Below are 51,810 nucleotides of genomic sequence, written 5' to 3' on the forward strand. Positions count from 1 at the left end.
TGTAAGATGAAACAATTTTAGTCCTCAGATCGGATTTACTTGCCATACGGTCTAACCGTTTATATTATAATATGTCATAATGTCTTATATTAGCATTGTTATGTGGTATTCTTTTAATTTTAAATAAATATCCTAAAGGAGCCCAGGTCGGCTGATATGGTTTCAAAAACAAGAGATTCACGAATCACATAATACATGTACACATAGATACATGGTATATTTCACAAACATACTTGTTACCTATAATTAATTATTATGCTACAATAAGAAATATGTCGGATTATTTTTTTCAGAAAAATAGGTAGGTTGTAGGTACACATTGAAGAATTATAATTAAAATTGATTAATTATAAGACTATGCTAATGGACACAAGTGTATTAAATGTTTTTTATTATAAACACAGATATGCGCAATTATATTTTGTATGGTTAAAATTAGTACATATATAATTATATAGCTATAGATAGGAATAGTGAGTATATTTTACGTGTGGGTTATTCAGTAACTTTTCGTTTTTAAGATAATAATGGGATATAATGGACAATAATTGTACTGTTTGTATACCATTTACTTAATTGTGCTTATAAGTATTTTTAAAAGCCTACTAATAAATTACTGTAGCAATAAAAGCTATAAAAACAAAATATTTGAATGGATTTCATTTGAAAATATGTGTTCATTATAAATTATGATAAGTATTGTAAAATAATTCATGAATTAGGTTAAAATATTAATATTTAAATTCGGTTAACTGTATAATTTTTGATTACTTAAAACCGTACATTTTCGTAACTTATTTATTTAATATTTAATTTTTGTTATTATTATCGAAAATTAATATTTACAATTTGTAGTTAGTACACAACAAACAATATTATTAGAATATATATATGTATGTACGCATGGACATCTCCGGCTTCATTGAAAGGACCCATTGACACTTCTTAAAATTAAATTGTGTTAAATAAAATTATATATCGACATTAATTAATGTTAGGTACTACTAAATATTTTCCTATCTATTAATTTTTAGCTATTTAAAAAATAATGTGTAAAGTATAATTTAAAAACGAAGGTCGACTATCGTATTATACAGGTATTATGTACCTACAACTGTTCAACATTGATGAATTAAAAATATTACATATTCTGCTGAAACGAGAAAATAATATTATTAGAGTGGTCAACATTTTATACTTTGAAAGTGGTTTCATATTTTTTAAATCAAAACATTTTAGCTGTTTAAACATTTTGTACAAATCCTCTGTATTTTGAACTGTATCATAATATTATGACAGTGTCTAATTCAGTGTTCATCGTTAATAATTTCTTTTGTAACAATTGTTATTAAAACTGTAGGAGTTAGCGCAATTTCGTGTTGTTTATTCGATTCAATGTTATACTTTGTACTTGAAATAATCTGGTTTAACTAAATTTAAATACTTTTATGTACCTACCTACCTATATATTTCGTTAATATTATATTAAATTATATAAATATAAAAGGACGTCTATCGAATTTCCATGAATATAATACTTCCGGTATGCCGGTAATCATATTATCTTCAATTTTATATTAATATAGTAGGAACAACCTACTACGAACGTTGTTTATTTCTCAGCAGAATGAACAGGTAATTATTGTACGTTTTCAATAGGTCTGATGTTTGTATTTCATCGTTTTTCACCTACTTCAAGCTTCAGATCTGTCAAAATTCAAATAAAAATGTATAATAAAAATTAAATATGCTCCTTAATGCTTTAATATAATATTATTTAGGTACGATTGAAAACATTTGGTTGTATAATTTTTATATCATACCATCATTGTAATAAGATATTAAAATGTTTAACTTTATTTTTAAAATGGAAACATTTAAGATGATATTTGTTTTCTTTCTCAGGGCCAAGAGCAACGTTCGTAAATAAAACGCTTTTACCTAAAATCTTTTTTTTATGTTTTTTGGGTAATCTCAGAGTAAGATCACTATTATTATACAAATTATAGAGGATAATATTTTTGAGGATATGACCCATTAATTTTATATTTTATTATTATTTGACTTTAAAGTTAACTTACAATTGCGAACTAAAAATGTGTAAATTTAAATTACATTTAAATCGTTTATAGGCAATATTTAGACGTACCCTCGAATATATTATTCTTCATCGTTATTGTAATGGTTGATTTTACTCTAAGATTACTCAAAAACATTTTTTTCTAAATGATTCTGCTTAAACACATGTTGTCTATGTTGCGTGTGGGCCGAGGAGAGGGAAAGCAATACTGGGCTTGAAAAAATGTAAAATTATCATAATCCAGTTAATGAAACAGATTATGTCAGGTATTAATAGGTATAATTGGTATCTAATTAGCAAGTCATCCATTGCAAAACTGTCACTGACAGACGCGAGTTATGCCAGAGATTTCGGAACTTAATTCAAAAGTCTATGAACGTCAACAACGATTCAGGAACGTTTGTAACGTACCTGAAGGTAAGTAATTCTCTGTAATTATTCAACTACACATTTCATAAGGTATATTCACTAGGTTATATGCCAAATGCTGTGAATAGTGAATTGTTCACCATGAGCACCTATACTCAAACTCGAACTATAAATATATATTTTTGAAATGACTCTTACGACCGCTGCAAGAGTTCAAACTTCTATTGCAACAATACGCAAAATTGCTGCATTTATTTAATGAAAAACACCAAACCGAGTGTACCTACGGACAATAAAATAAATAAATAAGTACAAAACTTGTTGTTTTTTTTTTTTCAAGCCGTAGACATAATATTATAAAAGAACGGGCATGCGCATTGCAAATAATATTGTAATGCATACACACGTCATGTTAATATTGTATTATATTATCGTAAAGATTTATTAAAGCACCGTATATTTCAAGAGAATAATATTATATTGTAGTCTTGTTGTTGGATGTAATAAACTAATTTAAACGGGACGGCTTTTAAATATTAGATACATCTACCCATATTATATAATATAGAAGTTTGCATCGACGTGTAACAAAGTTTGGATATTCACAAGCCTGGGCAAGTTAATGATAATTTTTAACTGAGTTAAGTTAAGTTGGTGGAATACATTTTAAAAAGTTTAAAGTTAACAGTTAACCTATTTTTTTTTTTAACTCGGTCAAGTTAAAAGTTATGTGAACATTTTCCATTAACTTATTAACTTCAGTTAAGTTTTTTTTTTATTAATATCTATATAAATAATCAGTAACATGGTATCAAATAATAAAAATCATAAATATTATTGAACACAGGAAATTCCAATAGCTTTTCTATACATAGAATTAAATTATTAGATGCCGATGAATAGAATATTAGGAATTAGGTACCAAAAGAATACAAAATATACCGAAATAAATACAGCCTTTTGACTTATTAATACATTATACATTTTTTTAAATTATTAAATAAAAATAACACGGTCTAAAGGTATGTACTTAATTTTAAACTCTGAATACTTTTTCAGGAAACTAAAACTATAAGAAATCTCCAAGTCTTCAATTAGTGTGGACTCAATGTGTTGTGAAAATTAAAAACTGTTTAATTAAATAGATAATTTAATCAAACAAATAAACGTACTGCACCGGACACTGATAATCACATCATACTATCATAATAACACAACAACTGAAACACAATATTGAATAGAACTACATTCAATATTGTAAATCTTGCGTGCCAAGAGAGCCGAGAACGAAAAGTGAACCCATGTAGGCTATGACCATGGCTATTTTGTCTAGTGACAATATTGGCTGTTTATAAATATAAACATGAGCAATAACCCAATTGGTTTTATTTTAAAAATAACTTATTTATGGTGAAAATATTATACTATAATATTATGTTCTTGAGAATTGTACATTTGTAATTACTGATTCGTAGATAAAAGACTATATCAATATAATAATATAATATCATATTACATCTCAGTTACTAGTATTTATTAATTATTATTATTGTTATTATTACCTTAAGCCCGTATTCCGCAGTATGGTATGATATGCCTTTATATTATATACGATATACCTATATATTATGTATTTAATTAAATTTTTTTCTTGAAGATTTGAGATTTCTGGTTAATGGGACAAGGTATAAATACAACTATATTTTTGACTTCCTATTCTAGTAAATAGTAATATGCATCATCAATAATAATTTATAATAAATATAACATTATTATTTCATTATTTATAAATTAACTTAACTTGAATTTGATTAAAAGCAACTCGTTATTAATTAAGTTTATATCGATTAAAATAAGTTAAGTTGAAAATAATTAAGTTATTGAAAATTAAATTTAAAAAGTAAAATTCAACTTAATTTCAACTTTTTAACTCATTTATGCCCAGGCTTGGATACTGCGCTCACACGATGTGTACACTCGTGTTGGGTGCACATCGAACAAGACGCGGATAATGATCGTATGCGACGTCAGTGTAGGTTATGTACCTACTGTATGCAGGTACACAAAACGCATTTGTAGATTATTTTTCGATTGCCCGTACGGTTAGCTCGGGTCGTCATCCAACTTGAGGAAAAATATGAATATTAAATACAAACAAAGGCAACCGAATTACACATAAAATATACATGTTTTATGCGCCGCTCACGGATGGTTATCATACAGGTCCGTCTGCAGCAGTCTTAATATATTGTACCGAACTATAATATACCGAAGAAATTGGAACAAAAAAAATATAAAAAAATATATACACGATGTTCACGCTTATTATATTGTAATACGTATAATGCGTGCAGTTCAAATTTATCTATATTCATTTTAATCGGGTATTATATAAGAGTTTAGAGAACATTTTTTTTTATTATGGAAGATATGCGTAATTTTTGAGAGGCCAAAGCCACCTAATTACTCCAACCACCTTAGTGTACCGGGATGCCGGGTCCGACCGTAAACCAAAAATACTTTTTTTGTCTTTGGTAGAATATATCTGTAAGACAACAATGGACATTCCCTGAATTTGCACCAGTGTTTCTCCTCTGCAAAGATTTGTCCGGGTTCCTGCAGTGGTCGTTTGCCAAAGCCCAAAAGCAGTTTCAGACAAACGTTTAAAAACCTAACAATGTTTCAGATAAATAAAGAAAAATGTACAGATTAATATTGACTATATTGTTTCTTTTTTTTTTTATTGTTCATAACTTATAATAATATACCTATAACTAGATCGACAGACCTTTAATTGCATTCCATTATAATAAATAATTTTGGTTTATGTGTTGCGCTAGCTCTGTATTTACTCGTCGCACCTTAATGCTTATATCGATCAAAAGTAAAACCCTTTGATAATTATATAAGCCGTGATTCAAACTGTGACATTTGATTGAACACGAAATGCGCTCAACTTAACTTCCATCGCGTTTTAATGTTTTGGCGGCAATACGAGTTATGAAGGTACTTCGTCATGATACTCGGCTTGTCGTCGTCAATCATCCGTCAACACGCTAATTGTCTTACTCGTTTCGGACGTTTCAGTCCAATTATTAAATTTGAATCGGGTTCTTGAGATTTCGCAGTAACACACATTTCCTCATAAAATTATGTTTGTTATAGTGTAGATACCTCTGTTGGCTCTGTTCACGACAAATCGGCTTTGGAGTAAGTACCTACATTGCGGCTCGCGAACTAATTCCACCGAAATGTGGAAACCTAACAAAAATATAGTATTATTTATTATTATTATTATTATTTCTATTATTTCTATAAAAAATTCTCGAATATGCAGTAAAAAAAATCAAGGGCCACTTATCGAGATAAAATGTAGCCTACATATTCTTGAGATAGTGTAGCTTCCTGACGATAAAAAAATTTAAAAATCGGTCGTGTAGAGTCCCAGAAATTACTCCAAACAAACTGACAAACAGTTTTTCTTCTCTATAAATTAGTGTATAAGTAATATAGTACATAGTTTTTCTAATTTTGTAAGTTGTCTTACAAAATAATCACAAGTCACACAGTCTTCAAATGACGTTTTAATTTATAGGGTATCATACTATCAGCAGCTAATACTTTCGAACAAATAATAATACACTTAGAACGTTCTTCGTTATCTATTGTAATGCAAGACGCAAAACCAAAATCTAAGTAATCATTATCATATTTTCTAAGCTTAAGTTTATTTTCTTCTTTGCAATTGTCTTCATTTTGTTTACGTTTCGTTTCGATATCAAGCAATTTTTCCATATTATAATGATTGAAAAAATAGCACGAAATAAAATAAAGTATTGCAAATAACGTTAGAAAAATGTACGCTCATATATTATTACACACTACGTCACTACGAGAATACGGCGATTATAATACTGAATTATTGTAATTATTTTGTAATAAACGTGTGTCGTGTATGGATAATTGAATAAGATATTATAATCGTTTCTAAAAAAAATTTTTATCGGACATATAATTGATCTGAAAATAACAATATATGTATAAAATTCCAACCCCTCTTTTGGGTGGCGCTCCACACGGTTTTGGGAACCGCTAGTAAATATCATGGCTAAATAACAACGTATATGATCGCAATTCGCAACTTGGTGATACGCAGGTGTCATGGCCGCCACTGGCAGTGAATATTATCACTTCGATTTATTAATTAACAAAACAATACAAAATTATTAAGCCCATGGATACAAAAATCTAAAAATCACTGCCAGCTGGGATTCCTCTCCATGCGTAATCATGGAATATGATATATACAAATATATTGCATATTAGTACGTGCGCAGCCCATAACTAAAGTAGTAAAGTTAGTCTCAATGCGATCATACCTAGTTATTTAGCCATGGTATATATAATATAAATGATTATGGATTATGTACTTTTAGAAATGTGATTTCAAATCAATAAGAGTTGTTATACTGAACATTATATATTATAAACATAACATTTAATCACCCCGTGCATCATCAACATGTCTTCCTGAAAGCCACTGCAACACTTTAGGTAATCGGTGTTGTGTGTTATCCTTAGCAACGTTTTTCACTAGCGCTGTACTTATATTTGACGAAAACGTCTTGGCGCTCTCCGCGAGGTTTATTGTTCTTCACTCGCGAACATCGATGGCAATCCGACTCCACTCGTCGAATAACAGGTGGCGTGCAAACGTTGTCGGCGATGGGCGTTTAAGACAAACATTACCTATACATGGTAATGTGTTTACGGTACACCTACGACCACCCTCGGAGGCTATGAAAACAGCTACATCTCCGCGCGGAAAAATCTATCGACCGGCCAGGCATTACACAAATTGAAGATGGATAGCGGAAAAATATATTTCATTTAACGTTGACGAGTCGTCGTCACTCGGTCTGGCCTGTCCTTTTACACAATAAGCGATAACGTGCACGATTTCCATCACGGACACACATCACATTGCGAGAGCTTAACCTCGATTGAAATAAATCGAGTTTCGGGGTGTTAAGACCTGCAACGACATGTTTCGATTAATTCCGGCGCAGAGGCTCGAATGCACATTACGAATTCAACTGCATGAGTTGCTGTTTTTTGGGTTTTCCGGGCGCGAAGACAGCCCCCGAAGCTCCGCAATATTCCATACGGTATTTATTAAACAGTTATTTGAACATAAAAAAGTAAAAAAAAATGAAAACGAAAAACAAACAATCATTGTTTCGAGTACAGGAGATAGGTACATCGCCGCGAACAACAGTCACAAAAGCGACTGCAGAGTCTCCTTCTATATGAATATAAACTGGTATCTACCTGTACAATATCGATTTTTGTGTTCTAAATTTGTTCATAAATATAGTGATTACTGGAGCAGTCGTATTACATTCTTATGGTCGTTGTAATAACACCGACGGTAACAACCGAAAACCATTGTTGGTAACAATAACTATTAATATTCGAGAAACTTAATAATAATCTGCATCGTCAGTATTAACAAAATATTTGTTTTACAATATCATAATTCATAATAATAATATAGATTTTCAATATTCAATTACATATTTTGTCGGTTGTTAATATTATTATTATTAGTATTATTCAAATCAATGGCCACATTTATATGTTTGCTCAAATCCTTGAAAACTGCAACGTTTACAATTTTCCAAGTACCTACTACCTTCTAATTAAATAACGCAAGTAACTTGTAGCCAAGCCTGACACTTTCCGGTTTTTCTTGAAATTATTTTAATTTAAATTTCGCTATTTTTGTTACCTACTGTAATTTATTTATGCGTTTGAATATTTTTTTATATTAGCCCGAAATTATTATATTTACATATTATAGACATTTATTTATTACTTATTTTTGCACATCAACCTTGTTGAAATTGTTCAAGAAGTTTGTGTAATATCAACATAACCATATTATAGTGACATCAAAACCTGAATCTATCGAATCATTACTTTTTTAAGTTGGTAGAAATATGCAACGTGCGTATTTCAATATTGTATATAAATATGTTATTAAAAAAAAAAATCAAATGCCTACTGCTACTACAGTACCTAATACTATTGAAGTAGGTACTGAATGTCAACAATAATTTAGTTGGTGCACTTCAAATGAAATTAAAATTAAATAAAATAACCATACTGTATACTAATATTATTGTTATTTACATTTTATTTTTATCTGTTTATCATATTTTTAAATGTTTCAACATAGGTATTTTATGTTAAGTATTACAAATTTGATAATACGTTTATATATTATTTTAAAATATTAGTGTTTTGAGAAAAGGTGTGTTCAGTAAGTGACAGCAAATATTAGATTTAAATATTAAATAATAATATATAACTACCTAACATAGATTAAAATTACTAACTATAGTAACTACATTATTTTTTATGATCATGTCTACACATAGGGTCTATGTATATGATATCTAAATTATTCGTATTTAGTTTTTATGTTTGCTTAATGGACTAATACTTTAAGACAAGACTAACACCGACATTATTAACATAAATAATGTACAACATTTATTACTTTTGACTTTTGAGTCTATTATTTCTGCAAAAACCGAATGCAATCAAAAACCCATAATAATGTCAGAACATATCTAACTCAGAATTGAAAACAATCGAGTGTGTTTTCAAGAAAAGTTATACATTATAAGTATCTAATTCTTTTTTTATAGGTTTTAGATACTGTTATATACCTTGTGTTAATATTTTAATGGATTATAATATAACAAGGATATGCACGTTTGTATAGTATAGGTACCTGATAACTTAGCTATATTATCAAGTATTATAATTATTATATGTATATTGTATACAGTGTGTTCAAAAGTCTGGAAACGGTCATTAAACTAAGTAGGTGTGATACACGATAATATTATATAATTATTGAGGTAATTACATTTTTTACCTAATAAATGTGCAGGAGTGTTTTTATTGTTATTACTATATTATGTAGGTATACAAATATGCAAACAGTATAATTAAAGAGTTTCCACATTTTTTTAGCACCTTACATACTTTTGTTTGGATCATGTTTCACAAAAGAGGGCCTATACAATAATTTCAAGTTAAATTACGAAACTTAATAGTAGATATTTTGTCTTTAATGTATTCCATTTTCTGGATCATTTTGACAGTTTTATATATAATTCAAGCTTACTCATTAGAGGGCATATAATATAGTAGTGTAGCATGACAATAAAAATATAGCTAAGATAGAAAATAATAAACTTTAAGTAGTAAATGCAATTAAAAATATAATAAAGAGGGGCAAGGACACGTTTATCTAAGATCTAACGGTTCGTAAGCAATTTACCTAGCTCGTGGAGCAAGAGCGAAATAAAAAAAGGACAAGATTTTGAGTACGATGCACCACAGGATCATATGTATATGAAACATGCTCGAGATGGTGAGTCAATTCTAACGTCAAGGATTTTATGGTGGAAGGATAAGGCGCTAAGCAAACAAAGTTCGATAAGAATATAAATATAATTACAGGTATTATACATGTGATTACAACCAAAAAAAAATGTACATCAAATAAACATTATACATTTTAAATATATAAAATAATATTTTAAGGTTTATATTATCTTTATATGCACGTTGAGCGTAACATTTACATTTTGAAATCATTTTTTTTTCTTTCAACGTTTTTACAACATACGTAGGTAGCAAATCCCCATGAAATGTAATTATTTTTTCTATCACATTGTACAGTTTGTGCGGAAATCGAGAGAGAAGTGGCAAAAAGGATGGAAACCAACACTAATCTATAGAGGATTAATTCAGAAAATACGAGTAGTTGACCTACTGCAATATTACCGTACTTTGAAATGCTTTATGAAAAAAGGGTCATTATGTAGGACCTAACAATTTCCCGTTGTAGAAAGGGTTACATATTATGGTACCTAACATTGTATGATGTGAACATTAATTTTATTTTATTTAACTTTTTTTTTTTAGACCATCATAAAATCACGAAGATAAAATACATTACGTTTTTCGTGATCTTAATGACATGAATTATTATACCTAAACCACAACCATTTCTTTAATGTGTGTGTGGTGCCCCATTGTGTCCCGTAAAATTACAATTCATCTGTTTTTTCATCCTAATATAAATATGTATTCACAAACATTTCAATGAACATTTTCAAACTATTTGTTATTGTCAATGTGAACTCATATGCAACCCGTAATAATTCTGACATTATTTAAATTTCAGATGATCCAGCATTTTTTGATGTTTTCAAATTTCATTCTTACGTTTACTATAAGTATCCGCACTCTGTTCGTGTTAAAAATACAACTAAAACTGAATAATTTTGATTTACTTATTACAATAATTAACCTAACTAAATGTAATTATATAATGCTGTGTGCACAACCAGTGACTCAAATACAATTATTTTGGGGCCAGTTACAAAATATTTTAGAGTCCCTAAAACATAGGTGCAAAAATGTCTTTACAATGATGCTCGAACTGGGCCACTTCATGTAGATCTCGGATACATTAAATGTGGCCCACAAACAAAATATTGAAGTCTAAAACTCTAAACGAAATATATATTTTTTAAAACAATTATCATTTTAGAACATCTGGTTAAATTGTTCTTAATGTGTCTACTTTTATACTTAATTGCATTGAACATTTGTAAACGGCTCCCCTTTTAACCACAATATCGTATACTTGCCATCGGCTTGGGAAGATATTATTTGTTTTGGACTTTAAGAGGGCCAGCAGTGGTGTGGTTCAAGGGTTTCTATAACATTGTGAAATTTGAAAAGATTCCTCGTTGATTGTCGATTGATCAGCAGTATACATATAAAGTCTAAATAAAAAATATAATACGGGCTCTGTGAAACACGGGAACCAGAACAACGACCGAAGGAATAACAACGATCTGACCGATCTGTTGTCGACGGCACAACATAATCGTTTTAAATAGACGTTCAGTACCAAATCGGCTTATCGTGTGCTGTCGTCTCACTTTGTTATTTTAAATAATACACAATGATATCATATTAATTGCAATACTAATGTTTTGTAATAATTCTGTGATTTCACTAAAGGGACTACCTCGCGGTAACATCGCCCCATTTATATCTTCAATTTTTTCGGTACTAGAAACGATTATAGGTGTATGTATGCCACAGTCTACAAAAATGTCCACGGTGCAAAATTTACGGAAAAAAATGTCAAAAATTAAGAATGTCTTTGGTGGAAATGGTTGAAATCAAGAATATCCACAACGAAATAGCCCAAAATTAAGTATTGATTTTTTTTTTGAAACCCAGAAATCTTGTTTTAAATCTAATAGGTCATAAAGTAGAAGGGAGGTGAGGACAATTTTTAGTAATATTGATCTTCCTTTTTTTAAAAAAAACAATTATTAATTCTTAATTTTTTTACACATAAATGAATTTTATAAATATGTTTTTAATTAGGTAGGGAAGGTACCTATATGAAGAGTATAATAATCTATTTCATTTGTTCATTTATCATATTATGAACTTTTTCTTCTTTATTTTTACCATTGACATTTTTTTTCGGATATTGTACATTTATTTGTACCACACTTCGCCGGAGGCATTACTAGCGATGCATCGGACGTCAACATTATTGATAAGCGCTCGTGGACAACGGTTCCAAAGGTCATTTACTTATTAAAAAAATAATTTTTTTTTCAACTTCATTAATTAATTAGTTTTCTAATCATACAAGCTATTAATACTGGTTAAGCTAATTAAAACAGCCATTGAAATAATTGAGGTTTTCCAGTTAAATTGAGAAATAATGCCTACTTTAGATAAAATCGTATTTATATAGGTATACCCTAACACTGTACAGTTAAAACTAATTAATTACATTTTTTTTATAGGTAACTACGTTACCTACTCATAGTTCATAAGTAACAGCACGTCCTGACAAAAGCCAATACATCCTGGCGAATTAAATAAAACAATATTAAAATATAACATTATTTCAGACCTGAAATGTTGATAATAAAACGATAATATTAAGCATACAATAGGTATTTTATTTTATACTTCACGCAGAAGTCAAGCAATTTTTTTCTATGGTCCAGAAACAGTGTTAAACCTGCCAAGAGTCTGTTAAAACAGAATTGTCAACAAGCGAGTAGGACATAGGCACACGAGGCTCTTGAGTTCGTTTCGAGTGCGCTAAAAATTATTTTTTAGTATATCAAAAGAGTTGTGTAAGTACTTGGATGAAATGTTTCTTCGGTGTTTACAGCCGACACAATAAATCTCGAGGTAAATCTAAACAATATAAAAGTGCACAAAACAATTATTAATTCTACACGAAATATTAGATTATAATATAGTAAAAGTATAAATCGTTGGTTGCGAACCATAATAATTTAGAACTCTATTTCAACTTTTTTGAAATGTGTGTGGACAACATATTTTGTTTAGTTACACATTGAAAATATTGTATAGTCAGAAATATAAATTGTAGATAAAAATTGTTAAACAAAAATGAAATGAAAAAAAACTGATATTTGGATAAACTGATTTTTGTAACAATTTTTAGAAAATTGTAGAACATTATTTGTATAGATAATCAAACTTTAAGTTTACTATTATCGGTATCATAAAGCCGGAAAACATGGTCAGTTACACCACTGAGTGCCCTTCAATGGAAATAAATAATATTTTATAATATCATAGGCGTACATGGTGATTTACGTGCACACCTTTATTGTACATGCATTAGTATGATTAGTTAAAATTCATTTGGATACCTACACGTGTCTCTGAGAAACAATCTAAACAGGTTTGTGAAATTAAAATTTGAACACACGTCAATGAAAGTAAAAAAGAAAGTATATTATAATAATATTATATACGCATCGTGTACCTATAGTTTGTAGCGTCGTTACTATTCATAACATTTTATAATATTATAGTATTAATTACTAATTAGATATTTTTCTTGTGAGTACATAGAAAATTACAATATTGTTGCGGACATTTTACCCGAGTTTTGTTGGAATGACGAATTATTGATAACCGAGAACTATTGTAAATTTTAATATTATGTACCTGTTGCTATAATAAAAATAGTAGTGAAAAAAAAAAGAGCGAGCACACATAATAATATTATAATTAGCTAAAATACTATCGTTTCTTTTTCTAATATTATGTCATTGCTCATCGTGAAATATTGTGGGAAAGACCTATTGATCTATCTCTATAGTTCTGAGATCATACATTACACACGCCTAGAACATAATAGGTATGCACCTATAATATCCCCCCTCCCCAAATGCAGCGGCTATGACGTGTTAAAAACTCATCAGCCGTCATCGTCGTACATCAGTCGTGTCTTCCTTAAACATGCGGAAGACGTGATTGCCTGAATTCGCTTATTATTATCATTATTATTATTATTATTATAAGTTACATCAACAATAATTACACACATTTGTATTTCAATAATAATAAATTTGTATAGTAAGTTTTTTTGTTGAAATAGGAAAATGTTGGAGAGGTTTGCACACTGCAGAGTTGAGACGAAAACACTTTTCATCGACCAGCAACAAAATACTGAAATTTCAACCGTTAAATCGCACCTGTTTTCATTGAGAATCACACATTCACATACGAGATCATTATTAGAATGCATTTTGTCAGATTTAATTTGCATACCTGTATAGCGTATACAGTTCATTGTTTTCGGTGTGTCACTTTACACATAGATTTTTGTTGAATTGTTACGACTTGCGAGACGACTTAAAGGCCACGGAGATTATAACACTAGAACGTAATGATTATGTGCTCGTGGTATTACCATCGATCACTCAATATTACTCAGTAATACTACTGTAATTGTAGGTAGGTACTCGTACCTAAATAGTTGATTTGCATAATAACGTATAAGTATATTTTAATATACTTGCCTATTATACGTTGGTCAGTTGCGCAACTATTATAGGGATTGATTGTGGTGGGTAGTGATGCCGGATTAAATTTTTTTTTTTAAATTACGTAGGTTAGGTAGGTATCTAAAGAAAAAAAAACAAAACATATCACGCTACTCAATATTTTTCTTCCGCAAGGAAAAATTCTTCTAATCATATATATATATAATATGTGTGTGTGTGTGTTTGTTAATAAGTAACCATGACAACGGAAACCACACGGAAAATCGGTCAGAAACAAAAAACTGTCCAGTCCGAGCATACCTATTTGTGTTAAAAACTACTTTTCTCCGAATAAACTACACCGAGTTTTTATAAAATTTATGATATTACGTACATTTAATTGTGTGTATAACTATTACAATAAAAGCTGGATAATTCTATAGGTACCCAGTGATTAATGAACAATAATATACTAACATGTAACAATTATAGGCATACGTTGCCGATGATAAACTCGAGTTGAATCTCGTATTGACCCCTAATCAATCGTATTGTGTCCCGGATTGTCTGGAACTTGACTATGACTGACGGTCCGTGGCGTAGTAAGGCATATAATCTGACTCTATAGGAGATTGAAGATTATGCCGGTTCTCCTTTGAATACGATCGTCTGAACCAAAAAAATATGCATATTTCGATTTTCAACGCCCCTTATCGCAGTAATATTTTTTACCATAATTTTTCCAAGTGACATCTTTTTATTCGGTCGTCACCCAGTTTTTGCTACCCAATGGTGCAGCTGCAGCAGCCGACGATAAATTATTCCCAAGGCTTCCAAGTCCGCCTCCGCTGCAACAGTATTTTATAAAGACCCGTACAGATATTATATGGTATTATTGTTATTTTTTGCGTACCTATTGTTTGATTTAACTGTATATTATGGATAAGTAGGTAGGTGGTAGAATGTATAGGTAGGTGTCTATACTATCACATCACTAAATGATTTGATAAATCAAAACAAATATTATTAACATATTTCGTATCCATAAATTACTGCCCATGCACATGGATTGATAAAAAAAAATTCTCATTTTTTGTCTCACTACTAGTTAAGCCGAAAATATTATACGGTCGTATTGTAGATATGTATTCTACCGTAACACTGATAATATATTTGTGCTGAATACTGTAACTCTCAAAATATTTTGTACCTATTGTTAATTATTTTTCAACGGGGCAAAGATAAATATCAATTGTTTTTGTTATGAAACAATTAATGATCAGCCAAAAATAAAATACTTAATACTCGTTTTATGACAGGACTAATTCACTAGGCATATAGGCACTCTGTCTACATATCTCTGTACCTTTGTTACTTTAATTTTAATTTTATGATACTGATAGTTTAAAGCATTCCATATATAATTTTATGAATAATGTCTTATGTATAAAATCCTAATTTTTTAAAGGGGACTCTTTTAAACCGCAGTCAGAGGTAGGAGGACTGAGTCCTCCTGCGTCCCCCCCCCCACTCTAACCCCTGCCGTTCCGTACAATACAATAAGCACTATAATTTCACAATAAAGTTTATGTTAGATTTAGAGGACAATTTCCTAGAAAATAAAAATCTTTTAAAATCGATTTTACATAGTAAGTTAACGTACCTACTATTGTACCGGCTGAAGTAGTGAGTAGGGCAATGGAGAATAATATTAGTAGTAATAAATAACTTTAATAAAATATGTAATATATTTTTTATTTTAAATATACCATTATTAAAATTTACAAAGTCAATATTTTTTCACTTTTCCATACAATTTTCTCAGAATCTAAAATAAACAATACTGCGATGTTGAATAAAAAATTATAATAGACGAAGCAATAATGGTATCTGTGAATAAATTGTTTTCGTGAAAACGGCCAATATCTTATAGGGGGAGGGGGAAAGTACAAGGTACACTGCAGTTTTGACGGAAACGGATGTTCATTAAATAATGAAAAATGATTTCTGGACCGACATAAAAACAAAATAAACTTAAGAAAATATGAATTACAATACAATTTGACAATGATGAATACATAAGCAGCAATGAAAAAAAGTATGTTGTTATTAAATAAACTTATAATTAATTGGTAGGTAGCATAAATAACAGATTTTGGTCGGTAGCATTCTCTAGGTATAACACAAAAGACGAATTGTAGGTAGGTACCCCTTTGGCCTTTGTACCGAATTAAAAATAAAACGCGTTGAATAACTGCATCGGTGGCTCGTGGGGACTATGAAAATGCTTATTAGGTGCTCTGAGCAATGCAGTTCAATTTTTAAATGCTACCTACAAAAATGAAAACCGAAATTCCGTATGCAAAATTATTCTGATTACACCACCCTAACGACCCGTCGTTCAATATTTTAAAAGTTTTAAAATAGATTTACACTTATCGCATGTAGTATAACAATTATCGGGCAAACGTAAATTGCGCCCGACGGAGGGAAAACACTGTAAATTGCGCCCGGAATTTTTTAGGTATAAATTTCTATGTAGTAAATTGCGCCCAATAGAAACATTATCTTTATTTATAGTAATTTAACATAAACCAGAGGACACCATGAGGAGGCGACTACCTCCATCCCCCAAAAAATTATTTTTAATACTATGGGATTAATAAGTTGTTTTAAATATTTAAAACTAAATTTTTAATACTAAAATATCAAGTAAATTATATTATATAATATAGAGTTAATAGTATAATAAAATTATTAGTTATATATCAGCATAGTAACGTTTTAATTTTGAAAATTATAATTTTCGGATATTATTTATCATATTCTTTTTGGCGAAATTCAGTAAGCATGTCCATGCAGTCGTGTAGTGCGAAGAAAACATACCTAAGTATATTAGTAGTTGTAAGTTGTAACCCGTGATATACGTAGTCATTTCGATATCTTTAATATCATAATGATTAACCGTTAAGTTTGATTTTTACACAAATAAATGTACAAAAGTGTCTAAAACGGATGAATTCAAGGTCACTTTGATTAGATACTAAGGGCGCATTTTAATACGTAAAAATGTATACCTGGAACATACTGGGCGCAATTTACTATATTATTTTAACTACCTGTTCCTCCTTTGGGCGCAATTTACAGTCGCCTCAATTATCAGTTGGGTGTTTAAAAAAAACCATAACCACAGTTGACAACAATTGAATTATTATTTTAATGTATTGTGCCTGATTAACGATTTATACGACGTATAAGTCAAAGTTAATTTAATTTGTCTAGCTTTTTAACTTTCTTTTTTAACTGGTTTTATTGATGTAAACTGAATAAATATCAAATCCAAGTTACGTTAGCTTATAGATAATTTAATAATAAATATAATAAACATATTATTGATGAATGATGATGCATATTGCATTAGAATTTTGTTTTCATTATTTTAAACCATGATACTACAGTGGAACGTCGATAACTCGAACCTCTATAGTCTATAAGTCGAATTCTCGATAATTCGAAGCAATGGCCTTACAATATATGTGATATGTGTGATAAATTTTCTCGATAATTCGAATTTCGCTAACTCGAATTTCTCTTCAAGTCGAAATATTATTAGTCGAATATTGGCTTATAACTCGAATTTATATAATAATTTATGTACATATTAGATTGGAGACGAGATTTTTTCCGCGCTAAACGTTATTGAAAACTTTACAGATAGGTCAAACAATAAAAAACAATCAAAAATATCTGATTTCTTTTAAAAATAGTTCTACTTGATTTATTACATTGTATGTTTTTTTTTTTTACACACAATTTTTACATACTACATAGATATTTATTAATTTATACTTTTTTAAAAAATTTTTTACGATATACCTACATACCTACAATACATTATACATATATTAGTAAATATGTACATGAATAAATAAAATTATAAAATGAAGTACCTACATATTTGTGTTTTCAAAAGAAAAAATTTTTAGATAACTCGAATTTTTTTTCGCCCCCTAACGATTCGAGTTATCGAGGTTCCACTGTACTTACTAGGTACATATTTTATAAAATTATTAAAACAACTTAAGTTAATTGTAAGTTTTCATATAAATTTTAACTTAACCTAGAGTTAAAAACCAAGATAATTATTAACGTTAAATGTTTTCAATCAACTTAAATTAACAAAATTAAAAATTATCATTAACCTGCTCAGGCTTGTGCACATGTTTTTATGTGGTGACCGGATCGGTGACGTAATGTGACTATTTTTTCATTGTCCTCTTTATATTGTTAATATGTCACTGATGAATAATATGGTATTTTTGTTTTGCTTCGGATTCTCGGCATGATAATAATAATATGTTACTAATTGTTTTTACTTTTTTCTACGATACATTATTATTATTTAATTATTATAATACATTTCAAGACAAAAACGGCACGTGTTTTGTGCTTCACAGATGTAATATCAAATGACTGTGGCACCATAGTATATCGTATATTCGTATATTCGCATATGAGATAAAAAAAAAGTTTAATAATAAATGTGGGTTTACACTTTTACAGAAACTAAAGATAAATAATTTGTACGTTTTTATATTAGTTGGTATCTACATTATCTATTATGATATGGGTACCTACTGAGAAATACCATTAAAAAGCCAACTGACAGGTTATATTTTACAATACAAATAAAAATGTTGAATCAAAGATTTATATATATTACAAACCTCAGTTTTAAATTTTTAACCCTACCTTGGCTACCCCCACCTAACCTTGGTTCGGAGTGTCAATTCCGATATAGCTGAATACGAAACTGCGAGGTAATAATGATGACTTATTATTATCAGATATAAATATATATTCTGCAGGTATTATAATTATAGCATTTAAAATTAAAACACCTAGCATGTATTAACGAACAACGATTATAGTACCGTGTGTTGTACAATAATTATCGTAATGGGATCATCCGAATTAACTTAACGTTTAGAAACTATAAAAAATGATTATTGAAATATAATTTACCGACATTCTATAAAGCAATATTTTCAAAAAGATTTTCTGATTTTTTAATGTCAGGCTCTTTGCGATTAAGTCAGCGCCATCTAGGTTGTCCTTATTCATAAGCTTTGCACATGTGCGCAGACATCCGTTCAACGAATGTCGCTCACTATCGTCGTTAGATGACGATGCTGAATAAGATTATTTTTTTCAGGCCTCTTATTTATACCAATTAGAGATGTAAAATAAGTTGTTTTTAATATTATACCGTACATAATCATTAATCTTGCAGTGCCATTAATTATCGAACACTGAATACAGCCACGCTGCAGGTTTTAAAACTATTGCAATTATTATAACTAATTTGGAAATTGTTAATTTTTTCAAAATTAGCTGTTGATGACATATTTTACTCATTTTTGAATTTTGTAGTGCAATGTTTTCCGATCGGATTTCAAATCTAATCTAACTAGTTCACAGAATCGGAATGTTACATTTTCAGGAAAAAAAATTTCAATGACGTTAGTTTTAACTAGGAGAATGATTAAAAATGGGGTTTCGAGTGCCGTTTATGTTAATTCGATTTTGAAGGAGTAAGAGCGGTTATTGACCTTCCAACCTGGGCATTAAAATTCATATAAATGGCAATTAATAATTTGAAAAAAATGTAAGGTTGGTAATGTCCCAATATTCGAAAAAAAAAATTATGGTAACACCTTTGATTTTAAAATATACCGATAAGCTATCCTATTATGTTAATAATATGGCTGATCTGTATACTTTAAAATTGATGGTCACACTAACCATTATATTACCCCTAAGGCAGCATAATTCAATGTATTGAATGATATATCAGAACTCTAACCAAGAACAGTGGAAAAACCGGTAATACTCGTGTATTAAAATATTATTTTACCCACACCGATGGGGGACGCTACCTGCCCCACACTGCCCACTGATGATCTCCCCTGATGACACAGGTATAGCTATTTAGTCAAACATTTAAAAAAATATTATATTCTGTATTATCATATCATATCTACGTCCTTTAGGTGTTTTGATCGTAAAATATGGAATATGAATTGTGATTATATCATGTACCTACTAATTAAAGGTATTATGAATTGAATGAAAAAATTGGGTTTCATTTCTAAAATATAACAAACAATTTATTATAGCTCTTACAAAAAAAAAATTGTTGACAGCTATTTTAATATGTATGTTACTTGTTATGGAATTTTGTGGAAAAAGATTTCTTTACAGATTTCTAAATAATTTAGATAATTCACAGCTTTAGTGAACTATATATTTGAAAAATAAATTTTCAAAAATGTTAGTTAAAACTGTAAAATGATGGAAAATGGTTTTTCAAGTACCGATTATGTTACTTACACTTTAATGGCAACCTTCCAACCTGGGAATTATAGTTCATATAAATGGTGATTAATACGTTGAAAAAAAAAAGCGTTGTTAGTGTTCAAAATAGCTAGGGTCACCGTAGCCATAATATTGCTCTCAAAGCCAGCCTAAAAAATATATTGAGTGATAAGGAAATTGCTCTAATCACAACTCTAACCACCTACACGATTTATGGCAAAACCAGCACCTATTACTCGTTCACTAAATTTTATCATGTCACAGACAAATGGAGCATTGGGACGATCCAATTGTCTCAACACGTCCCAGTTATAACCGCTCCTGGAGAACACAGCTAGCTATTTATAAATTAATATTACATTCTGTATTATATCATATATTTATTATTATCAGTGAAAAAAATCAAATATTTACTCCCTGAGGTTTGCTAAAACTGCGTTAATGTGCTGTACCTAATAAGATAATCATAAAATTAATTATATACAATTTGATAACGAACAAAAATCTATTCGTTTATAAATTGAATTGTTTTTCATTGGTTTCAAAAGCAATGTAGGTATCTGAATAAAAATATCAATTTGATTAATATAAAATTGAGATAACAATCTTTCCACGATACAAAATAAATTATTTTTAACATAGTATTGATTAATATAATATTTTAAATACAGATATTTAAAATATGCAGACCAATATTTTAAACGGATTTAGTTCTTGAGTCAAGGATAATATGAGTGATATCAAAATCAACCAAAATTCGAAAAATAAAAAAATATAATCATAATACTTATTTTTAATTGAAAAAAAAACAAAAATTTTTACGGAGGTCGAAGTTGCACGTGAAACTACGATTGGGCGAACGGTGTGGGGTTCACAGGCACTACTTTAGGCTTCAATGAACCCCGTTTTGAGTGCAACCGTTCAATGCACCCGAAAGTGAAGGGTGAGAGGGGATTGTTGGTGGCTAGTGCTGTGATTTACTTTAGGACGGACTAAATACCAACCCCTAATGTCTATTCACGGATATCGTGCCCCAACAATCCCTTCCCAATCACCATTCGGTCTTTCTTGAAGTCCCACAGTATATGAGATCATATTATAGAGATCATATCAGAGAGATCATATTATAGAGATCATATCAGAGAGATCATATTATAGAGATCATATTATATGAGACCAGGGCGATTCACCATACGGCGATTTTGGGTAGCTCCACATGCCAGACCTCACAAACACTTTCGTTGTTGATCTAATATATATATCGCCCTTCGGGCACTATGGTTACCTTTTGAGAGTTGTTGACGAACATACGTCTTTTAGCTTCCGTTTCCAATCCGGTTCTAGGATTGGGGGCCAGAGAGCGCTGCAGTATAGTATATGTGCAATAGCCATAGATAATAAAGATATGGATAGGACATATTGGTCTTATCAGCGGTCTTCGAGGGGAACAATTGAGGCCAAATAAAGTATACCTATATTGAGTATCGACTATCAATATAAAGGAGCCTCAATTGCCTTCCCCTCCGGGAACGCGGCCTCAAATGTATTTAACATAGGCGTGGCCTATCCATATCTTTATTATCTATGGCAATAGCCTAGAGCGTCAACAAAAAACAATATACCTTTTATTGTCTAATAAAACCTATAATTTAGATTCATAAATTATTAAGATCACATGATTTAGATCACAAACCGTTGGCGACATTGACGATAACCCTTATTATAGAAAGATGGTATGAAGAAAACCATTGTTATCATATTTTGTTCTGATAAGACTCGAAAATATTAATATGTGTTGTCTCCGTCTTATACACACGTTGTCACTGATGACAAAAATATAATTTTTAGAATTTAATATTTTTCGGTTAATAAATGAATCATTAATTTGTACCATGCAATATGCATTTATACTTATTAGTTACCCTACGTTTTCAAAATCCAGAATCTATTTTCCCTCAAAACCATTTTGTAAAAGCTAAGATATATAAATTATAAATAATAAATGCTAGTAATAAGTAATAGTTCTATCGTAGTCCGTGGTAGCGCTATATCCGCACTTGCCCCATTTTCCCCTCTCACAGACCCACTCCATGCCATAAGCGGCCCGGCTCTCCATCAAGCGCCCGCCTATTCGTTTCCAGTCCATACTGTCTTAACTCTTAGTGCGGGAGATGACAAGACGTGGCAGTATCGAGTTTCGTTCGCATTCCGTTGTCACCACTGACAGCTCGTCGGTAGCCCATGTTACTCTGTGGCCTGTGGTGTGGTGTTTACCAATTTTACCACTACAGGCGCATCGGTGTTCGGTTTTCGCCACAGACTAAAGGTGGATTCACACTGCTCCGTGATCCCCTGAACCGTGATTTCCAGAAAAAAAAATCTGTGATTTCTCAAAATTATAAACTTTAATTTTTGCGATGAACATATTAATGTTAAGTGGTAACTGGTAGCCGGTTTATTGTTATCACAATCTTTATCACCTATCTGTTATCAGTTATTTATATTTAATCACAGGCTAAGATATATATCTAGGTATATCTTAGTCCGTGTATTTAAATCATTTTTTTCAACTTATAATTTAATTTTTTAATTTTTGATATTAAGTTAAGTTGTATAAAACAAAATAATAAATAATAATAACAATAATTAATTTCGACATTCTATTTTTATTTTTATTTGATAATTGTTTTGGTGACCAGTAACCACATAATTATAAACATTTGACTTGAATAGGATTTGATCCTATTATCTGGTATCTGCAAAATAACGTGGTACTTACTTTTAAACATTGTGGTGAACCACTAAGTAACTACAAGATTCAGCCAATCACAGCGTTGTATTGTTTTTCCGGAAATCACTGTTGACGGATCACGGAGCAGTGTGAATCCACCTTAAGAACGCCAAACGCTCGAAGTATCAATTGCAAGTAACCGCACTAGATGGCGCGCGTGGCGTAAGCATAATTCTAGTTCAACCCGGTACGTCAACCTCACATAAGGTGGTACAAAGTCTCTACCATGTACTAACTACTTGTTATGTTTTATTTGTTATTGTTATGATTATTATAGTTATAAGCTTACAAAAATTAGTTTAATCTCATTAGCCGTACTGAAAACGTGTAGCTATGCCTATACTTCCTGGAATGTTAAATTCTACTGATTGTGAGAAAGTCTTAGGTTTACCTGTCCAGCTTTCACCTGTCACGAAAAACTAAATTGACCCAAAGATGAATACACATACAATAGGTTACTCCTTCTAAGACAGAAGAACTAAAATTTCTTAGCAGCCAAACAATAGTGTTCTGTAAATTCTGAAAAAAAAAAACAAATTACTACTAGAGTGCGCTAGCAGAGCGCTCATTGTGTATATTGGATTGTTAGTTGCCTAGACCTGATCTACATTGTGCTGCTATCACAGCTAATGTTCAACAGCGTTGCCACTATGCAGTGTCAATGACGACCCACTGGTCCACACGGCGATTAAATGATGGCCCACTGTAATTCCCACAGCTGTCCATTGGCAAGAGGAGAGCTCTTACACTCAGGACAAGTCCGCCTAAAAATTGTCAAAGGTGGCGTTGAGAGGAAAATGTAAATTGTAAACGCGAAAGGCGACAGCCGATCGCGGATAATTGAAAGCCTATCTCACTCACATTGAAATACAAGCGGCTGGTGAGTGGTTGTTTGGACAATATAGTTGAAACGTATGACGCTCACGACAGAAACTTAAGGGGCCTCCTTGTTACTGGATTCCGAGGAATATTATATAGGCAACTTCTTATACATTCAGCAATATTAGCCATGTCGTTGTATTAACCGTAAATTAGCGTTCATAGTAGTAGTAACCTTCATAGTAATAGTACGGAGGGATCTCGCATGCACTCGAACGCACATGTCGGATAACAATTTTGTGATCAACAAAAAATATTTATTTTTCACTCAAACAGACAATTCTACTTCCAACGTCACATCACAACTAATACATCGATTTGCTTTTTGAAAAAATATTCTAGTTTTCCACAACATGTACGAGGGATCAATCGATACACATTTGTATTATTTTAGTTAGTTGATTAAATATTTAAGTTAGAAATCTTACCAATTTTTCAACATTTTAACCATTGCAATTAAATTTCAAGTTAGAACAGTTCAAAATATGGCTCGATCGTTCGCGTGTACATATTACGGAGGATCTGAATATTTTTTTAGAATTCAAATCGTGATAATTGTAGATACGTATCGTTGGAATTAAAAACAGTAGTTTTTGACAACAAAACACTCATTCAAGAGGCCCCCTAAAAAATAAATACTACAGAACCGGAAATCCGTCGCGCGCCAAGGGCAAATAACAAAACAACGAAATTTTATGAATTCACGTCGACTGAGTATAAGCGGTGTGCGTAAGGGATTGCGTCGCACGACAAAAAGGTTAGGTTCAATCTTACGGATCAGAACTTTTCGACTGGTTCATGTCAGCTTTGGCAAACAATGTTAGGACTGAATTCACGGACCGGGAGGGGGGGGGGGTTATTTTAGTTTCTTGAACACTTATAGATCTTAATGACCGAAGACGATAACCGATAAGATTTCGACGGCCTAAATACGGGTATTAATATAATGTACAAATATCTGAAAACACTATAATAAGACTAGTGAACGAAAATTTGCTATGTCGTACACGTCTGAGACTGAGACATAACACAGAGTAGGTGCGAAGTCTCCTTGCTATCCCCGATTGGAAATTAAGAAAATCATCCTTTGACAATGAATCATTTAGACAGATTACAACATAATAAAGGTACTTGAATTACCTACATGTAGACTGTACAATAAAATAAATATTGAAGAATAGGCATCCTACTTATCAAGCAAATATTTATTAAACAGGGAATATGAATAGTGATGCAGCACACATCATGATAATTATTGACGTTCAATAATAATAATTATTCAATACACTGTGTAGTATACAGAGTCAATTTTTTGTCCATGCTCATAAAAGTTCAGACTTTTAGAATTTTTAATTATACATAAAGGCTAAAGACTATATTTTCAAATTTCTGATATTCTTTGTATATATTGACTAGAAGTGTTCTGTATTCTATCAATACAAACTTCTATTTTTCAAACAAGAACACTCTTTATTTACCGCAAATTATTTAGAGGATGATTTTCTTCTGCATCTAAATCAAAGTTTTAATGAGTAATCATACTAGTTTCTAAAATGCTAAAGTCAAAAATCTCTAAAAATGGGCTTACAAAAATATAATAAGCTATAATTATTTATATTGATAGATTAATATGAATAACAGACATTTTAAAATCATCTAACCATCTACGAACCTGTATTTATTTTTATAATCGGGTGATTAAGAAAATAAAAATTTGAAAATACGTTTGATCTTTAAATTCAAGTTGAAAATAACACATAAAAAATATATCATCAATATTTAGATTAAAATAAAATAAAATCTTCACAATAAAGGTAATATATAAGCATACTGTAGTCTAATTTTTCAAAAAATATCAGCCACGCAGTTCTGGTTTTTTGGCTAACAGAGTTTAAATACGATATTATATAATTATCTAGAACATGAAATGATTTAGTTTTAAAATTTGAAAAATAAAAAACATAATCGTGATATTTACTTTTAATTGAAAAAAAAAACAAAAATTTTTACGGAGGTCGAAGTTGCACGTGAAACTACGATTGGGCGAACGGTGTGGGGTTCACAGGTACCACCTCAGAGCTTCTATGAACCCCGGTTTTTTAGTGCAACCGTTCAATGCACCCGAAAGTGAAGGGTGAGAGGGGATTGTTGGTGGCTAGTGCCGTGATTTACTTTAGGACGGACTAAATACCAACCCCTAATGCCGATTCACGGAGATCGTGCCCCAACAATCCCTTCCCAAACGACCATTCGTTCTTTCTTGGAGTCCCGCATTATATGAGATCATATTATAGAGATCATAATTATAGAGATCATATTATATGAGACCAGGGCGATTCACCATACGGCGATTTTGGGTAGCTCCACGTACCAGACCTCACAACCACTAGCGTTGTTGATCTAATATATATATCACCCTTCGGGCACTATGGTTACTTTGTGAGAGTGGTTGACGAACATGCGTCTTTTAACTTCCGTTTCCGATCCGGTTCTAGGATTAGAAGCCAGAGAGCGCTGCAGTATAGAATATGTGCATTGTGCAATAGCCTAGAGCGTCAACAAAAAGCAATATACCTTTTATTAGGTACCCTATTGTTTAGATCCATAAAGATGGCAAGATACTTAAAACAATTATTGGATATTTTAAAGAGTAACAATTACAATATGAACCTTTTTAGAGCTGTGACAATAAGACAACAATTTTGGTGGAGGTCGAAATTGCACCTGAAACTACGATTGGCCGAACGGTGTGGAGTTCACAGGCACCGAAAGTGAAGGGTGATAGTTTGTTGTTGGTGGCTAGTGCCGTGAACTACTCTAGGCACCGGCTAGATAACTAACCCGTCAATTAAGAAGAAAGCCATCAGCCCTCCTGCTATTTCAAGGGTTTACCGCATGCTCCAACCAATCAGATCTCCCAAACGACCATTCGACTCTTTCTGAGGGTAGCAATTTTATGAAAGATTCATGATGGCGCAGTGATTCACCGTATGGCGATAACGGATAATTCCATCTTCCAGACTTCACAAACACTTGCTTTGTCGATCACATATTATATATACTACCCTTCGAACGCCGGTTGTTACCTTGTAAGAGGGGATGACTTACATTCTATAGACTATAATATAGAGACTAGAGAGGTAAAAAATATCTACTAAATAAGCGAGTTGTAATTCTAATTTCAAATCACAACATTTTTCAAGTAACTCTGAATCATTCTCGTTTAAATATATTTTCATTTCCTCTTTTGGTGCATACAACAATTTTAACATATTCCCTTTTGGAAGCCAGCGAACCTCTGAACGAAAAAGTAATGTGTAGTATTTGGAGTCCAATTCAACTCAATTTTTTTCTGCGTGCGTTAAGTGCTTTGCTTTTCAAAAAATTCACTAACTTTATTGTTAGTTTCACAACATTAGCTAATTCTTGTGGTAATGTTTTTGTAGCTAACGCTCGCTGATGAATGACGCAGTATGTCGTTGAAGTTGACGGATTTCTCAATTTATTTCAATTTCAGTAAATCCATACTTAAAATAAGTATCATCATATTTCCTCTTCCGTAACATATTCCTCACTAAGTCCGACTAGGTTTCAAGAAAAAAAAATCGAAAATACTTATTTTTAAACGGCAGCAACAACGATAAGATAACAGTATACTACGGTTCCTCAATAAGTCGTTATGTTTTTCGCTATCCAAAAAAACAAAAAAATAATTTGTAATAGAAATCGAAGAAAAAATCTATGGTACGGCTATGCTGGTGCACGGACCACGGGGGTTCACGAGGGATCACGGAACGGCGCGGTTGGGAAACACTCGTTCTAAATATAGTCGGCATTCGGTTATACGCTTGGACGCCAGATAGCACTGCAGTATAGAAAATGTGCAAAAGCATAGTTAACAACAAAAAACAATATACTTTTAATTAGACACCCATTTATTTGAATCCATAAATTATACAGATCACTCACGTGACGGTGACACGTTGGTTGACAATATCCCTTGTCACAGAAAGAATTTTAGGAACATTTTTTTTCGATAATACGTTTATTTAAGGCACTTGAAATCATAGTGTAAAATAACACAGTATAAAAAATATATCATAAATGTTTAGGTTAAAATAAAATAAAATCTTCACAATAAAGGTAATATTAAATCATGTAATCTAATTTGTTAATTGAAATAGGTATACATTATATAAATAAAAACTAGAAGTATATCAGATACCATACTATAGGTAATAGGTATAATGCGTACTATATCACTCTGAATAACATTGTAATACATTTATGAGCTGGGAATACATAACTAAATTACTAATTACCTAAAGGTTGCATTATAAAATTATCTGTGTGAAAAAACAATACAATTCAACAAGAAACGTACAAAAATAACTTGGACAATAATATTATATAAAAAAATATCAACTTGATCTTCTATAATTTTAATCAATATTAAAAATGGACGGATTGTTCAACAATATTGCACTTAAAATTATTAAACAATAATATAATTTGCTAAAAAAAAATTATATAAAAAAAGGTCATATAAAATATTATACTTTTTTTTAGATACATCGTTACAGTTATCTAACCTTGTAAAAAGACACTTATAATATTAAGATAAAGTATTGTATCGTTTATGTCTAATGTGTTATCAGTAAAATCTTAAAATTAAAAAATGGACGGATGATTTTAATTTTACAATTATTGAGAGTAATAAATAATACACAGCATTTTATGATTGAGATTCAGCCAATGATCACAATATGATGAGCAATCAAAAATGATGCCCATAAAACATTCTTATGCAATTTTTAAAAATTGTTTGAACACAATAAAGTCTATAACCATGCGCAAGTACAAATTACAGATAACATAATTATAATTCACAATGGTACATTGTCAAATTGATCTAAATTTGTGGACGGACTGTTACAATATTAAGGCTAAGTATTTTATCATGGATGTCTTACGTATTATCAGTAAAATCTTAAAATTAAAATTAATAAATGGACAGATATTTTTAATTTTACAAATATCAAGAGCTGGTAATAAATAATATACAGCATTGTATGATTGAGATTCTGAAAATGATCACAATATAATGAATAATCTAAACAATAAATGATGCCCATAACATTCTTAAGCACTATTTATAAATTGATTGAACACAATAAGTCTATAACCACGCGTGAATACAAATTACAGATAATAACATGGTTATAATTCCCAATGGTAATGATATATTACCAGATGCACGGCAGTCAACAAGACGACGTGCCCGCATGAAATTTTGTCCTAACCAATCGGAGTAATGTCTTAATGAACTATCAATGGATGCAAGCTGCTGGGTAGAATCCTGGAAGATCAGATCGCTGTATGGTTCCGGTGACGTGAACATGCTGAAACTGAAATTAAAACAAATTTAAAATTTTACAGTAGGTAAAAGATTAAGATAATCAACAACTCACGTAAACTCATCAATAGTCTTCCTGCCATATAACTGTTGGGCAGCCATAAACAGATTGGTAAATGCCATCACTTCGGTATGATTATAAGCTATGCCTCCACGAGTTATAACAGCGTTAGCTTTAACTTTACCCAAGCTACACTTCTTATAATCTTGAATCGGTGATCTAGTACCTGTGTAAAATAAAAAATATATTATATAGTACAATTTTTTAATTTAAAGTATAGTTATATTATTTTATTTAATATTGGTAACATGCACTGCTAATATGAAATTGTTTTAAAAATAATTATTTTATTAATAATAAATAATTCTAAAACTAGAATTTTGTCATACTCAAAATGATTTTGATAAATATACTATCTACAACAGAGATTGGCCAATACAAATTATCTTATGTGCTACTATGGAAATATATTATAATCTCATAGGTCACATACTAAATTACACATATTAGATTTAGTCAAAACAAAAATAGCTCCTCATCTTAACCTGCTCCTTCCATTCTTGTTCACTATTTTTCTTTTCATTGAACTCTATTTAAAATTGCTAAAAACCTTCTTTTGTTGAAAATATACTTAGATAATTAAACCGGAAAACACATTTTCAATTGACACTGAGAGCTCTTCCACAGTCACAGGTCGATTATGTCTTTTATAGGCCATGTTTTATTTAAATTATATAATTTGATATAAGCTGATAATTATGTTATTTTTAGATTAGATTAAAATTATTATTATTGTTGTGTTTACATTGTTAATAATACAGGTACCGCGTTGTCGGAACATTATATTGACACAAAAATAAAACTATCCAAGGCAGGCCATCAGTGATCTATAGTATAAATACTACAGAATTCTAAACAATTTATTCCCCACCATTTCAGATCTGCACCTCATTACTCATCATCGTATTAGGTTAAAAGCCATTGACTTTTTGGTCATTCCTAAATTTCTGATACAGATATTTAATAGGATTGACACTGAGAAGCAAGTTGAAACAATTATGTTCTATTGAGACAGCAAAATGTAAATTACATACAAGGTTAAATTAGATAAAGAAAGGGACGGTATTTTATGTTTATGTTTAAATAATTGAGGTTTATTAAAATCAAATTTAAATACCAACGTTAAATTGTTTCTAACATATTTCGTTAAATTTTTAAGCAGAAAATGTGAGTATTCAATAAATATGGAACTTTTAATCACGGTTTTATAATAGTTCAAGATCGTATTAATGCATTTATAAATTATAATACACATTCAAATTATTATTTTTGGAAAATTAATAAAGTAATAAATCATAAAACAATGATGATATTTATGTGACTGTCAAAAACTCAAATATCATTAATTAAATATAAGATATAATACAAATTTTAGTTATACTGTAATATTATTAAAAGTATGTGAAAATTAGGTATTAAAATAAAGCAATAAGTAACTATATATTTGAACTATTTTTATACCTAATATGTTTTTTAAACCAGCAACTGGTTATACTAAATATTTATTATTATTTAAGGGTTAAACCATAAAGGCATTTTATGTATAAAATTACTAAATACATATTTCAAATGTATGTTTGAAAGCTAAAATAAAAGTCACACTGTAAGCCAGGGGTTGGCAATAACCAGGCCAAAGAAATAAATTAATCGTCCAAAAATATTTTTAATTAGTTCTAATTTTTATTTGAAAATTATTTGTCTCTGTGTAGATTCTGATTCTGAATAATTAATAAAACCAAAATAAAAGGTTTTTGGAATTACATTTTTTTTTCAAATCATCCAGATCCCTTAGAAACTAATAGCCAAAGACACTGTAGTAAGCCGACATATTTTACTAAAATATAAAGTACATAATACAAATACACATACATTTATAAACAATAAAATATGGCAACTAGTTAGAAAAAATTACCACTGGAAAAACAGGAAAAAAATATATAATGGGAAAATAATCAACATACTGGTAAAATAGTCCACAGAAATAAAAGCCCATAAGAGTGCCATATAATTGTACTACAGGTAATATAACATTTTACAATTAAGAACACGTGATCACACTAACACCTGGGTTGTTGTTATCCGATGCACGGCACTAACAAAAATCAGTTGGTCAACTGATTATTCTCTTTGGAGACGGAATATTGTGTAACATGGAAAAATGTTGAACTTCAGAAGTACAGTACTACCTAAACTACCAAGAGTATAATAGTGTAGCAGTACATATTTTTGAATACTGAAATACTTATTTAAATGGATAAATGATATAACTACTGATGACAATTTTTATATTTTGACTGATTTGAGTAAAGTACATTTACTTTATTTAAACTGTTGAGTTTTGGGTACCTACTAACATATTTATATATATTTTATCTCTCTTAATAGAATAGGTTAATGTGATTGATGTATCACATTTAAATTTAATAAAACATATTTATTTCTCATACATTTTTTTCTCAGGGTGAATATTTTTCTGAGGGTTTTTGTTTTTATTTGTAGGTATTTATTCTACAATTCAGAAGAAACATTTGAATTAACCCATTTTTAAAATAAAAAATTATAACCCCAGAAAACAAACAATCCAAAGCAATATTATTCTTTCATATCCAAATATTCAATATAAATTCCTTATTGAGTTATAACTTATAAGCAATGATAAATAATACATAGAATAAAATCCTACAGTCAGGAACATCTCCAGGGAAGGGCAGGGTGGAGCACTTGCCCCACCCCCCTAAAAAAATATCTGGGGATAGCCATGCCTGCAGTCAACTTGACTGTTGCAGATTTTCTACCTATATTTCAGTACATGAAAACTTACCATCAGGACACAGAAGTTCGAAATCATATGTTAGAGTATTCCTTGCCCACCACTCTTTGCGTTTTCCATCTACATTCTCAAACACTGTGGTATGTTTGACAAAAGCTACATTTCCACCACCTTCGACCAAACACCTCAAGGCTCCTGTATAGGGGGAAAAAAAAATTAATAAATTCATATTTAATTATAGAAATAATTAATGAATAATATTATAATAATCTTATTAGCTCTGAAGTAACCTTACCTGTGTAACCATAAAAGTCTTCAGTGGCATCACGTTTGCAGTACCGATAACTAGCACCTCTACATAGATGGCAAAGGTTATCATAAGGTAAACCTGGGTTATATTCATTACTTAATGCACCGGGTACACAAGATTTACTAAAGTATTCAGAAGCAGCTTGTATTGAGTCACATCCATAACTTCGTATCCACCCATTACTCAACAAAAATGCCATTGGTATTATCCATCCACCACCCGAATATATACCCGGATGACATGTCATTTTTCCTAAAATTGTTGGCATAACACAACAATATAGTATTTGTTAAGACTTTTTAATTAGTTTGAAATAAACCTTTTAAAAACGTTATTTCGGTATCAGGATCCTCTTCTTTTGCCACAGCCACAACATAATATTCTGGTTCAGGAAAATCATACATTTCAGTGATAAATGGTATTTCATCATAATGAAGTCCAGCTGTATAAATATCACCAGCGTCCATCACAGCAACATCTGCGTTTCTGTTAACACAATAAAATATAAATGTTACTAGTTTGCTTGTATAATGTATAGGGTGATTGCAATATAATTTTAACATACCCATTTCTAATGGCTTGCATACAATGCACTTGACTGTAACCGCGGAAACAATGCAATTCAGGAACCAAAAGTTGAACTTTTAACGCCAACTATTGACCACAGAAAGAAAAATTAATAACAAACTTGTAAAAAATAAATATGAATATATTAAATATATTATTTACCTTCATTTTAATACATTTATCCATTTCTGGCTCAGACGTTACACAAAGTGTCATTTTGGCAACAGGACAATAACGTACTCCAAGTATAATGTCCATGGCATTTCCTAAGTAACTTGTATATGTTTGGTGGGCTTCTTCTAAGGGCCGCAAGCCTCTTGTTGAGTCCTACAACAATAAAATAGTATATTCATGGATAGGTGAAAAATACATAAAGGCAATTTTTTATTAGTTTTCAATAAATGTTAATTAGAGTAAATATTCTACTTAAATAACTCGTGTGCTTGTTTTAAAAACAGTACACATAATTAATTCTGAGAGATTACCAAAAGTGTTATCCCAGTTTACTAATGACAACTTTACACAATATTAATCACATTTTTGCCTTGTATAAAATATATTTTAACATAAAGTTGTACCTTGTATTTATTTTTATTGAAACAAAATTAAATATAGTTCTATAAAATAGAACATAATTTTGTACAAATCTTATGATTTAGAATTTTTACCCAATTTTTAATTTGTTTTATTCATTTTAGCTGCTAATAAAATATACTACACTAAAAGAATAAAAACAAATTATGTCGAGTTTTTTTTTTAGGCGCTTTAAATAATTTCAAGTGTTATATTTACGGGCTTTTAAGTTTTTACTTCAAATAATTTTAAATTACCTGTAACAAAAGATTGTGGTGATTATCATAAACTGAAGAATCAAATAAATTAAAACTTTTGCTGTTGATCTGAGACTGAGGTTGATTGAATCCTCCTGCCCAGTTGATATCAGGAGCAGTAGATGTGAACTGTTGTGGTGCAGATTTTGGTTTTCCATATAATTCAATTATTTTCTAATGAAATAAAATTAAAATAATGTTAAAAGCTATAAATAATATTTGTATTACGTAACATGTAACTATTCAGCTAAACAAAATATTGATAAAAGGCAAAATGTAAGTTATAGTATTTATGCGTTTTCTCATAGCATGCTGCATGCCATTAAGCAAATTTTAAGACAGTGATACTTTTGTACTTAGCTTTCTTGTTATATGATTATTATTTTTTTAATGGTTTGAAATTTTTATCATGCCAATTATTTTATGGTAGAAAATACCTGCAGCCATCTTTGGTATGAGATACGAGCAGAAGAAGATTTGGCAGATGTAGTCATAATAGCATCAGTAGGTACTGGTCCCCAATTACAGTTCTTAAATTCACCAATTGGACGTCTTGAACCGTCCACACACAGTAGTTCTAAATCATCTTCTCTGGTTTTACCTACATTTTTAAATGGCAATAATATTTCATATATTTTATAAAGACAAAAAAAAATTCTGTTGAAAACAAGTTGACTCTCCTTCCAATTTCACTAAACTTGCGACAACACCTTAAGTATCATAATTTATAATAATAACATTCCTTTAGTGTTTCTAACATGGAAAATTCTCTTGATATTAATAAATCAAAAATCTCAAAAATGTTGATGATCATATAATACGATACTTAAGACGAAATTGGGCAAGTATAAGGAAAATATTAAGGGCAATAATGGAAAGTTTTTCATGCATCACATATGATATACAAGGCAGTCAACTTGTCAAATAACTTCAATCATTTATATATATATACAGAATGATTAGTTATATTATATATCTTACTAAATAATGATGGATCCCTTAACATTTCCAATACAGTTGTATGTCGTAAAAATGCGATATCGCCCGACTCGATTAAACATCTAAATGCTCCTTCGTCACCAGCATATGGATCGTTTGATGTACATTTTTGGCCAGAAACTTTGCTAGCGCAGAGAATACATAAACGGTCAGAATTATCACCTAAAAAAAATATTGGTAAAAGTTATTTAATAAGTATTTTTAGTGTTCATGTTATTTAGTATTTACTAAACATTATAGTATTATGGAATTCAATTTAATTAAACTTCTTCATCAATAAATACATCATACTTTTCAGTTACTCTTTAATAGTTTAATATTACTATTATTTATAACATATATATATGTATAAATTATAATTTGTAACAGTACTAAATATAAAAATGAATTACCCATTGGATTGTACTTGTCAAGTAATGAATTTACAGCACAACTGTGACCAAAAAATTCTATAGTAGTTTTCACATGGTTATTACAGTCAAAAATGTTCATATAACCTTTAGAAATAAGCTGAAAATAAAAACTCAAATACTATTAGAATACACATTAAAAAATGTTGAGTGCAATTTAAGCTTACAGTATTTATTGGTACATTCCATCCAGCTTGAGTACCGACTCCGGCAAAACAAGCTTTTTTACCCTTCAAATTTCCAAGGTTATACACATCATTTAAAGTGTTCTTTTTTATTAAAGCAACAGAGTAATATTCAGTAGAGCCATCTGAAAAAAAAATTAAACAATATTAAAATACACAAATAATAGTCTAAAGTTTAGACTCTTAATAGTGTAATAAGAGTGAATTAATGTATTTATTAATACCTTCAAATAGTTGTTGCATTAATGGTATCAAACTATTATATCGGCCACCAACAAATACCTCTCCAGCATCTAAACTCAAAATATCTGCTGCATTGTTATCTAACTTCATCATACAGTCATCTTTATTGAGTCCCTAAAATTTTTCAATTAAATAAATTAATAGATGTATTGTATTATGTATTAACTAAATTTATGACACCCTAAAAACGTATGGGTTATTCAATAAAAATAATTTTTATAATACTTTTAACATGAAATTAAATCTGTATGAGAAAATTGTATTTTTTAATTATTCTAACAAGGCGTTAACATACATGTTATACATATTTTAAAATCCATTTAGTACCACAACAATTTTAATACATTTATATCCACAATTAAAAAATGAATATTTCTATTAAGTGTCTTTGACACTCATAAACATATGCATTATGCACACAAAAACACATAATATACATACAACTAATACACAAATATTGTATGTTATGCAGTAGGTATAAGCTTATAGATAATTTCTCAGGCTTTTAAACAAAAATCTTGATAAAAAAAGTTTACAGGAGAGATTCTAAACGGTATATTGTGATAGACTCAGATAAATTGTATTTAAATTTACTAATAATTTATAGGATGTGGTAAACGTTTGATTAAATATCACAAAATATTACAAATAAATTCTTCTTAAGGAACTAATATAATGAAAATACATTTCATTTGGGAATACAATAATTTTAGCTCAATAATAAGATTATTGAACATGATTGTTTCTAATAAAAACAATTAAATGACCATAATGTTGATGAAATGATTTTAAAACAAATTAACTATTCGGTGTATATATTCAATAATCATTATAAATTAGTTTGTCATTGAATATTATTTTAAGCACTTTCAAAACAAAGACATTAGAACTATAATTTTTTCCACGATATACATATTATATATAAGCATAATAGGTAACTCCCACTAGAGTATTTCAGACTTACTAATTTTTTTCATGGCTTTTTTCTAAAATTTAAATTTCTATTAGAAACCTTGTAGTAATCTACTGAACAAATTATGGTCAATAAAATCACAATAGTCTATGCTCAAGATAATTTATCTAACCTAGATTTTTACTTTAAAAGTCTACTTGGTCTAAGTATAATTTTTTCTAACAAATTATTTGTTTTAATGGTTGATTAAATATCATTAGTATTATAATATTATGCGTTTCACCTATCCTTTAATTTTATATCCTACATTTTAAATATCATATTTATATCTATATTTGATATAAAAATTAGTAGTGTTGTTATTCATATGAAAAAATATAGAGAAAGTGAGCCTCAATAATATTATTACAGGAGAGTTTTATAAATAAATATTATTGGAATAATTATAATACTTCATTTTGTATCAACAATAACAAGTATTTTAAGTTTAAAAAAAATAATAATATAAGAGATGTGGATAGGGTCTGTCTGGTATATTCTAATCAACACATTATTTTTAGGCAGTTTATGTAGTGATAGTATATTGATATCATTTCAATCCTTGGTAACCCATATAAGTATGGTAGCTACACAGATAAAAGCATGATTTTGCAGTACACAAATATTCTATCATAAAATAGATTATATTATAAATGCTGTCTTCAAATTACATATCTAAATACTCAAGAAAAATACTAGATACCTTAAAACTATATAAACTTAACATTTTTGTTTATTAAAAATATATTTTTATATTCAATGTGGTTTAATTGGTAGTAGAAAATAGTATATACAATTAGGAAAAATAATTATTTGAAAATAAGTGGATATTTGATTTTAAATGCTAATACTTTGAGAAAGTATTTTAGTATTTGGAATACTTCTTTCAAGTAAGTACTTTTTTTCAAAAACATTTAAAATACATGTTTGAGTACTTATAAGGTATTTGAATTGGACTTTTTACTTTAGCACTTCACAAAACTTGTTGTCCATACTGTGTATACCTTTATGTCCAAAAATTAAATATTTACCGGTTTGCAAACAAGTTCCATGAAATCTCTAGGGTTAAATTTCTGTTTGTCTCTGTTGACAGCTGCAGACAAATTTAAACATTTTGATTGTTCTTGGATATTTAAAGTACACCAAGTGATACGATTGGTTTTATCATTTTGTAGATCTGATATGTACCCTGTAAATGATTTATAAAATAAACATATTATTGACGGATAGGAATTGCTGCCATTAGATAATATTGTTTTAAATACAATGATTCTCCAAGCATGCTAACTTCCATTTTTACGCATCTGTATATTCATCAAATTCATATTTTTGTAATTTTTATGTATAAGTACTAAACACGTTGACTGCTATGTGAGTAATCAAATTTTATACTTTTGTGACTGCCAGCCAATATAATTGATCATTACTACCATACCACATGACCACCGGGAACCATAATTGAATATGGTTTCGTATTATTAACTTTTCCATTGCGGTACAATAATGTAATAAAAATACCACAGTGGCATAATGGCCATCATAACAATGTTTTTAATTATTTTTTACATCAAAAAATGTTCTAAGCGTATTGATAAAACATATCGCGTGACAGCTAGCGGTCACATGCCAATCAATGTGTTAAAGACTATATTTTAATTTTCATACATTTAGATTTCTTATACCAATTTCTGTTGGTATTTTGCATTGTATTTTGTAGTATGCACATTTTGATGACAAAAACTACTCATTCAAATTTTGGATTAAGATACCTACATTAACAATTAAGTTTTTTTTGTCATGCGACACTCCTTAAATGGCATAACAATTATCAGTATTTGAGGATATGACTCTTAAAGTACCTACATATCTAAAAATTACAAAAATCAGAATTTGAATAAATTCAAGAAGAAAATATAAGTAAGTAGTGAATTATTAAAGAAAAATGGGGGCGTGCATGCTTGGTGAATCACCGTGTAATACTATAAATATGTTAATACTCATGACTTACCGAAGACAAATGCAATGTTCACCAAAACTAAACCAACTGTCAAAAAGGTCATCAAATTGTTGGATGTCTTCATTGTGTTTTTGTGGAGGAAACGTCTCTTTAAAACATGACAACCGAAAGGTACCTATGCAAATCAAATAGTGAATTGATTAAATGAATTTGAGGAAAGTTGAGAACATATTTTTGAATTCAAGTTCACGTCCATCCATTAATACACGATGATCACTACTCAATACTCACTAGTCACTGGCCGTACACTGGTACACTATGTGCCGAAACTCGTACTTAAATATAAAATATTGATTTATTACGGACTAATACTTAATAGAGACGGGTACCGCAGACAAGACAATAATGTACATTGGACAATTTATTATTGTTGTAAACTTGTAAACAAATAACTGAATGATAACCGCCACAAGTGGGCGCAGCAAGTCTGCTGCAGACTGCTGGCGCTGCCCTGCCCTTTCCTGTAATTGCTGTCATGGACGAAAAAATTAAAAACCGTGATTGATAACGTCTGCCGACAATGCGGTCCACATTACGATAACGATAATGTTTATTTCATTGATGTTATTCAATGCTAATAGTCTACTACTCTTCTGACCAATACTGTAAATTGTAATATCTATACATACTATGCAAGTGTCTATTAAGTGTTGATTGCGATTATGTATTATTTATTACAAAATTAAATTGTACCTACCGAGAGAAAAGAATAACCTTACAGTTTCACTTAATTTCCAGCTAGTGGACTCGAAAGGAATATTTCGCATTTGTAAGTATTTTAACTAAAAAAAATTATGTAAAATACATACTTTTATAACTTGCCTACCTACAAACACGATCATAATCTGTTCCTATGTATTTGTTGTTTGTCACAGAACTGTTTTCCAAACATCAGTCACAATGTTCGGAACTTGTCACAAGCTACTGAAAGGTAAATAAATACCTATAATATTTTTCTAGTAGTTAACTGACCATTATACACGTCTAAAGAATACTGAACTATGCTTTTTTCATAAGTTGTTTTAGCTTTTAAATTATTGTTTATTTTAGTTAGCCATTCGTTTTCTTATTTGAAAGTTTTTTCATATATTTGTGTATTCACATAATATGTTATAATGATTGATTCTCCTCTCAGTGGTCTGGGATTGGTGATAAGTTAAGTTAAATTATTTTTTTTCCAGCTTAAAATATTCTCAACATTTTTGCCTAAAAACAACCAAATTCATTTTTAAAAATGACTTCCAAGTTCAGGCAGAGTTTCAAGGTTGTCGACAAAGCTCTTTTACGATGGTTCCCAGGCCACATGGGGAAAGGTATGAAACAAATGCAGCAAAAATTGAAATCAGTTGACTGTATCATTGAAGTCCATGACGCTCGAATACCACTTTCTGGCCGCAATCCAGATTTTAAATACTCTATTTCAGGATTGAAACCTCACATTTTAGTATTGAACAAAATGGATTTAGCTGATTTAAATTATAAACAGAAAGTTGAAGAAAAAATTATGGCTGAACAGAAAATATCAAAAATCATTTACACAAACTGTAAAAATTCGTTATGTCCAGGTGTAAAAAAAATTATGCCCACTGCATTAAGTCTTATTAAAGGATCAAATAGATATAACCGTTCAGAAAATATTGATTCTCGAATAATGGTTATTGGTGTGCCCAATGTGGGAAAATCATCTTTGATTAATTCTATTAGAAACAATATTCTTGGGAAAAAAAGTGCTGCTCCTGTTGGGGCAGTTGCAGGTATTACTAGAGCAGTTCAAAATCAAATTAAAGTGAGCCAAGATCCATTGGTTTATGTTCTTGATACTCCTGGAGTAGTTTCTCCAACAATTAAAAATGTTGAAACTGGATTAAAACTTGCATTGTGTGCGACTTTACAAGATCATCTTGTTGGAGAAGAGATAATTGCAGACTACTTGTTGTATTGGTTTAATAAGAATAACTATTTTGATTATGTCTCATACTTAAATTGTGATGAACCTACTGATGATATACGAATAGTGTTAGCAAAAGCTGCAATTCATCGCAAGTCTAGTATCAAGTATTTAAACTTTGATGGATCATATATTTACCGACCCGACATGCAAGGAATGGCTAGAAATTTTCTAAACGCATTTCGTACAGGAGTATTTGGAAAAGTACTTTTAGATAATGATTTATTGTAAAAGAAAAATTCAGTTTAAAATAAATAATCATTGCTTACACTTTTAGATTTATTTTTTTATATAAAATATATGTTTATAAGTTACAACTAAAAATATTTACTTTCTTAATAGGTATGTAGGTTTTAATAGTATTGTAAATTATATTCATCCTTAATCTAGTGATTTTTTTCTTCTATTGAAATTATATATTTATAAGATTCTGAGAGAGGCATTGTTTGGCTGCTTTCCCAACTGAAGTCTTGAAATAAATTATTCAAGTATTCAACCCATGAATGTAAATAAAAATGATTACATCATTGTTTCAGACTGTAAGCTTAAATAAATAATAATTAACAGTTTTTTATTTATCTTGTTATGTATGACAAATATATTCCAATTTTCTATAAGTTGATACAATATTGTCAAAGCCTATACTAGTAGTTTAATTTTACCGAAGAAAATTAAATATCAAGTGTTATACCTCATACATTTAAGAAAACTCCTTTGTGATAATGAGAAATGAAAATTCGCCCCAAAAATGTATCTCCTCACATTTTTATAAAAAGTGTTTTGACTCTAAAAATAACTTAACACCTTACAGTAATTTATAGACAATATGCAAGAACATTTCTTTAACACATAAGCAAACAACAGGTATTACAACAGCTGGGGTGGCCTCTTAATATTATCATTATAATATTTAAGAGTAATTAAAGTACACAAGTTTAAAATTTATTTTTGAAGTAAAATGTTTTAAAAATATATTTTAGATTTTTTAAGTACTTATCCAAAATTGATCTGTAGAATGATTAATAATAATTTATTTATAAAATTAATCCATTATTTGTTACATTTTTTTTGTATGTATTAGATAATGGTAAATAGCTAAGTACCTACCTATTTATTTATAAGATACTTTGAAATTGGTCAAAATTATAAATTCTGAAACGTGTAATGATATATAATATTATATCTATAATATCTATCTATGCTTACATGCATACGAGCTATATATTGCAATCTATTCAAGGACTATAGTTAATTAGGTTATTCCGTGCACATATTCTAAGATACACTAAAATATTATGATTACTTTTATTAATACAGTATGATAAAATATGTCTTACAATAACTACCTAGGTATAGTAATGGTTTTATGTAACTAATTTACATATTTGTATGTACTTCTATATTTTTAAATACATTATTATTCAAGTCACATTTTGCTTTAATTTGCAAAATAATGTTATTTCATTCAAAACTGTACATTGATATTTTAATTTTATTCCTGCGTTTTCATTTTATTCTGTAGGTAACTTATTTCTTAAAAGAATATATTGTAAATTAATAATCTAATAAATCTTAAACTCTTATTATAATATTTTATCTACATTTAAAAAAAATCCTTGTATAAATGAGAGTAATTTACATTACCTACCCACGAATTACGATACTGTTGTGTTTTTTTTATTAGTTTTTACCATAGACTGTTTAAGGCGTGCTTCAGTCTTTTCATGTATAGTCGTGTACCTGCTTACAATTATACTATGTAAACTAAACTTATTAAATAATAGTAATAATAACAAAAACAACATGTTAATGTATTTTTATATCAGGGTAAATGCACATAGTCTAACAATAAATTTGTAAAATTGTTTTATAATTTATTTTATCCTTATTTTAAACATCACTTATCTCGTGATTGTATTGTTAATTAATGGATAATAATACACGCACTGTACGTTTATTTATTCAGGGATAAGTATTGGCGTAAGCACGAGGTACATGGGTAGGTTCCGAACAAACAGATTTAATCCATGGACCAATTTGCAAAAAACCATTGGCCAAAAGAAAACCGAAGCAGTAGATGGAGACGTGCAGGCGTTTAAAAGCGAGGTAGGTACTTAGTATTTATATTATAGACCATATTAATTGTTGATGTGTCTACAGAGGTATATAATATACTTTTACGCTGCACTCATTAGAGTGGATTTTTATTTTCATTACACGTATAAAATATAATTTTATATTCTATTCTCTGTATCGCTATAATTTCGTTAAATTGTGTGTTGTCAAGCATTTGGTTAACATACCTAACCCGTACGAAAAGGAAAAACGGTTGTGCATTCTCTGCAAAATGAACATTGTTCCGGACTACAAGAACACCAGGATGTTATCTCAGTTTATATCCCGTTTTACTGGTCGTATTTACGGTAGACACATTACAGGTCTATGCCGACACAAACAAGACCACGTTGAAAAAGAAATTAAAAAATCCAGGGAAGCAGGTCAGTATCTACTTCCTATACCTACCTACTTTATGGATCCTGCATCCCTAGTGTTTTTCATTTCATTGTAAATAATTATACGTGTGTTATTTATTTTTGTTTTTATTTCCCTCGTGTCTTTTTAATACTATTACACATTTACACCCAATTTCCGGTCGTATAGGTACAAACATTGAACGAGACTCATGCAATTATTTTTGTACTTACAACGCGTATTACGTACCCACGTTTGGCGTAGGTTCCTTTTTTTCTTTCCAACTTTTAACGTATGTCAAGACATGCTGATGTATTACTATTAGCTTCCTACTACCTATTTCATATGATTACCAATAAATTATTCACAAAATTAAAATTATATAATTTATACACAAAATTCAGTTTTTAATTTGGTATGGACATCGACTGTACTTTTTACGTGATTTTGATAGTTTATTATTTTTGGTTTCAGGTTTGATGCCGTTTTATTTCAGAAATCCAGAATTCAGCCATGATCCTAAACTGTTCGACCCTGATAATCCTTTTAGACCTCATAGTTATTAGTGTTTTCAAATCATATAAAAATTTATGTTGTATATTAAAAATCAATTGTTCAGTTCAATAATAATAAAATGTAGATGTGCGTTTTAATGCAAGTATTAAACGTGATTTGGTTTCTATAAATCAATAAGTCATTTGTTTTTGACACGAAACGAGTAGATTTCTGTTTCTAACGAAATTAAGGCTTAGGCAGTTACTGTCATTTGTAACTAGTTCTGTGTGGAGTATGCTGTTGAAGACAGAGCTGGGAGTACCATTCGTACTTGTTGATCAATTTAAAATTGTTTTTTTTTGCTTAAACATTCATGAGAATAAAATGTGTTATTATTAACGCACATTTTATTATATTTATTAAATTATAGATACCTATATATATGACTATCTTATGTGTTGTACCTACATAATTTTCGACAATAGTAAAGTACAGTTATTTTAGTGCCTAAGTTATTAAGCATAACATAAGTACATATATATGTTATCATTATGATATTAAGTTATGGAGTTTTGTGGAGTAATAATGTGAAGTCTGTGAATATCATTACAGTCTACATAATTTATAAATTGTTTTAAAATGTTAAGAACAAATATCAATTTTGATATAACCTATGCGTGCGTTCTGAAATAATGTTATTTATCAGGAAATATTAGGAAAAAATCCCGCCATTTATGTATATTTCCTAAGTCCTAACTTCTATTTAATATCACATTATAATATCTGCGAAATTCATTATGAAATGTCGTCGTTGGCGCTAAAGCCTACATTATTATTGATTACCTATCTATTTGATAGTAGCATATATATGTTCACGAACTGATAAAGCACGATTCTGTACTATTTACCTTTTTGGGAACACGAATCCTATCGATTTTTAAGAAACAGTGGACTGTCAAAATAACCTAACCACACGATTTTCTGCTTAATGTTGAAATATATTAGTACACTTAATTCAATTTGTTAAATTTTTCTAGATAATAACTTAGCACTATTAAGTATTAACAAAATTAACGCACTAGCTAAGTTAAATAAATATGTCATTATTTTAAACGTAATTATAGTTTATTAATAATTAAAAACTATAAATGGTATTTACCACCTAGATAGGTACCTAATAAATATATTTAAAAAAAAACAAAGCAATTTAAAATGATTCCTATTTTTGTAACAATTACTCCATACTTACCTACTATTTGGGAACTTACATTTATTGTATTATTTCTTTTATCAACTATTCAACTTACATTATGAGTATTTGATCTGGATATGATTAACATTTTGACAAAAAAATTTTGTTCGTCACTTTGTGTGTAATAATCTGTAAATAGGGAAATATGTATAGGTATGATATTAAATAGGCAAGAGCGACTGCGCATTATAGGTACCTAAGTTATACAAAAAATTATAATGACGATCATTCATTTTGAAAAATTATACCATCATAATATTATACAACTATATAAGTTATAGGTACCCACCTAATACTGAAACCAAAAATTGATTTTTTTCCGGTAATGTGACCAATAGCGAATGGCGTCACAGATTATTTTGAATTAGAGATCGGATTACACGGGTAGTTTCATCCCGGATGAAACTAATGTTGTCGCGGATCTTTAACTCGTATGGACTTGGACTTTGCCGTTCGAGGTGATAACAATAAAGACGAAATGAATGGGATTACCGCTCATACAGTAAACGAATATGATGGGTTACTTCTTATATTACACAAGAAATTCTCAATCTGACCATGCAGAATCCAGCTGATAAAATTGCGCATACCCATTGAAAATTACAGTCCGACAATATTAGACACCGTAAATCATTGTTACAAAATAATCAAATATCTATTATAATAATACGTCAATCCCGAAATTCTATTAGGTACCTACCTATAAATTTAGAGTTCGATAGAGAAATGTATTACACGGGTAATATTGTAGAATAATTAATTTAATTAAATTAAATATTATATTTATTCATTTAGGTACATACATACCTAGGTAGGTATCATATATTCATATAATATGCTATAAATTATAATGACGTATAACTTCACTGGGAATGATTCAAATTGGCCGCACCCACATCACTCACAATAATATACGCGTCTAATAATTTAGAATACCTTTCTGCCTACCTACATATCACGTATTAAAACACATCTGCGAGCATCACTTACTGAACAGAAATCCGCGGTATATTATTGTAGTACGGAATCGCTTTGTGTACTCGTATCACGTGTGTAGAATTGGGTGACAAACAATAAAGCGCATTGTTTTTTTTTTATTAAACTTGAACAGTTTTGTACGCGGATCGTACTCGAGATTATTATTGGCGTTCGGAAAAAACTTTGGCTGCGCTTCGTGCGAACGGCACAAACCTATATACTACGGTGCAATCGGGTCAACGGCTAACAACATAATAATATTCTGACGAGTGGCCACCAGAAACCAACAAATAACCTACCTATACCTGCTGTCAAGAGAACGAACAGTTAACTGATATTTATACTACATTGGTGGCCATTTAATGAATAAAAGCAATAGAAGGGCTTTAGTATAATATGTACTACGTACGGTAGGTACATCAAAACCAGCAACAGGAGTAGGTTAGGTACCTACCTAAATGACAATACAAGAATGAGGTAATATTGATGACACAGCCGTTGGCAAGCAATTTATTGAAAAAGCAGAACCTATACCATGGCAAGTACTGCAGACAGCGGTGGCGGTACACAAGGACTTCAATAAATTACTATTTCCACAACGAATCCTAGTCCCTTTAATATAAAGACTATTCATCATTTTGATGTTTGGGTCATGCTCGGCCGAATCACTATACGTCACGCTGACGAAGTGGCTTTTCTTTATTTTATACCCTGTACATTTTTAATTAAAATTCTTAAGGGAACAATATTGAGAATACTATAATATCTAGTAACTTTATCTCTATCCTGCGATTGATCGAATATTATTTTTTTTTTTAAATTTTTTTTATGAACAGTCAGTTATTTAACATTTCTTATTCTGAGAACTTGTTAAAACTTAAAATGCCTTTGTTCTTTATTTGTATTCGTTTTTTTTTCATTTTACCATAAAATTATCCAATATACTTTCACATTCATCTTCCACCACTGCCACTAAAGTACGATTTACCGTTTTGTTTTTTTCAATATATTTTCTGATTAATAAACTGTCTTTTTGGACACTGTAAGTTACTCTGACTTTGTACTAAAGTAAATTACTTTAAGAGAGTTGAATTTGATTAGGTAAAAAAATTACTCCTGAAACGAAATTTATTATTTTTCACTCAGAAACTGCATTATATTGTTTTATTTATATCAACGCAGTCGTCTGCTATCTACATTCTACATAATATTATTTTATATGCAATTTATTATATTTTATCTACTGTTATAATTTCCTAGTTATTTAATGCGTGGCTAGTGAACTCTACAATAGTTAAATATTATTCTTTATGCGGGTTATTTAGTTAATTTATGTCGAAATACAAAATTGTATTCTTCAATTTAAAATAATGTTCAAATCATATTCTATAGATGATTTTTTTTTTAAACTAATAAAACATACTTTTAACTAAATTATCCACACATAACTACATAATATTAATACATTTTTTTGGTGACTAATTTATCTTTGATAAGTATTTACCAAAGTAATTAGCCGTGTGTATTTTACAGTTTTAAATCGACTGTCTAGACTAAAAATTAATCTGAATCATCACAATATAGTAATAAAGTTGACTTTTTTAAAACTTGTTTTATAAGTACGATAAAATCAAACATACAAATAAAATATAATACCACAAAGGTTTTTTTTACCAAGTAATATTTATTAACAACTAGATAGTATGAATAATGGATTATATACAAAAACATTAAAAGTGGACATTAATTGCTTTGTTGGGTAGGCCACTGTTTCGGTGGACCAAAATTGTGGGTGTGCTGTCATATTAAATCTGAAAGCAATTGTTTTTTTCTTTCTAAAATAAATACCGAGCATTACTGTTTTAGTAGTTTTTCCCAATTGTACGATAAAAAACATAAATGAACAACTTCCAAACTATTTTGTTTAGAATTAAGCATTGAAACATCATAGAACCCCAAACAATTATTTTTGAAAAGTTAACAATATAAATGTACATTTTGAATACTTAATTTAGGCCAGAATGGTATTATAGAAACATCTTAATTCAAGTTACATATTAAGTAGATGCATTATAGATTTGTGAGTAGATCTGCGTAATATTTTTTAATTTAAGTTATCGTTTAAAATTATGTATTCTGTTACAACTAATTTTAATTCAACTTTTGTTTTTATATTCCATACAACAGTCTAATATTAAAATATATACGTACAGCAATCTATTGATTCACTGTAAATTATTTAAGTTAGAAAATTTTTATTTTTTTTTGTACTGTGATGAAAAAAAATATTATTTTGGATTCAGACTATGACAGTAGGTACCTACCTACTTACTACTTAGTGATAGTTTACGTTTTACTAAAACACCGATATTGTTATTAGAGCTAGGAAGTAAAAATTATAATTATATTAGTTAGGATTGAGTGGTTTAAAATGTATTTAGGTACCTATATAATTAACAATGTCTGTATCTATTGGACATGTATTTTATTCGTAATACATTAGGTTTGATAAATTTGTTTCAAGCTACTTACTTCAAAATATTTTTTCATTGTCATATCAATTCAGTTAGTTAAACTGGTGAATTAAATGGAAAACAGTTTGTTATAATTAGTGAGAAAAGTTAACAGAAAAAAAAAATACACAATAATTTGATTTGATTATTATTTTTTTTTCTAATTACACAAGCAGAATTACCTACTTGAAGAAAGTTATTTACATGAGACAACATTTGAAATGTAAAATATTGTTTTTTTTTATTTTTACTTTCATGAACAGTTTTAGAACTAAAAGTTTATAATTGAAAGTAGAAATATTTCTGTGTGCAATTTTAAGAAATGTTTCAGTTCGAATAAAAGCAATAAAATAATGTAATTTATAAATTAATTCCTAATTTATATGATAGGTATACAAAAATCAAATAGTTACTACTTAACAACAAATCATATTTATTAGTCGTTAATTAATAAATACACATTACTGATAAGTACAATTAAAGGTTTGAACCATGAGATCTTAAACAAAAAAAAATTATAAAACAGTTATAAATTTGTTATTGCTTATATAACAAAAAAGTGTTAATGGTAGTCAAACAGTTTAAATATAGGAAAGAGTTAAATAATTATGTATACACAAATAACATATAAAATAGTCAATAGAGTATATAGGTTAATATTTTATTTTCAAATATATTGTTTACTTTTAATACTCAATATTCATACGATTACCTATATAGTCTAGATTTACAAAAAATAGTATTTTCTGAAAAAAGCGTCTTGAGTAATTGTATAAAGTAGGTAGGTGGGTACCAAACCACAAATGAGAATTTTGTCACTTTCAGATCTACATAGGTGAAAGTTTTCAATATAAACAGTTTAAAAAAATAATTTTGCTAACTATTAAGTCGAGTGCAGACTAAACTATTATAGTGCATGTACTTATCACATCTGGGTATTATGGCAATCAAAACATAGCTGCATTATAAAAGCTGCAGGTACCTGGTATCCACCTACGATACTTACCTATAATGGATACCTAGGTATGCATAATTATGTAATACATAATATACCACACAAAATAATATATTATATTTATTTAACTTTTTTTTAGATGTGTATTTAAAACTTTTTGTTGAAGAGATAACCCTACTTATCTAAAGTAAAATAATAATTGGTATGAGTTCAATTTTCAATCGATAGATTAGTGTTTCAAGTAACTCTATAGCACAAAACAAGTTTAAAAAAAAATACCTATTCTATAATAATATAGCTTTGTCGCTCAACGCAGAATCTAAAATAAGCTACAATTAAACAATAGTAATGTACAATTTAATCATTAAAATTATAAGTAGTCGTGTAGATCGTGCATTGAATTCTAAACTCGTCAATGACAAAAAATATACACTAAGATTGTTATGTTTGCAGAAAAGATATTTTAATCGAAATATGTCCGCAGCACCTACCTACAAACAGTTAGGTATAACCTATTAAAAAAATATTAATAGTTTTTAATTTTTAAACAATTATACATACCTATGTATTATTTTTTAATGTACAGGGTGGGGCAATGGGTTCTGACGAATTTTAATCGTAGTTGATTAGTCAAGTATTATAAGCAAAGTAATGAAACATATTGCATTTTTTTTCAAAATAAAGATTATTTTTAATTGTTATTAACAAAAATCTTTCCTTTTAAAAATTACATTACTTGAGTGGCCATTTAGTAAACAGTCGGCTATCCGTTTTTTCAAAGGTACTGTCTATAACTCTTTGTATAGGAAATGTAGATCGATGGCTGTAATTTCCCTTCTAATGTTTTCTTTTAACTCAAATAGTGTATGCGGATTATTAGTGAATACTTTAGATTTCAAAATACAACCCCACAAAAAGAAATCAGGCGGAGTCAAATCGGGAGAATGTGGAGGCCAGGTAATATCTCCATTACCCTCAATAAATGTCGTAACGGCAAAAACGCGCTGATTGACAGGCCACCTGTCCATGATTACTGGATGCAGTAAAACTGTCCATCGTGAACTTTAATTTGGCGGTAAACTAGTTTATCCTATATACTTTAATACCTGACCACAGTTCTCTACAAATCGTCAGAACCCACTGCCCCACCCTGTATTAGATAATTGTATACAATGGATTATTTGCAGCTTATCGTTTGAATGATTTCAAGTTGCTTGATATTTTAATAAGCAATAGTATACTCAGTAGTAAGTAAGTATATTCAAAAAAATACACGAAAAAGCACTAGTTAGAGAAGACTTGTGATTGCCAAATCGTTAAAAGTTTATTTGATCGATTAGAGAGGAACTCGAATACAAACCGCATGTAAGGAATAGAATTGTTGGCAACATATTATTTAGAATTCCCTCAACGGAGATCTAGTCTGAAATCAAAATGACAAGAAGTTTTTTCGTAGGTTCAATAGTGTAGGTACAACAGATGTTAGCGTTCTGCTTTAACTTTTTTTAGACTCAGAGTATCGTAAAGAAGTAAGTTATTGGTTATATAGTTTGCAAGGAAGCACTAATGTTCTACAATTATTTTGATGCATACACACTACAAAATATTCAATCAATCAAAAATGGCATGAATATTGTACTTTTGAAACGATATTTTTCTTTTCAAAAGAATAATTTTAAGGTTGGATCTTGAAAGATTAATTATTAACCGTCTGTTTTCAAAGGCTACTTGAACATTTTGAAGCAGTCAATCAGTTAGTGCGATTACGGAAAAATGTATACAAATAAAAATTTCGGGGAACTTACTTTGCTACACAGTAGGTATTGTACATGGTTTCGTCGTTGAGTTGGTCACTGTAATGAATGTGCTAAATTTGAATTCAATGATACCAACATCATTGCAAAAAGGTACGAAAAAACGAAACTGAGTGGAGTGGGTCTGTCAATCTATATAGTACTAAGTATATTCAGGGGTGTGGCTAGAAATATTTTTCAGGGGGGGGGG

At 29.7% G+C, this 51,810-nt stretch overlaps 2 protein-coding genes across 4 annotated transcripts; one reads left to right on the plus strand and one right to left on the minus strand.

Annotated features, from left to right (window-relative positions):
* Window positions 1–28,459: 28,459 nt before the first annotated feature.
* LOC111027735 (melanotransferrin) lies at window positions 28,460–39,589 on the minus strand. The gene is made up of 16 exons (XM_022306151.1): window positions 39,425–39,589; window positions 39,185–39,308; window positions 38,208–38,365; window positions 36,206–36,338; window positions 35,964–36,106; window positions 35,779–35,896; window positions 35,369–35,548; window positions 34,825–34,988; window positions 34,388–34,561; window positions 33,720–33,884; window positions 33,556–33,644; window positions 33,310–33,476; window positions 32,976–33,242; window positions 32,732–32,875; window positions 29,905–30,076; window positions 28,460–29,841 (listed from the first exon to the last, which is right to left on the minus strand). The coding sequence occupies exons 2-16, from the start codon at window positions 39,255–39,257 to the stop codon at window positions 29,613–29,615; spliced, it is 2,376 nt and encodes a 791-aa protein (XP_022161843.1). The 5' UTR covers window positions 39,258–39,308; window positions 39,425–39,589; the 3' UTR covers window positions 28,460–29,612.
* A 124-nt stretch (window positions 39,590–39,713) lies between these two features.
* On the plus strand, window positions 39,714–44,306 carry LOC111027736 (mitochondrial GTPase 1-like). Of its 3 annotated transcripts, XM_022306153.1 has the most exons (6): window positions 39,733–39,962; window positions 40,069–40,124; window positions 40,375–40,506; window positions 43,108–43,247; window positions 43,429–43,639; window positions 44,088–44,306. In XM_022306153.1, the coding sequence occupies exons 3-6, from the start codon at window positions 40,428–40,430 to the stop codon at window positions 44,177–44,179; spliced, it is 522 nt and encodes a 173-aa protein (XP_022161845.1). In that variant the 5' UTR covers window positions 39,733–39,962; window positions 40,069–40,124; window positions 40,375–40,427; the 3' UTR covers window positions 44,180–44,306. The 3 variants fall into 3 exon arrangements, with proteins under 3 accessions (XP_022161844.1, XP_022161845.1, XP_022161846.1); XM_022306154.1 differs by lacking the exon at window positions 40,375–40,506; XM_022306152.1 differs by lacking the exons at window positions 43,108–43,247; window positions 43,429–43,639; window positions 44,088–44,306 and having other exon boundaries at window positions 39,714–39,962; window positions 40,375–41,411.
* The last annotated feature ends 7,504 nt before the right edge of the window (window positions 44,307–51,810 follow it).

This window comes from Myzus persicae, unplaced genomic scaffold, assembly GCF_001856785.1.
Source record: "Myzus persicae strain clone G006 unplaced genomic scaffold, MPER_G0061.0, whole genome shotgun sequence".
NCBI lineage: Eukaryota > Metazoa > Arthropoda > Insecta > Hemiptera > Aphididae > Myzus > Myzus persicae.

Coding starts and splice junctions, on each gene's coding strand:
- LOC111027735 (XM_022306151.1), bottom strand. CDS start 39,257: ATGAAGACATCCAACAATTTGATGACCTTTTTGACAGTTGGTTTAGTT. Junction 36,107..36,205: donor AATGCAACAACTATTTGAAG/GTATTAATAAAT, acceptor TTTTTTTTTCAG/ATGGCTCTACTGAATATTAC. Junction 33,645..33,719: donor ATAAATGTATTAAAATGAAG/GTAAATAATATA, acceptor TGTGGTCAATAG/TTGGCGTTAAAAGTTCAACT.
- LOC111027736 (XM_022306152.1), top strand. CDS start 40,428: ATGACTTCCAAGTTCAGGCAGAGTTTCAAGGTTGTCGACAAAGCTCTT.